This window comes from Mus musculus, chromosome X, assembly GCF_000001635.26.
Source record: "Mus musculus strain C57BL/6J chromosome X, GRCm38.p6 C57BL/6J".
NCBI lineage: Eukaryota > Metazoa > Chordata > Mammalia > Rodentia > Muridae > Mus > Mus musculus.
Window position 1 is genome coordinate 166,653,233 of NC_000086.7, and position 72,089 is coordinate 166,725,321.

At 42.1% G+C, this 72,089-nt stretch overlaps 1 long non-coding RNA gene across 1 annotated transcript; it reads left to right on the forward strand.

Annotated features, from left to right (window-relative positions):
* Positions 1-8,792: 8,792 nt before the first annotated feature.
* Positions 8,793-36,580, forward strand: Gm1720 (predicted gene 1720). Its single transcript, NR_046015.1, has 9 exons — positions 8,793-8,844; positions 9,555-9,634; positions 10,212-10,251; positions 10,633-10,750; positions 13,034-13,134; positions 17,290-17,348; positions 28,674-28,771; positions 29,953-30,165; positions 35,839-36,580. It is a non-coding gene; the product is annotated as a predicted gene 1720 (long non-coding RNA).
* Positions 36,581-72,089: the final 35,509 nt, after the last annotated feature.

Genomic DNA, 72,089 nt, shown 5'->3' on the forward strand with positions numbered 1-72,089 from the left:
AATAGAGGCCGGAGAATCCGAAGTGCAGGGTCCTCCTTATATGTATAGGGAGTTCCAGGCCAGCCTGGGGACACAACAGACTTTGTTTCAAAAAAGTGGACTACAAATTAAAGGGAGGTCTGAGCTACACCTCAAGGACCACTCAGGCACTTCTCATATTTCTTATGTTCTCATTGGTAACATCTTGGTGATTAGGCAGAATTTGATGGAAATTAGGTGAGACAGGCTACCCGAAGATCTTTTAGATATCATGTCCTAGAGGAGGGCCCTGTCTGGCCACATTCCTAGTCTCTTCTTGTCCATAATCTTCATTGGATCATCAGATTTCCATGGTCATTGAATGTGGAAAGAGAAAGCAGCAGTGTAGAAGAAGCTATCCTTGTCTTCATAGAGAGGGTGGCAGTGTTTCCTCCAACCTGGTGGTTACTCCGTGTCAGGCACAAGCTCTCAAGCTCAGTGTGAAACTCTAAGTATGTGTGCCAATTCAAGGACTTCTTCCATAGCACTGGAATGTGGGTGTGTGGTCATAGTCCTTTCAAAGTTTGACATCTCTTCCTTCATTTTGTATCTGACTCTTTATATTTAGGCTTACAACCCGGTTCCACTCTTCCTGGAAGCATGTTAATTTAAGGAATATACACTTAAATATTCTTCCCTATTCAAAGCTAAAGACACCAAAACAGCATCTTCTTCCAGACCCCTGGAGGGACACCTAAAGTTTTTAGTCATTTAATCCTATACCTTCCAGGGACAATGGGGCAGTGGAGGATTGTGGGCATATTGTCCCATAATGATATTCTCTTTCTTTAACCAAAAACAACAGTCACATGGGACCTCTTGTAGCATCATGGGTCTGACGTGTACCCTGTGAATCAAATGGAGATTGAAGGGACTCTGGCCAGCTGGTGGCAGGCATGGCTCTGGCAGCCCTTGGTCTTCTCTCTTATTCCCCCTGCCTTGCTAAAAACCATTAGATTATATTCCTAAAGCTAGTCACCAAGGCCTATTCCCTTATTTATCCACTTCTTCCTCCTGAGGCTAACTACCAAGGTCCAACTATCAAAGTATTGAAGCCCACCAATCAAAAGCCCCCTTTGGCTCATATAATTAACATGCCCAATCAAAATTAAATACCTCATCCTAATTTGGGGCTTACCATTTTACCTTTATAAATGATCATTTTCCGATGAGCCATGTTTCCTTTCTATCCAGAGGCAGTCCTTTGTTCTCTGGGACAAATATCCTTTCCCCGACTGCCTTGTTCCCTTCCCCTTCTCCCTTGTCCTTGTTTCTTATTTCCTGTCTTCTGTCCCCTTGAGGCAGACAATTCTTCTTTGTGCTGACAATTTGGTTTTGGGGTCGTGGGCCAAGGCAAATCTCTTACAGAGATTGTCCTGGGAACAGTGGCAATTTCTGTGGGCACCCGGGCAGGACAGCTTCGCTGATGCAGATAAGAAAGACCTTGTGTTACCAGAGCTGAGACAATGTTTCAGTTACTTTTGTCATCGCTGTGACCAAATGCCCAACCAGAGCAACTTAAGGGAGGACGGATTTATTTTAGGTTACAGTTTGAGGGTATAGCCCATCATGGTGGGAAAGGCATGGGGGTGAGTGGCTTTTGGCTGTGGTGGCTTAGGCATGAGACTGCTTGCTCATACCTAGATAGATCAGGAAGCAGGGAAAGGATAGCAGATAGGATCAGATGATACATCTCAAGGCCTGCAGTCCAAAGACCCACTTCCTTCAGGTAGGCTCTACCTCCCAAAGGTTCCTCACCCCCTCTCCTCGCTCAAACAGTACCATTAACTAGGGACCAAACATTTAAACACATGATCTTATGGGAGGGACATTTTGTATCTAAACCATAACAATAATCAACCAGACTACAGTTTGACCAAGACTCTATCTGACTGGGCATTATCTCTTGCCTCCCTTCTCCAAGGACATGGAGTTCCTGTCAGTATTACCAAAGGCATCTGAAATGCTTTATCTGCTTTGTCTTTCCAACCTGGTTGTAGTCATTCAATTCCTTTCCTAGCTGGGCGTGGTGGCGCACGCCTTTAATCCCAGCACTTGGGAGGCAGAGGCAGGTGGATTTCTGAGTTCGAGGCCAGCCTGGTCTACAGAGTGAGTTCCAGGACAGCCAGGGCTACACAGAGAATCCCTGTCTCGAACCTCCCCCCCCCAAAAAAAATTCCTTTCCTAATGTGATGACTAATCTTTACTGACAATTTGCTTGGGTTTAGAATTACCAGCACAACACACCTCCAGCTGAGTCTATGAGGTTGTTCCAGAAAAGCTTGCGACGTTCCTCCCTGGACTATGGGTGGTACTAGCCCATGGACTGGTGGCTCAGCTTGAACAAAACAGAGAAAGTCAACTGAGCACCAGGCTTTATCTCTCCTTCTTGAATGTAGAAATGATGTGGCCAACTGTCTCATGCTCCTGCCACCATGGTTTCTGTGCCACTGTGGACTGTATCCTCAAATGGCCCAACAAAATAAATTCCTGCCTTCTTGCTTCTTGGTCATAAGAACAAACAATAACTAATACATCCTCCTTTTACCATTATTTCCCTTCTCATTTTGGGGCTTAAGTGGTCTGGAGCTTATTTGTTCCTGACGTCAGCCTTTCTATGACCCATGACTCTGGTAACAGCTCAAAATCCTTTCCTGGATGTGGGCCCTGGGGTCAGTAGAAGCTGGAAGAAGGGCCCATTTGGAAATGAGCTACCTAGTGGAGAGGACAGAGGGGAGATCTGGTCTCTTGAGAGATACACACTTCTGATTGTCATCTTCAGCACCCCCCCTCCCATGTGTCCTTGACAGTTTCATCAACAAGTGTGCATGGTAAATGCCTGTACATTTGTGCAATGTTTATTTTGAAGAAAGATACGCTACTGCCTTTCTGTTGTCAATATTGAGGGTGCGTTTGTTTTCCTTTGCTTACAGTCAGGCATCCAGTGTGTTTTCCTGTAATATATCTTTTACTGTCAGCTTGTTCTCATGACATCTGGTGGCATCAAACATTTTGGGTGACAGAAATGACTTGCTGTGTTCTAATAGTTATGTGGCACTGTACTCAGTGGGTGTCTGGTGCCGCTCTGCTTCCACCCCTGGGACACGCAGATAAAGCTGTCTTTGTTGCATGTGTATGTGTGGGGCGTGTGGCTGTGTTCCTGTGTGTGTGTGTGTGTGTGTGTGTGTGTGTGTGTGTGAGTGTGTGTGTGCATGCCAGTGGAATTCAGAAACTGATGTTTTGTGTTTTCCTTTGTTGCTCTCCACCTTAAGTATTGAAGTAGAGCCTTGTTTTTGAACCCAGAGCTCACTTACGCAGTTGTTCTAATAGCTAGTTTGATCCAGTGTCTCTACCTCCAGTGTGCTGGATTCCGGATTCACCATGATGCCCTCCCAGCTATTGCAGGAGTTGTTGGGATTTGAACTCTGTTCCTCATGCTTGTGCAGTAACCACTTCAGTCACTGCCCAGCTCTCTGACGAGGCATTTTATAGATTTGCTTTTTGAGTTCCCACCCATCTGGTCCATCATAGCTTCCTTTTCTAAATCCGTTCCCATGCCCATGCACACCTCTGTCTTTAGCAACAATGATTAGCTTCCTGCTTCACTTTACACGTTTGGCCTGCTCTACTCATCCTGGATGGGAAGGAAGAAGAGCTGGAGACTCAGAACCGGCAGCAGGGGCCTTTAGAGTGATCAGAAATCTTCAGTCTGTGCAGGACTCTCAGAACAGTCATCTTTACTGACCTTCACTACCATGTTCATCAACTAAGAGAAAATGCTTATCTTTGTAAGGTGAACATACAGAGCTGAAATCAAACAAAATAACCAGCCATTCAGTGTTTGCTCTCTACTGGTTTTGGAGAGGCATATTTACTTATTGTTTGAGAGAGTAAACATGATTGATTCACCATGGGTCTCTCTAGTTTTGTTTTGTCAATTTAAAAACTGGAGGCATTCCTTAAAATGACTTAAAAAGTCATTTTATTTTATGTTTTGTGTTTTACTTGCATGTACACCTGTATACCATGTACATGCCTGGTGCCCTCAGAGGCCAGAAGAAGGTGCCAGATGCCCTGAGCCTGGAGATACAAGTGGTTGTAAACTGCTCTCTCTCTCTCTCTCTCTCTCTCTCTCTCTCTCTCTCTCTGTCTCTGTCTCTCTCTCTCTGTCTCTCTCTCTCTCTCTCTGTCTCTCTCTCTCTCTCTCTCTCTCTCTCTGTGTGTGTGTGTGTGTGTGTGCTAGGACTTTAACCCAGTTCCTTTGGCAGAATAGCCAGTGTTCTTAACTGCTATCTCTCCAGTCCCAGACTTAATTTTTAAAAATAGGAGATGTTTATATAGCATTGTTTGAAAGACAGAGACAGCATCCATCACCAGAACAATATCTCTTGCCCCGTATAATAAAGACATCATTTCCCGCTGAGCCCGAAAGCAGGCATGTCTGCTTATTGCTCGCTCAGTGTAAACGATCAAGGTTTCCCCCAAATGGAAAATTTCTCAGTCATGCTACAACTGTATCACTTGTGCAGCATCTATCTGGGCCGCTCTGGGTAGCATCTGTGGAACGTTAGAAGCAAACAGTATCTGATGTGAACCTGACACTTAAACTGCTATGACCCCAAGCATAATGAAACTGGCTGGGAAGATGGCTCAGGGGATGATGGTGCTTGCCACCAAGACTGGCAAACTAAGTTCTAGCCCTAGGACATGGTAGAAGAAGAGAACTGACTCCTGACTCCCACACTCATGCTCCAACAATGCACTCCCTCATCAATAAATGAACGTGAGAGAATTTCAAAAAGAAGAATGAAACCTTTGGTTTAACAATCTCACAAACCTATCCATGACACCATTTCAGAGAAAGCCTTGAGTTTGTGAGATGGATTGGCTCTCAGATACTTCACAGTTCTTGGCCCTGCCAAAATGCCACAATTTCACATATCTCCCTGGGTGCCAATGGAATAATATATGGGTTTAAAGGTGAGGTGTGAGCTCTAGTCAGGGTCCCAGCTTTCCCTTGTCATGGGCCCTGCTCCAGGAATGAGCCTCTTCTTTAAGCCTCACCTTGCTCACTGAAACTGCCCATCCCATCATATGACTTTTCAGAAACAGTCTGACTTTACAGTAAAAGTCTTTACCGCCCCACATACTCAGCCACCTTGTCCCTGTGCTTGGCAGGACAGAGTGTCTTTGGCAGGGCCGTTGGTGCTGAGTGTCATTTTGAATTGTGACTATGGTTTGTCTCGGTCCTTACTGCCTGTCCTGGCTCAACCTTGTCGGCCAACTGGCCTGCTCTCTGGTGTGAATCTGCTTTAGGGCTGGGTTTTGTGCCAAACGTCCTTCTCAGACCCTTGTTTCTGTGTTAGAGCTGTGTAACGTCTAGACATTCAAAACTAGCTTGGAAGCAGAAAGACAGTTCTGAAGTGCAGGATCCAAAGTGCACAGTTAAAAGAGAGCGTGAAAACACCAATGGGGACTCCTGTGGCTTTAGCACAAGTGATCTTGGGACAGGATTTCTCCATCTTGGCACTGTCACTATTTAGGACCACTGGTATATTGTAAGATGCGTAGTATCCTCCTTAGCCTGCAACTATTAAATGCCAGCAACAATTTGTTTCCTGGACTGGGACAAGGAAAACCATCTCCATTCATTGCTTGACAGGCAAAAATAATCTCCAATCGAGAATCCCTGATCTGCTTTATGAAAAGTTCTCCCAGAATGGTTCTTCCTTCTCGACTTTGTAGATATGGTTGGTTTGATCAAGGGTTCTCATTCACAGTACTTATTTGACAATTGGGTCTTGGCACAGACACAAAATAGTTTACACATAGTAGAATAGCCAAATTGAAACCTTCACTCCCAGGTAGGTGAAGGAGACTCCAGAGACTGGGGAACCTAAGGAAATTTACAAGGCTCAGGAAGCTCATAAAACTTACCAAGCATGAAAAGTTAGAAAATTCACACGGCCATTCTCCAAAGTTATAAAAGCAGGGGGCAGTTGCTGGGGTAGGGTTGGGTATAGCTGCCTGCATGGATCTCCAGGGATGTAGCTTTCTTGATTCATTGTCTATACTGGAATGTGATTTTTGATGACAGATTTGTCTTTGAGTCATCCCTGCACCTGTAATTAACCCTAGTCAACATATTAGTTTACCATGCTAGATTCTTGGATGGAATTGTTCCCTTGGTCTGTCACTGGTGCCCTGAGATGAATATATACTTGTCCCCATTTCCCTAGGAGAAGTTAAACATCACAGACAGGGTCCTCTGAGGAGCAAAATTGCCTCGTGTTCAGAACCACTACCCCAGAGCAGTGATCACATGCATGTGCATGCTAATTATGATGGCACATAAAGGGAAGAGAGGGAAACAGACAACCAGAAGGGGATTTCAGAGGAAACCCTTCTTGACTATTTCAAAATTGAAGGTTCAACACTGCAGTTTGTTTTATTAGCAGTAAGCGAATCTATATTAGGGTAAGGAATTTGGTTACAGTAGCATAAATGTGGCACTGAGACCGTGATTTTGCCTTCTGCTTGACCTCTCACCGTCCCACTGGATTGCCATATCACTTCTTCTGTAGGGTCTTTCAGAGTTACTTCTTCCTTGTCTTGCCCATGACTACCAGTATAGTTCAAGTGTCTACAACCTAGCCCTTTCTAGGAAGTCTTCTGGTGACATTCATTCCCTCCTCTTCTCTTCTCTTCTCTTCTCTTCTCTTCTCTTCTCTTCTCTTCTCTTCTCTTCTCTTCTCTTCTCTTCTCTTCTCTCCTCTCCTCTCCTCTCCTCTCCTCTCCTCTCCTCTCCTCTCCTCTCCTCTCCTCTCCTCTCCTCTCCTCTCCTCTCCTCTCCTCTCCCCTCCTCTTTGTGGTCCTTATCTGTGACCCCCAGCCCAGTAACTCAAACTCCACCTTTCTCTATTCTCCTCAGTAATTGGTTGTAGACATTTTTATTTAACCAAGTTTTAAATTGGGGAGCAAGGTTTGTATACCAAAAGCTGGTGTCTTTGACTTTGTCTTGGGGCAACCAGATCTTGGGGTAGAGAATTAAGCATCTGAATACATAGCAGCACCAGACCAACCCTCAACACCAAGGGATTAAAACCATGTCACTTATGGCCTTTTATTATGTGGCCATTTCCATCACCCAATCATTAATTATAACTATGATTTAAGTGTGAGTTGCAAATTGCATTTGGAATTAGCTCCTAAGGCAAGTGAATGTCTGGGTCAAACTCATACATGTCCCTAAGGTAGCATATTGAGTTACATAACGGATTTTTCATAACAGTGGGTCACATGTGCTTATCTTTAATTCTTATCTTCATAAAGCATTTCTAAGCTAAGCCATTTGGTTTTATGAGGAAATAAATGAGGAAAGCATATTTTCTTTCCCAAAGAAACAAATTGAGGTATGTACTCAGAGTGCCTTCCTGGGGAAAAGATAGGGAAATTTAATGGAGGTTCTGGCTAGGCCACAGTCCCACTGAAAGAAAACGCTGTTTCTCAACAATCGTTCAATCTCTAGTCTTGGACATGGACACCTTGCAGAACCTCTCCTATGGTTCTCTCAGCAGCCACATGAAATGGCCTTCAAGTGACTCCCCAGTCATCCCTCAGGCCTCTCTCACACGACACAGAACACAACCTGGTTAATACAGTCTACACCCAGGGTGTCTTTCTTATTTAGTGCAGACAATATGTCCTAAATCTGTTCTACATGAAGTGTGACGGCTGTCTTTGAAATCAAAACCAGAAAATCTCAAGCGACAGCAGAGGGCGCTCTTCCCTCTACCAGTGAATTACCAGGCTCGTCCCTCGGAGGAGAGATTTTGTTTTGTTTTTCTGGGATCCTGGAGCTGACAATGGACACACATTCCAGCACGAGACGACACACCCAAGACTTCCAGAGCCTCCTGGCTTCACTTTGCTTCTCGTTGTCAGCACTGGGCTACCTTAGATTTGGAGAAAACCAGCGTAAAAAAAAATAAAGGGTTGCGGGGAGCCACCTTGAGCTCTGCAGGGTACAGGATCCCTGGATTGTCTCTCTACAGCTTTAGGCATTTCGTCTAGGGTGAGCAGCCCGGCCTCTCTGCGGAGGCCTCGCCTGCACGGTGGAGATCAGCAGGGTTCTGCTTCAGTTCTGCCCTCCTAATGGGAAACTGTCTTGCTCAGACATGCTTACTCTTCTTTCTCACCGCACCACTACTTTTTTGTTGGGGGTGGGGTGGAACCGACAGGGTCCCTGCTGTCAGCGGTACACAATGAATGTCACACAGCACATGCTGGAGCAAGGCTTGTGAAGTACTAGCCCAGAGGATTATGGGTGAATAAAACCCACATAATATCCTTTGTAAAAACAGCTGGCTTAGCAGTAACTGCTAACTGCAGACAACCAGCAGTACCGCTAGAAGGCAAGTGGGAGACATCATTGCAGGAAAATGGAAGAGTCTAGGTATTTTCCTCAAGGACCTATAAAAAGCCATGGGCCTGGAAATATCTAATTCGGGAAATCAGACAGTTTTCTATATTTGTTCTCGATAAACTGTCCTCTTCCTTGATCGAGTTCCCTTTATTTTTGTCAGCTATTGTGGTTTCGATGTGGACTTTTCACTCTTCTCTGGTCCTCCTACGAAGAGGGCCACAGCATTCCCAAATAAGGCAATGGGTTCCTGCCTGTCACTGCATGTGGTCATGGCTGGGCTATGTGTGAAGGGAGCCAAGGAAACGGCAAAACCCCAGCCTTGTTTGGAAAGTCTCCTGCTTTCCGCCCAGAGAAACGTGAGGAAGGCTGTTGGTGACTCACCCCCTGGAAGTGAGCAGAGGGTGAATTTCAGCTTTTATGTCTTTCAGCCTACAGGGTTAGTGTGAGGGCTCTCAGCCAGGGCAGGGCATACATTTACCATCAATCATCTTAAACTCTTTCTTTGATTTGGAGAGACAACATATGGGAACTGTCATCTGTCACCATTTTCTTCTCTTGAACTGCCTACCAGTCTCTATTTTTTTTAAGTAGTGATATCATCTGTTAACGTGGATACAATATGCAGGAGTGGTGGCCAGGTCCTATGAGAAGACGGTCCTTTTGATCTCTATCCTTAAAAAGTTTACTTAAAAACAATACTATCCCTTCCCTCAAAGCTCTTGCTACAAACTTGTTCTGATCCTGGCTGGTAGCTGGTGACATGGAGGCTCTTAGGAGCAGTTGCGAGACAGAATGGTTGTTGTATTGCGGCTATATGTGTGTGCTACATAGATCTAAGCAGGTACCTGGACACTGAAGAAGCAAGTCAGGGAAAAGGCTGTGCCATAACAGGCTAAGTGGGATTTGAAAACCAAAGCTAAAATGAACATTGGGCTCTGAATGGATTGTTCACACGAATGAGGCTTAACTCAAACATCTTTTCTCCCATGTGTATGCAAGTGCGCATGTGCATATGTGTATGAAGCTGGAGGTCAGAAAATAATTTCAAAGGTACATTAGGCGTTAGGTGCCTTCTGCCTTTTGTTGAAGATCAGCTATCTCACTGTTCTAGAACTTCATCAAGCCGACTAGGTTAGCTGGCCAGTGTGCTCCAAGGATCTGCTTGTCATCTTGTCATTGTTGGGCTTACAGGTAAGGACCACCATGCCCAGTTTTTTACAAGGGCTCTTGGGGTCTGAATTCAGGTCGGCATGCTTGCGAGGCAAGTGCTTTAACAACTGAGTCATCTACCAGCTCTCTCTTCAACTCCTTCTAAAAAATTATTGATTATTTTCTTTTCTGCCTCTGAGTGTTTTGCCTGCAGCATGTTCATGCAGTGCCCACAGAGGCCAGAAGAAGGTATTACACTCCCCAGGACTGGAGTTACAGATGTGCATCAGCATGTGCACGCTTTGCAGGGAGTCGAACTTGGGTCCTCCTCAGGAGCAGCCAGTGTTCTCTTTATCTTAACTGCCGAGTTTACCCCCTCCACCCACCACCCCGAGAGCTGCATTTTAATCTTTGCTCCTTTCAACACTTCCCTCCTTGTTTGTATCACAATCGTCAATAAGAGCAGACTTACATTTCTTTGATTTCTACTTAGTGTCCAGAATTTACATATTATAGTTGCCCAACTAGCATGTGCTGAATGGATATCATTGAAATAACCACTGCTTCCCTTTTGTTGCAGACAAAGGAAGAAAAAAATTTTTTTCCCTTTCATTTACAGAAACTAGAATGTCTCGCCTGAAAGGCTCTTCTGGTTCAAGGTAAGAAAGGCATCTGATTCCAGTGCTGGGTTTGGCCTTTCATGCTTGGTTTGTAAGGAACGTGGTTCCTGCCACTCTCTATTACTGTCCGCAAAAGAATGAGACTAGAGAACTAGTTTATGATACCCTTTCCCCTGTGGGTGGGAGAACCAAGGCAGAGGCAGTTTTCCCCTGGTGAACTGAGAGTTCTCTGTTTCTGGGAATTTTTGTTTATCTTTAGGATGTGAGTGTATGTGTGTATGCGCATTCGCATTCGCATGCACTCATGCATGTAACTATATGCTGATTTATGTCTCCAAGCCTCTTTATTTCCATTAATGGGCTCCTAAAGGTTTTCAAGGTAACTTAGATTGTAATGTCTTACTTTTGAACGTTTTGTAGACCTGTTTGTACCTTGATCTCACTCAGCAATCACTGCTCCCAAGCTCATTGGCTTTCCCAGCTTCTCCTCTCCTTGATGAACCCTCTCCTCCTCTCAAGTCATCGTCCTGTGTGTCATGTAAGTGTACGTATAGATGTTTCTAAATGAGTGTGTATATTACATAAATATACTTAAATATAGATCCGGGAACGAGAATAAATGAGATATGTTGTCTTTTGAGAATGAGCTCTGTCTTAAGGGAAAGGACACGAATCTTGGCTAACAGTTCTAACATTTATGAAGGGTGTTCTATATGCCAAACCTTGGGCACAGCATTCTGTACTCATTTGTACTTGGCAATTACACTATGAAGAAAGTACCATTATTGTCCCTGATTGAAAATGGGGCAGTGAAGGCACAGAGGGTCAATTTGCTCAAGGTAGTACTCTAATTGTACTACTCTTCCAGTTTGGATTCAGTCACTCTTAGAGCCAGAGCAATTTCACATAACTAATAGGCTGACCATTTTTCCCATATCTGATGAAACTATGACTAAAATCGTTTCTTTAGTCTTAGTGCCTTACTCAGAGTATTAGAACACTTTTCTGTAGGCCCCCAGTTGAAGCTACTCTGAGTTGTCATTTTCAGTCCTTCAGTGAAAGCTAGCCGTGCACATACAACCCATGTCAGTGTGTGAAAGGGCAGATCTAGTGGGGGGAAGAGCCCAGCCTCCCATGATTCCCATGTAGGAAGGAACACAGCTTTCTCTGTGTCGCTGGTGACTCAGAGCAGCGAGGACAAGGTGAGGGTGGTGGGGCCCTGTACTAGGAGGAGTGACCCAAAAGAAGGATGTGCAAAAGTAATTATCACAGCCAACCAATCTCCAACACTGTGTGAAAACCATGGAAGGGAATGGCACTCCGCTGGGCTAAACAGGATATAAACAAATACATAGTATGGTTTATTGAGCCTGGGAAGCAGAGATAGGGAGTATGGAAAAGGTGACATTAAAGATCCCTAACAGGGCAAGAAGAATTATGCAGCTCCAATACCTTATTTTAACCAACTTGCAATTTCAGTACATTGTATAATTGCTGAGAAGCAGCAGTTGCAGGTTGTAATCAGCCCTACTACCCTCTTCAACACATCTAGTCAAGCCCATCTCTTAAAGGGCCCCTTGCTTCAGTTACAGTAACTCGCTCACTGTCCTGCAAAGTGCCAGAAACCAGGTACAACCAAGCCTTTGGGTCTATTTATGTGGCTCTTTGTGTATGTATGTATGTGTGTGTGTGTGTGTCTGCAGAAGGGTGGACATCTCAGAGAAGTTCTATCCAACCTTGAGGAGGAAGCAGGCTGAAGACGAAGTAAGCTCAAAGGATATGAATGAAAATTACATGAAAGCAAGGTCAAATAAACAGAAAGCAATTAATAATAAGAAGACACAGAGTCAAAGCAAAGTTATGCCGTCTCAGGCCCCCTTCCGATGGATCATATTCAGGGAGATTGAATGCCAATAGGAATACCCAAATCAGCCTGTGTGAGCTCTGTCTCTAGAATTCTAGATGGGCTGCCCCTGTCTGGGAAAGCTGCTCCTCTCTTTATTCTTGTTCATAGAAATGTAGTTCTTAGTCACTCTTGTGAGACGGTTTCAAAAATAGCAGCTCAGCAACACATTGGCAGGGGACTTGTTGACAAGCTAAACCTGTTAGACGCTGGCTTGCTCCAGTGACAGAGACAATCAACTATAGGATTCCTCACACATTTCTGCACTTCTTACCCTTGCTTCGCAGTTCTACTGTTTGTTGAATGGATTACATTTTTTAGGGCCTCCAAGAGCTTTCTGGTATGTTCCAGAATACTCTTTCACTGAGGTCACTGGCACACTTTCTTTGTCAAGGACCAGAAAATAGATTTGTTTTCCGTACGTTTCATAGGCATGCAATCTGTCCCAAGTATTGACCCTGGGGATAGCAGCACAAATGCAGGGGCAGGCAGTACAGAAAGAAATCAGGGACAGATGATACAGAAGCAAAGCAGGATGGCAGTCTACCATTTCAACTTGATTTACAACAATGGCCTGGATTCAGTGTCTTGACTAGAGGGTCACTTCCTAAACATCAGCAGATGAATTATTTCATCAGGCCATGATGGTTCACTGGAGAATGTGCCCAGTGTTATTAATGCTGTGCCTCTATCTTAACACATGAAATAAGGCTTTCTGTTTTTAATAAGCACCATGCCACCAAGTCTCTGGTGATTCCCTCTTAAGTTGTCATCTGCAATTGACAGGATCCTGATGCAAACAGTCTGTAACAGGACCAATGGCTTCTGCATTTATTTTTCCTTTATTGCTGTCTTTTTCTCCCCTTCTGCATTAGGATCCATATTCTGTTTCGAGTTAATTTTTTTTTTTGGACACAGGGTATTGTATATCTCAGCATTGCCTCAAATTCACTGCATGGTTTGATTATGACCTCGAGAATCTCATCCTCTACCTCTCTTCCAGAGTGCTGGAATTACAGGTGTGTACCACCACACCAGGGAGTTTCAAAAAGGTTGGGGCCATAACATGTGTCTGAAGCCAACCTAGGAATGATGTGCCTTTTATCCACCAGGGGCATGTATTGGCTTCTCTCTGATCACAGTGCACTGTGTCTGTTACAGATAAGCAATCCTGGAGGACCCAGTGCAGGCCAAGCAGCATTAGAATTCAGTAGAGTTAGGCATTTGTTAGCAGGAAGGGTTACTAGAGAGATATCTGAGCCCAAGCTCCAGGTCTCAGACTGCCCATCATTACTGTGTGGGTAGGCTTAAACACTTTTGGACCGTACTATCTTTTTTTTTTTTTAAACAATGTGGAGATTCATGACTGAGGAGAAATGTATTTGCAGCTGACCTTTCCCCTTTGTTGTCTGAAGCATCTGCATGAAGACCTGTGTGATGAGGGGGCAAGAGAGTTGACGGAAGTCATTGGGAGAATCACTTGGAATGGCACATGGTAGACTGACTAAGGGATCAAATGGAGACAGAGAACCTAGCTGTGCATTGACTTGAGGAACAGTTTGGAAAAGTAACTGCATCTTAAACAGCAGATGATTTCTGTTGTTTGTCCTAAGAGGATCTAGTAGCACCAGAGTGACAGAAACATGGATAGTGTGGTCCAGTTCTATCTCTAGCATGCCTTAGCTGCTGCAGGCTTTGAGCAAATCTCCTGAACTCTTTGTCCCTTAGTGTCTGCAGAGACAGATATCTTAAGCAGTGATAGTTAGATCAGAGCAACTGTGGTAAGTAGAAGAATGGATGGCAGTCACAGTGCAGTGTTAAAGCATCTACCTGGGAACCAGATGCAGTTCAAATCCAAACCTTGTCACTTATAAGCTGTGAGATCTCTGTGCCTCAGTTCCCATAGCTTTTGAGTGGCACTAGGGATGGAATTCTCTTTATATCATGGAGATGGTTAAATGACATCTTGTGTGTAAAGCCCTGCCCTGGTACTATTTAAGTGCTGCTTAAGTGCTATGCACTCCTATGGTACCTAGGGCCTGGGCCATAACTAAATTCAGTAATTAATCAGGTCATTTATTCTACATCAGGTATCCAAGGAGGTTACAGAGTCCTGGTACTTGTAGTGTTTTCTCCCAGTCCTTTTACAGCTTGTTAGTTACACTTAGCAAAATGGCCAAGGAAGAGACTTCTTTTGAGAAAACAAGAAGAGCAAGAAAAAATCTTTGGGGCTTGCTTCTTGCTTGTCATAGCTTAGGAGATCTCTCTCTTTTGTTTGCTACCAAAGCCAAAATTGCCTCTTTTTTCACCATTTTCCAACATGAAGCAGCATTTTTTACTCATAGATGGACCCAAGCAGCAGCTAGAGCCCTGTGTACAGAGCCCCACACTGAGACATGCTCACAATAGATTTTCTGGGCCAGCTCCATTTCACCCTCAGGATGTTTAACAAATGACACAGAAAAGATGTGCAGAATAACAGGTAAGATGCTGGGTGGTGATGAGCTAGGTCATATTAATGATGGGACAGCAGAAAAGTGCAACATACTGCGCTTACATTTCACAGAGCAGAAGCATGCACAAGTAGACCTGCTCTCCGGGGACCCAGTTTATCTAAACAGTCCCCACTCTCCAAAGTTCCACAACTCCCCAGAGAGCAGCACCAGCTGAGGACTGAGTGTTGAAATACACGAACCACAACAACAACCTTGAAGAAATGGAATTATTCCATCAGGTTGTGCATAATAGTCTAGGTTTGGTATCTGTCAAGCAGAATTTATACAACTATCTCCTGCCTTGTCTGTGCATTTATGAGTAGAAACATGTAGTGAAGATCCTTTGTCCATGGAAGAAAGAATAGTAGACCCCTTTCCATTAAAGTGGGGGTGGTGGTAGCCTTTGTGTCTTGAATCTCATCCCTGTCATTCATTGGCTGGACTCAGTAAACCTTAATGTATTTATTTTTAACTTATGAGAAAAAGATCTTTGACTCAGGTTTGTTAGGAACATTATACTGGACTTACCTTAAAATAAAGTAGTTGGCAAACCAGGGAATTTCATATGGTTATTTAAGGTCTAGGAGACCCTCTAAAGGAGAATGAAGTTTCCTATTTGAACAATTCATAGGGTTATTTAAGGTCTAGGAGACCCTCTAAAGAAGAATGAAGTTCCTATTTGAACAATTCATAGGGTTATTTAAGGTCTAGGAAACCCTCCAAAGGAGAATGAAGTTTCCTATTTGAACAATTAAATGAATCAGGCGTTTAGAAAATTGCTTTTGCTAAAATGCATTGATCCTACAGTTGGGTCTGCAGGACGAAAGCCTGACATCTCCACCTTCATTTTGAGTCTGTCTAGTTCCTTCATTTTAACAGAAGGTACAAAAATAAGTCATTGCCCAAACCTGGAGTCAACTTGGATTTCTGGAAGTATAAAGCCTCCCAGGACAGACATGTGCCCAGATGAGGATGATTATCCATGGCTCAGGAATAGAAGTGATCATCTTGAAGGAAGCAGATGGATCTCTTCAAGCAATGACAATGACAGCTCTGAGGTCTCTGAGGTCTTTGGACAATATTGCAGAACTAGGATCGAAACAATGATCAACCAGATCCCACCTTGGTCAGGACTGCATTATGTAGGTCTCCCTTAGCTCTAATTCCTTTTATATATAAGCCTAAAGCTCATGTCAATACCATGAAGATGAACAGGGGATGGCAGGACCCTTTTATTTGTTTCTCATCCCACTGTGGTCACATTGAATCTCTCTTTCTCTCTCTTTGCTTTCCACTGTTACCCATCTCATTAATTGGTATGATGGGGACAGGTGGCTGAGCCTAAGTTCTGGAGAGCTGCTGGAGCCCAGACTTTTGTCTTTAAAACTCTGGACTCTGGTTATATAAACAGCCCTGAGTTTTCCCAGTACAGATCTTATGAAGTCTTTATTAGTTTAAATGAATAGTTTTAAAATGATTCGTTTATGGGCTCAAGCTAATATGAGTCTTTTGGGATGAGTAGGTGGTATGATTCTAGTGTTGGTGAGGGAATAGGAGCATGGAGCTGTTAATTGCCTTCTTGAAGGGCTCTTGCCAGCAGAAGGCCTGAAGAAGAATTGTAAACACCGGGTGTGTTTCCTGATAATTTCAGGATGCTGCTGCTGATGCAAAACTGACATTTTACTCTTTTTTTTTTGTTCCACAGTATAAGCGTCAAGGTTGTTAGAGTAGACTTATCCCTATATATTTGATGTGCATGCATTGAATTTGGATCTCTCAAAGGCAGTCCATGTCTCTTTGAGATCTGATCATAATCATTGGGATCATCCCATTGGAAACCAAGTGAAGGTCACACATACAGCCATTTGGGGTTTGATCTTCCCTGTGTCTCCAGCCAAGGAGAAGCCAAGAAGCTTTGTCACACATACAGCCATTTGGAGTTTGATCTTCCCTGTGTCTCCAGCCAAGGAGAAGCCAAGAAGCTTTGTCTGGGTGATCTGAACAGTTCAGAAAAGCTGGATGGATATGAAATTCTCTGGGGTTCTTGACAACTGTGAATAAATCCACAGTGTTGACCCAGGCAGCATGCATTGCAGAACTAGAATTGAGACAATAATCGACCAGACCTCACCTTGATCAGGACTGCAGTATGCAAGTCTACCCAAACTCTAATTCCTTTTCTATATAAGCCTAAAGCTTATATAGCCCAGGCATCATTCTTGTCTTGCTAGGCATTTTCAACAATAAGCTTCAGCATCCCAGACTGCCTGGTATCCTTGGAGTGGTTTCTACTCAGGAGACTTTTTAGGGCCCTATTTAGACATCTACTTCCTACTTACAAGTACCTCACATTAGACGATGGAGTGTTTGTTGCAAAGTACAAATGCAACAAATTCAAGTCTTTCTTAAGACCTACACCTAAGTAGCATCAGTGGAGGATGAAAGAAGGGGAGATGAAGGAGGATGATGAAGATAGCAAGATGACCTACACAGTGTCATAATCCATGTTCATTGTAAAGAAGGTATATGTGCATTTGTGGTTTGGTGTCCAACTTGAAAAGCAACCAGTAATCACATTTTACTGTAGCCAAATTCTAAAGCCTAAATACTCTACATTGAGTGAAAGTCACAAATAGAGACTGTCTTTAAATTCTTTCTTGTTTACTTTCTTCTACACAGATTATTTTTAGTTGGAGCCATTTTCTTCCATTGCCATTCTGTCCTCTACATTTCAGAAGGTCAGTTGCTTACCATGATCAACTAACTACTCCATTGCTGCTCAACTGGATTTAGACCATGGAACCTTAAGGCTGTATCTGCAGTGTTTCCATCCCAAATAGTCAATAATTCAATGCTATGACAAGGGCACATTTCTCAACTGTTGAAGAGATGGAATATACCTTCAGATTGATAAATCAAAGAACATGGTAGGAGAGGGACCACTGTGATGTTTAAAGGAATTGAATAGAAGACATGGTAAATTGAGAGTGGAAGTACTGTTTTGCATTTCCCCAAATACGTTATCTTTCCATTAAACTATTATTTCATATATAATTTACTGTCAATTTAGGCCTCAAATTCTGTGATTTCTTAGTGACAGTTTCCCAACCCAATCACCTTGATGTTGACTTGTCCCACCTGACACAGAGGACTGTGAGTTGGAGGTTAGCTGGTGTCTGTATATTGTTGGTGCCTGGGTTCTGCCTATTGGGAGTTATTGTGGTCCTTGCCTTTTCTCAGCTGGTTCTCTAAATCAGCTCTTGTTACTGGATGTAGTTTGTAAAGCAATGTAAGAAGGCTCTCCTGGGTCAGACTAGGTCTCAATTGCTCCTACTGGGGAACCTCAATGGTAATATACATAAAACAATGTAACAGGGCGATCCTGGGTAGGACTAGATGTCATTGGAGAACCTCAATGAGAAAATACAAGACTGAGTGCTGGGGTTGGGGATGAAAATGTAGTTAAGTTGGCAGAGTACTTGCCTAGAATGCAGGATGCCCTTGGTTAACTCTCTAGCTCTGCATAAACCCAGTATAGTGGTATACAACTGTAATCCAAGCTCCGAGGAGGTAGATGAAGGAACATCGGACATTCAAGATCATTCTCAGCTATATATCAAGTTTGGGGTCATTCTGTGCTACTTGAGACCCATTATAAAAGAATCAATGGGGGTGGGGGGGGAGATAGTTCACTCAGTAAAGTGCTTGCCTAGCAAGCTCAAGGACCTGAGCTTGATTTCCAGAAACCATTTAAAAGGAGTTGGGTAGAATGGCATTGGTTTGATGTTCCAGCACTGGAGAGATAGAGACAGGTGGTTCCCTGGGATTCACTGGCCAGCCAGCCTACCTAGCCTATCTGGTCAGTTCCAAGCCTGTGAGAGACCTTGTCTCAAAAAATGTAGATGATCCTTGAGGATTTCCTCTGTCTCCTCATGCATGCCTACGTGCATTGCACATAAGAAAGTGCACACACACACACACACACACACACACACACACACACACACACACAATTACTTGCCTGCTCTCACCATGTTTTAGCTCTGTGACAAGTCACATAGTGCCTGTTATATTGAGGAAGGCTTTGGAAACTAGGCTTTCTGGGAAATCCCTGGATTTTCTCCATCTGACTATACGAGTCTGTATTTTAGCTGTATCATTTGGGTACTTCTTTCAGCTGCGCTAGTTGTCGGCAGACTTCACAGGTTTCTGGGGGACAAGCTGCTACTTTCTTCAGTTAGTTTAACTATAGGTTGTTTCTCATTTAGATGCATGTGTACTCTTATTTTAGAAGCTGTTCGTAGAAGATGCAAAGTGGAGACCCTGAGGATATTCTTTTTCAGTCCAAACCATCACCATTATATAACATTGCCTGCAGTAAATATTCAGTTAAAATACTTCTGATGACATCAGGCTCATGTTTCGGGAGATTAGTCTTGTGATATTTAATCACGAATAGAGTTTAACTTTAGAACAGAAAATAAGGATTGGGAAAGGAGAACTTGAAAGTGAATGATGGAAAATGTTCGGCCCTTGGCTGGGCCAATAGTTGCCTGTATTCCTCTGTTTATCATCTGTGCTCCAAAATTGGGTGGTCTGCTTTGCTCAGCAATGTAGCATCCCACCTGCTGGTCTTATGCCAATCATATGGCAAGTAGTAAATATAGACTTGTTGAATTACTGTTAGAATGAATAAATCCTGAAAATGTTGACCAGAATATGGTTAAATAAATAGCCCTGATTTCTGTCTCAGTTAGGGTTCCCACTGCTGTGAGAAAACATCATGACCAAAAAGCAACTTGGGGAGAAGAAGCTTGATTTCAGCCGATATTTCCACATCACAGTCCATCATCCAAGGAAGTCAGGCCAGGAACACAAGCAGAGCAGGGACCTGAAGCAGAAGCCATAGAGGAGTACTGTTTACTAGTTTGCTTCCTGTGGCTTGCTTAGCCTGCCTTCTTATCACCTGGGGCAGTCTGTTTAGGGGTAGCACCACTCTCTGTTAGCTGGCCCCACCCAGTCAGTCATTAGTCAAAAGATGCCCCACAGGTTGCCCACAAGCCAGTCTAGTTGGAACATTTTCTCAATTGAGGTTTCCTCTTCCCAAAGGACTCTGGCTTGTTTCAAGTTGACAAAACACTTGCTAGTACAATTTTGAAGCTTTCTTCTTCACTGTCATTACTCTTTAGATACAACGTTTTGTAGATAAGATTTGGTTTAGCTTGTCAACCAGTTTTTTAATGGGCTAGCATTTGCATTCTATTTCTAGTGCATCCTCCGTGGCTGCATGGAAATGACTCGGTTTTGCTTTTCAACAAGTCGTGATGGGAAAAGCTTTCCAAAAAAAGGACACAATGGTTCCTTGAAACAAAAAGGAGAGCAATTCCAATGTTTGGACAACCTTCTTTCCTTCGCAATCATAAGGACTTTGTGTCTAATGCTAATGTCCTGAAGCAAAAGTCTACCCAGGGTCAACAGCATCTCACCTGGGCCTGCTTCCTTCTGGAAGTGGTTGGTGCAGAGGGGCTTGGAGGGTGTTCTCTAGATAGTACACTATGCCTGCCTTCCACTTGGCTACTCCAGCTCTAGAGTTGTTCTTTGGAACAGGGTAAGCATATTCTTGCTAAATAGTGAAACTCATTCAAGCCCTGAGGTTGAATCCCATTTGAGACTTCTTTCTAACTCCCGACCTTGCCCTTGGTTCACTGTGGAGGGTGGGCCTACGTCTCTAGAGACTTCCCACATTCTGTTGTTAAACAGCTGTTTCCAGAGGCCTGTTATCCTCACACCCACACAAGTCTGAAAATAGCAGCCCCATTCCTCCCTGTACAGTCTGTGCTCTCAAAGGTACAGTTTGCTCAGTTCGCCTTTCATTTGCCTTCAGTTCAGTTTTTCTTGCTTACAAGCTATTTTCAAAGCTTACCATGGTAAACAATGGGAAAAATATAACTATATACATGTCCAATAGATGCAAATGAGGGAAACGACCAGCTTTATCAACAGTCTCTTTTTCCAAAAGTGTAGATTCTTCCAGCATGAAGGAAATGGTTTTGTTGATTTGGTGTCTGTAGCAGAGATGTTTCAGGCTCAAAATGGCTCCTGGTTGCTGTGGTAGAGTCTTCCTGTGACTTATGCTTTTCAAAGCTTCTTTCATTGATCCTTTTTACATTTTAGCTTTTTTTTTAAATGCAATGAAATGTATATAGTATAAAATTAACAATTTAAAAGTGACCCATTTAGTGGTATTATAGTGACTGCAATGTTATAAAACCACTACTTTACAACTCTAGTTGTAAAACATGTTCATTACCCCAATGCAACCCCCATGTTTATTTAAAACATCAGTCCATGTTTTGCCCTCCTTCCATCTCCTTCCCTGAGCACTCATGCTTATATTACCTAGTTATTTCCCATAAAAGAATCACATGTGATGCCTTTGGTCTGGTTTTATTCATTCTGCATAAAAAATGTCAAGGTTCAAGGTTCATCATGCTGTAGTATGCATTAGTATTTTGTTCTTTAAGATAGCTAAGTGCTATTCTGGTATTTGTATATAAACTACATGTTTGCCTATTCATCTATCAATGGGCATTTGCATTGTTTTAGTTTGTACATTGTAAAGACCTTTGATATAAACAATGGTATAAAATGAGGTGTGGTTTTTTGTTTTTGTTTTTTTTTTTTTTTTTTTTTTTGCTTTCTCTTGGGTACACACTGTATTCGTTTGTTTTCTGTGGCTGTGATAAAATCTCCTGGCAAAAGCAACTTAGGGAAGAAGTTGCTTTTAGTTCCAAAGGGGATCCAGTCCACTGTGATGGTGAAGGCATGGCAGCAGAATCACAGCAGGATTAAGTATTCAAATATGTGATTCAATGGGGGAACACTGTTTATATGCGTGACTGTGGTACACAGATGCCCGTGTGTATGCTCAGAAGCTAAAGGAGAGGTCAATGTTCCCCTGTGCACATGTAGTTCACATTTTTCTTTTGGCCAGGCTTGTATATAGTGAACTCCAAAGATCCCCCGATCTGTTTCTCTAAGTGGATGGGTTACAGAGATGTGTAGGATGCATGGCTTGATATGTAGGTGTTGGGATCTGAACGCTGGTCCTCATGCTTGAGAGCAAGGGCTCTTAACCTTGAGCCACCTATCCAGTCTCCATTTTACTTTCTTTAATTAAATGTTTTATTTTATTATTCTGTTGTAGGGGTGGTTGTTTTTTTTTTTTTTACCTGAATGCCTGCCTGTCTGTGTCTGCCTGGTGCCCACAGAGATGGGAAGAGGTTGTCAGATCCCCTGGAAGTGGAGCTGTAGGCAGTTGTGAGGCACCATGTGAGTGTTGGGAATTAAACTCCGGTCCCTTAGAAAAGCAGTGAGTGTTATTGCCCACTAAAGGGCCTCTCCAATACCATTTTTCATTCTTAGCAGTGATACCTAAAGTGTCCTCATCTTCATCAGCTCTTATTATTTTCATCCCTTGATTATAGGCATCCTTGTGTGTTTGAACTATGTCTTATTATGACTGTGATTAGCATTTCCCTTGTGGTGAATAGTTTTGAACATTCTTTTAAAGTGCTAGTTCCAGACTGAAGTCTATTCTACTCACTTTTCCAATTTGTTATTGAGTTGTAAAGGTTCTTAAAAATTCTGGGTACTAGACACTTGTCAAATATATGTTTTGTAAACATCTTATTCCACATTATAACTCTTGGAAACACATGTGTTTTCACTTTCTTAATAAACGTCTTTTTGATACAGTAGCACTGTATAAGTCAGCATGGCCTTGAACATAAAAGGCTCCTGCTTCAAGCTCTGCTCAGGCATGTGCCTCCATGCTCAGCTGATAAATGTTCTTTGGTATACCAAACCTTTTTATGTTGATGACATCCAGTTTCATAGCTCTTGTCTGATAGGTAGACATGGAGGTAGAGAGGGAGGAAGGCTAGTTATTTCTGGATAAAGCACACTAAAAGTCTAACTTCATTCTTCAAATATTATTAGGCTACTCTGGTCCAGGTGGTCAATTTGCACTTGAAGACCAATTTTATTTCAAACCAGTACACTTTTATATATTAGGCTTGCTTACAAATTGTTGTGATGTTAAGCATTTTGACTACTGAGGATGAAGTTACTGAACTGGCAGAGTGTTTGCCTAACATGTATGAAGCCCTGGTTTGCATTTTAGCTCCATGTCTTCCAGGCCTGGTGGCATTGGAGCTATGGAGGAAGAAGAATCAGAAGTTCAAGGTCATCTTGGACTACATAGTGAGTTTGAGGCCAGTCTGAGCTACATAAAACTTTGTGTCATAAAAGAAAGAAAGGAAAGAAAAGCATTTGTTTGCTTGCTTGGCTTTCTTTTTTAGAGTAAGAAAGAAGTAGGGGTGGAGTTGGGTGGGTGAGAAGGATCAGGGAGGAGTTGGGGAAAGGGAAATAGTGATCAAAATATATTGGATGAAATTTTTTTTCAACAAAAGAGAAACATACACTGTCATAAATCTACATCTTTTTGTCTTATAATGCCACTTAGCAATGAAGCTGAGAGTGTGTGGTGGTTTAGGAAGGAAGGTGTTTGTAGTTACTGCTATCCACTATTGCGTCTGCAGCTTACACCTGACTTCATGACTTTGGACTCATATGTCCAACTGCCTACATAACATCCCTTTGGGAGGGGGCGTGGAAAAAGGCACCCCAAATTTAGAACTCTAACCAAAACTTTGTTTTCTAATGGCTCTTTGTGTTGCTGTGTGCTTTAGGCAGCTTCATTCTTCCAGTAACTCAGCCCAAACCTACTGGATTTATCGTTGGTTCTTTTCTTTCCTTCTTCTTCACCCAGATCATCACCACAGTCTGCTCAGCCAACCAGCAAAATATGGATATCTTAAAATCGATGATTTTCTTAACTTCCAGGGGTGCCAGCCAGTTAAAAACACATCACATATCTTATTAGTCCACATTCTTACCTCCTTATTGGTCTCCTGTCTCCTACTCCTCCCCATTGATCAGATTTCTCTAGAGGACTAGAATGAATAAAGTGAATATCTATTACAAAGAGCCTTTATTACAGTGGTCTATATGACATAGGCTGGGTAGTTTAACAATGGCTACCTCCACCCTGGAGAGACTGAGAACTCAGTAGCTTCTCAGGCCACTAGGCTGGATGCCTCAGCAATTGCAACCTGGCGCTGAAGGCCTGGAGCATTCTCATAGAGCCATGGGTTTTTGGTACATCTTGGAAGTCCCAAGAAGCAGGGTTCTCTGATGTTAGGGAAGGAATGAAGAAGCAGCGGTAGCAGCAGCAGCAGCAGCACAGATAAACTCACTAATAGAGTAGAAGAACCTGCCAGCAATATGTGAAGGCAATGGGTCAAAAAGCAAAGCTTTCCCCATCAGCCTCCCTTTTATCTGGGTAGATAATTTAAGGTTAGGGATGGGTCATTCTATTTCAAATAGCCTGATCCACAAAATCCATTTCAGGTGTGCCCAGACACGTATCCTTTTGTTGATTCCAGGTCTAGTCAAGTTGACACCTCAAATTTATCATCATGTCCTATTTCCCTTAACTGTGTGTTTGTCACAAAAAGCAAGAAGAATTCCTTCAAAGGGGACCTTAGGCCATGACACTTCCGTGTTTAACCCTTTCAGAGACTCGCATCTTACTTGGAGCGAAGACCCAACATGTTTTGCCCTCCTTCCCTGTCATCTGTGCTGACATATCCTTGTCTTGTCCATGGTCATTCTGCTTTAGCCCCAAGTTATCTGCTGTTTCTCTTTTCTCTCTTCTCTCTTTCCTTTTTCATCCCTTCATCACCTTCTCTCCCTTCTTCCTTCTCTCCCTCTCTCCCTTCCTCCCTCCCTCCCTTCTTTTCTTCCTTTAATCCTTTCTTTCTGAGATAGGGGTTCTCTGTGTAGCCCTGGCCGTCCTGAAACTCTCTAGCCTTGAACGGAGAGATTCACCTGCCCATCTGCTGTTACTTGAGGACTCTACTGACTATATGTTTCTTCTGCTTGGAACATTGTCCCTCCTTTGCGTAGATTAAACACATCAGAGACTTCTTACATAAGGCACCAAAATGTGTTGACTTCATGATGTATTATTAAATAGGTCTGGCAAAAGTTCTAGTCTCTGAAAATGTAAGATATATATTCATAGATGTGTTACCATATTCCTTATAGTTGCAAATTCAAATCCTCACTGACCTCAGGACTCTGCTTAAGGCCCACCATGTCCAGAGTCTTACTTGGTATTTTCATCTATGCTCCCCAATGCTACCGCCCCCAAGTGTTCCTGACACTCCCTACTTTCCTACAAGATTGAGTTTCACCTGAGTGGCTGAATAAAGATAAATTATGCCTTTCACATACATTTTGTGACTTTCTGTCACCATCAAAGATGAAAGGGACCAGATGCACGGAGGTTTCTGCTTCCTGGGGGCTTGCAAGGTCTGCACTGGAGTGCTCTTTCTGAATTACCCAGCTTATTAAATTTTAAGCAGGAGTGCCTCCATTTATGTGATGTAGTCCATTGTGCTCTTAATCTAACTCATTAGGGATTGCTCAGTATGCTTTCACATAATGACCACACTACTTAGAAGAAATCCTTTCAAATTTCCATGTGGCATCCCAGAGAATTAAAATCAAACCTCGAAGCTCACAGGGAATGCCCCTGACTTTGCAATCTCTTAGGCCCTCAGAGTAAGTTTGATGATTAATGATTCCAATCCACAAGATTCCAGGAACTGAGATCGATTCTAGTGATAGAGTATTCCATGAGAGAGCAATGACTCTTTTTACTCCCCTTGTGTAACACTGTGGAAATTCAAGCGAATGCTTTCAGATATCACTGCTTTCCTCTTGCTGATTCTTGATGGAGAGAAAGAATCAGGCCCCAAGTACAACCTCAGTGCCAGGCATGGGTTACATCTTATGAATCACTGGTCAAGGTGGTCCCAAGAACCCTCCACAAGCACATTACAGGCTATTGCCAAGGCTATTTGGCTGCTCTCCACAACCTGATATTAAGGCCCTATTGCTGAAGACACCACTTATGGCATGAAACACGGAAAAGTTGAGCTTGTACCCAGCTAAAAGCTTTACTCCTAGTAAGCAGCGCTCACAGGGCTGGAGGGTCATCATCAATATCACCCAGCTCCAAATCTGCACCTTTCAACAGTGACCTGCTTGCAGGATGCACCGGCGAAAGAGTGGCACAAATGTTACAAGAGGAATAACCTCTTTTTGATTAGATTTAAGGTCCACTCCAGAGATGGAACTCATACACGATACTGCTAATGTGGCTAAGAATATGGGACTAGATAGGTCATGGGCCTATTGGAAAAGTCAGTACTATTTTTCTGCTAAAGGAACACAGCGATAAAATGATTCCTAATGGCACACTGCTATGCTCATAGATCTATGTCTCAACTCACATCAGAGAAACTTGTTTCTTCTTGCAGTAGATAATATTTAACACTGTGACCCACAAATGGACAATACGCAGAGAGTGAGAGACTTTGGAACATTCCTCTCTAAATGAGATTTCAGAGCTGTATGGAAGAGAATGTGAAAAGATTTTTAAAAAAACAGAGGCGATGTATAAATCCAAGGAAACAGCGTCTTCCTGATGCAACAGGTCTGACATACATTGATATCTTAAAGACTATAGCAACATGCACAAGACCTGCATAGGTTCAATACAGAAAGGGTCCCAGGACAGAGAAGGGGAAGTAGACACATGTCCCCAGCCTTTATCAAGAAGCTATCTGCAAATGATACTCTTTGGTAAAGAAAAAATTAGTTTTCTTCAGTGGAGTTACACTGGGTATATTAACCACACTTCAGGGTAGGTGTTATGTCCAGGAATAGTTGGTCCACACAAAACAAACTCCATGTTTTTGTTTGTTTGTTTGGTGTGTGCTTTCTGTTTTGTTTTATTTTTGCCATTTTCTCCAAGTTTTAAAAACCTTTGTATTGGATCTTTGTAAATTTCCCATCATGCACCCCAGTCCCACTCATCTTCTCCTCCCCTCATCCGCACCCTCCACCCTTACAACTTCCACTCCCAACACAGGAAAAAAAATCTCATTGTGGAAACTGTGGTGTGTCACAGTACACCCTTTGGTGCACAAATCTTTACTTGCAAATATTCATTGAAATGACTCGGTCAGGTATGAAGTGTCTGGCTTCTTCTACTCTACCAATACTGGATCCTCACTGGGACTCCTCTGGGATATCCTATTGGTGCCCTGTATCATGGAGATCCTGCAGTTTTGGATCTGTAGGTCCTGCAGCCCCTTCATGCACTCCAGCAGTTCATCTATGTGGTAGTTGTTTGGGTGGGCCAATTCAAAACCCTGGGTCAGCATGCCAACCCTCCTACTCTCGTGCCCCGGGGGCAACTCAGCAGCACCCTCACCCAGTGTTGCAGCAGGTGAGGGACATGGACATTTTTCTCACTCTCATGACCCTAGGGCCAGCTCTCTCACCTGCCATTGGTGGCAAGAGAGGGAACTTTGGGGGAGGGGAGGACATTTCTCCCTTGTCAGTGCCACTGCACAATAGACTACTGAGTTCACTCTCTCAGGCCGGCTTACCTGCAACCCCTATGTCCAGGGTCCATGTCCTATGTCTACTGTGCTGCCCAGGAGAGGTGACAGTTCTGCTTTTTCAAGTGCTGCAGCAGGTGAGAATCTGGACCAGCCCCTTCTCTTGTTCTCATGACCCCAGGGCCAGCTCTCCTACCTGCTATAGGTGGCACAGGGTGAGGGTGAGCATCTCTCCCTTGCCCATGTCACTCACTGCACAATAGACAAGGGGCAGGGATGGCTCTCTTGCACTCATACCCTTGAGATCAGCTTGCCTGTTCCCCTGCCACTAGGGTCAGCTCTGCTATGCTGCCTAGGAGAGGTACAGAACCACTCTCCTGAGTGCTGCAGTTGGTGAGGGGCAGGCCAGCTCCCCTGCTCTCCTGATCTCAGGGCCAGGTCTCTCACCTGCAACAAGTGGTCAGGGCTGAGGGGAGAAGGGCCGAGGAGGGTATCTTGTCTATGCCACAGCACAGGGGAAAAGTGAAGGGCCAGCTCTCCCATGCTCATACCTTTGGGACAGGCACACCCACAACTCCCCCCAGTTTGTGACCTGCTATCCTGAGTACTGCAGCTGGTTATGAGCAGGATCTTGCTCTCTTGCCCCTAGGGCCTAGTGTTCCTCAATGCCCAGGCAAGGGGTGAGGCCAGTTCTGCACAGCCCTAAGATATCAACATGTTCCTGAGTCCTGGACCTCTAGAAAGTGCCAGGGGTAGGCTCCCTCTTGTGGCATGGGTCTCAACCTAGACCAGTCATTGGTTGGCCACTCCCATAATTTCTGGACCACTTTTACCCTGGCACATCTTGCAGACAGGACAAGTTGTAAGTCAAAGGTTTTGTGGTTGAGTTAGTGTCTCAGTCCCTCCACTGGAAGTCTTGCCTTGTTATAGGAGATGGCTGGCCCAGGCTCTAAGCCCCCCATTACTAGGAGGCTCCCCTAGGGTCACTTTTGTAGATTCTTGAGAGCTTTTGTTACACTAGGTTTTTACCTTGCTCCTGAAATGTCCCTCAGTTCCAGTTGTCTCTCCTAGTACTACCTCCCTTTATTCCTCTGTCCCCACCTGACCCCTTCCATTCCCATCCTCACCTGCTTCCAGCCCACCAGCGATGTATACTCTATTTCCCCTTCCCAGGGAGAGTCATGCATTCCCTGCTTGAGCCCTCCTTAGTTAGCCTCTTTGGGTCTGTGGACTATTCTTTATTTTATGGCTAATACCCTCCTATAAGTGAGTTTATAACATGCTTAACTTTCTTGTCTTATTGGTTTTGTTTGTTTGCTTTGTTTGTGTGTGTGTGTGTGTGTGTGTGTGTGTGTGTGTGTATAAGAGAGAAAGACAGAGAGACAGAGACAGAAAAGAGAGACAGAGATGAGGGAGACACAAATTAGGATAGGTAGGGAGGGGGAGTTGGGGAAAAGAAAACATAATCAAAGTATAGTGTGTGAAAAAAATAATTAATTCAGGGTAATCACTATGTTACAGGTAAAACACTAAAGAAGGCCAGATGGAAGCACTCAAGAATTCCCTGAATACATCATATTCAGCAGATCAAGAAACTAGAGCCTCAGGATGGAGAGAAGGTTAAGAGTGCTTGGGATCTGAGCTTGAGGACCTGGGTTTGAATTCCCAGTACCCACATAAAGGGAGTTTACCCTGGCATTTGGGGGCAGAGGTAGTAGGCACATCCTGCGAGCTTGCTGGCCATTCAGCCTTGCCAAATTGGTGAACTTTAGATTCATTGAAAGATTCTGCTTCACAGGAATAAGGTGGTGAGTAAGAGATAAACACACACATTCGCACACGTGCCTGTATACACACACACACACACACACACACACACACACACACACACAGAGAGAGAGAGAGAGAGAGAGAGAGAGAGAGAGAGAGTTCAGTAGAGTCTGCTACCTAAGCCTTGCTTTGTGTTTTAGAGTTAAACATGTGTAGAACTACGTGTAGAAAATCTTAAGGCTTTAAGTGACATTTAAGGTCTCCTATCATATCTGACTAAACTGAAGCATGGCACTTTGAGGCTATTTGCCAGTGACCACAAAGCCATTCATGGGAGAATCTGGGATTCCTAATTCCACATTTAGCATTTTTCCATCCAGTCACTGAACTGCTGAGGGATTGTCTCTAGAATTAAATGTTATGGTCCTTCCATTTTCTTTACTGGCATTTACCTTTGGGAGTTGGAGTTGGCTAGCTCTATGATAAGATGATTTTTGTTTGTTTGTTTGTTTTGTTTTGTTTGTTTTTTGTTTTTTCGAGACAGGGTTTCTCTGTATAGCCCTGGCTATCCTGGAACTCACTCTGTAGACCAGGCTGGCCTGGAACTCAGAAATCCACCTGCTTCTGCCTCCCGAGTGCTGGGATTAAAGGCGTGCGCCACCATGCCCGGCCCTAGAAGATGATCTTTAGTGGAGCCACTGGCCTAATAACACCAGTATACCCACATTTTCGATAAGCCAAGCATGACTTTATTTAACCTTTGTGAGTATGTTGATGTGTGAATGTACACAGCCATGGCCTTGCTTTCCAAGGGCAATTGTTGCTTTTCAGAGCAGTGCTTCTCCAAGTGTGGTCCTGGGCCCACCATCATTAAAACACTTAGGAAACGTGAGTGTCTTGTCCCAGACTAAATGAATCAGAATTTTGGAGATGGGGTGTAACAATCTGTTTAATAAACATTCCTGAGGACTTTGATACTCATTCAACTTCAAGACATGCACATTTAGTTGCTGTTGATTTTGTCTTGCAGACTACACCCGAGATTCTTCATTCAATCTGCTTTCCATGTTGCTGCCAAGAGCCCATATGTGAAACCTGCTTCCTATAGGATGCTCCTGACCAACCATAGTTGTCTTAGTTGAGCTGTTTCAACTTCTTATGTCCCATGTATATATATGGTCTCTAGGGGCCAGGAACAGATAGGTGCAGCTTACCAAAGGGTCTTTGCCTGAAGATTGATCAGGTAAGGTTCTACTATACTGTTTCCATTTTAGAGTTCCCATGGTATTTGGGAAAGTAATGAGGGAAGATGAAGGGTGAGCCAGCCAGCCAGCCAGCCACTGGGATTCATCTACAACTCTATCTGTGCTTTCTCCCAGTCCTATTTTCATATCTCCTTTACATATTTCTTCTACAAACATTCCCCTGTCCAATACAAAGATTACTTGCCCAAGAACCACCAACTTCAGCTCTGCTTCTGGAGAGCCTCACCCAGGACAGTTAGCAAGTAGACTTCAAAGATATCCCTTTCATGGGTGTGCATAGCAAGAGTTCTTAGTGAGACATTCCCTGCATTTGGATAGCTCATTTCCTACCTTGTTGGATGCCTTACATCTATAGTTCCCACATTCCAACAATAATTTGGAAGATTTCTATGACTACATGACATTTACTTTCATGAACTTTGATTTTGGGCAAGAGCAATTCCAGGCAATAGAAATGGGAAGACATCTGGTCGCTGTTTTAGCCAGTCCAATTACTACAGTTTGATTTTGTTGAAGTTAGGAAAAAACCCTACCACCACTAACAGATGATTCAGCATGTTGCTCAGAGCCATCTTTTGCATTTGTTTGGGTCTTTCAGTCTCTGGAGGCACATATGCAATAGTTGGAGATCTGTCTTCAAGAGTTAACTCTTTTGTAGGAAAGGGCCACAAGATGTCTAAGTATAAACTCCAAGATACTGACTAAGCTCTTCCCAGACCTGCCTTAAAATTATGAGGAAGGGACTCTTTTGGAGTTCTTCATCTTGGAATGGAAACAAGAATCACAATGAGTCTGTTTCCAGAATCCTCTCCTATGTCCTTGAGCTCTGGAATTCTTGGTTCCCACAGAGCTTCATACAAATTATCATAAGTAGCAAGTAGGATGCTGCATGTATGGCACTTGAGACAACCCCTAAGTAAAATTTACCTCTGGGTTAGCCAGGAGCCATTTTTCTACCATGTTTCCTTTTCTCTCCTACCTATCCTAATATAGGCTCCACCCAATACAATGGAAATGAATTGTTAACATCCAGTTGGAAAAGAGTATTAAGTAGCTTTTTTCATCCCTTTAAGACCACAAAGCACAACTGTATTTTATGAGACCCATTCCTCACCGGGAACGTGATATATATGCTATATCTCACTGTCCCAACCTGAAAAGTCTCAAACCTGAAAGTCTCACATTGCAAATTAGGTGAATTTCCTTTTAGATTTATCTATCTGGTATTTCCAGCATGAAGCATTATAAAGAAAAGGCAATACCTTGGTGTATATATATATATATATATATATATATATATATACATCAAAAGATACAAACACATGCACGTGCTCATGCACTCTCAAGTGTGCATGTGTGCACATGCACATAAACACACACAAACACACATACACTCAAACACACACACGTTTGAGATAGTGTTCATGTATCCCATATTGACCTCAAACTTGTGTAGCAAAGGATGGCCATGAACTTCTGAACCTTCTGCCTCCAACCTCCCTATTTCTGGCATCAGAGGCATATACCACCACACTTAATTTTTATGGCTCTCTTTATTTGGAAATGGCAGGAATGTGGGGTAGTGGAGTTCCTTTGGACCAGACAGTTTCCAAACTGCTCCATACTCTTCTGAAACCAAGCTAAAAATGTTAAACAGATCATGCAGTAGACTCCATTCTCAAATGGGAGTCAACATTTACAGGGACAATTGAAATGTCAACCCTGTTAACAAACTGATGGAGTGTCTAGTGTCTAGGATCAGTGAGATGGGAAGCTAGTATTTACAAATATCCAAGAGAAAAAGAATCAGGAAGCATTTCTCTTGACTTAAGAAAACATTGCCAATGTCATATGGCAAGGAGGTCAAGATGGCAGATAGTGTTGTTGGGGCAAAGTTCATGAGGCTTTATAACATGGCTCTTCAGGCTGCTGCTCCCTGGTTTGGTTTAGGTTTGTTGTTGGTTTTAGATAGGGTTTCGCTGTATAGCCCTGGCTTCCTGGAACTAGTGATGTAAGTACCTAGATAGCATTGAATTTACAGAGATCCATCTTCTTCTGCCTCTCCAACGCTGGGATTAAAGGCAAAGGTCACCATTCCTGGTTTGCCTCTCCCTTTAACTAAACAAAGCCCTGGGAGATAGCCATATACAGCATCATGATATTCTATGGTGGATCCCACAGGATCATTCTTTGTTTTGCCATATCTTTGCAAGAAATGGTCTAATCATTTCCATCTGGGATGAATTATTTTCTTCTTCTTATCTTTACTTTAAATGATTATTGGAGGACCCAAACTCAGCAGGAGAAGTAAACTGGGACATGAATGACAGAGGAAGAATGTTGGGTGTACTGGTTAGTTTTGTGTCAACTTGACACAGCTGGAGTTATCACACAGAAAGGAGCTTCAGTTGAGGAAATGCCTCCATGAGATCCAGCTGTAAGGCATTTTCTTAATTAGTGATCAAGGGGGGAGGTCCCCTTGTGGGTGGTGTCATCTCTGGGCTGGTAGTCTTGGTGCTATAAGAGAGCAAGCTGAGCAAGCCAGGGGAAGCAAGCCAATAAGGAACATCCTTCCATGGCCTCTGCATCAGCTCCTGCTTCCTGACCTGCTTGAGGTTCAGTCCTGACTTCCTTGGTGATGAACAGCAGTATGGAAGTGTAAGCTGAATAAACCCTTTCCTCCCCAACTGCTTCTTGGTCATGATGTTTGTGCAGGAATAGAAACCCCGACTAAGACATTAGGGAAAGGTTCAGGCCTTACAATGACTGTTGATGGTTTTCTGTTGTCTGGTTGTTTCTAAGCATGGTACCCAGGACAGTTTTAAAGAACAACTCAGAAAAACACGAACAAACATAATATTTCATGAAAAGAAGACAAAGCATACAATAATTCCCACATGTAATACAATAATAATATGAAAACTGAATTTCTAGAAATTTAGATTTCCTTCAAATCCACACAGATAGTTTTAGAGCGGCAATGCTCAATCTTCCTTGTGCAGTGACCCTTTAATACAGTTCTTCATGTTGTAGTGAATGCCCCAACCATAAAATGATTTCTGTTGGTACTACTTTGTAGTATTAATTTTGCTACTGCTATGAACAGTAATGTAAATATCTGATATGTGCCCCTCAAAGTGGTCACAGCCCACTGGCTGATAGTTTTAGAGCATAGGTGAGCTTTGGAGTCTTTCTGCTAGAATTATAATGATGAGGCTGTAAATGCTTGTGAGGTTTCATTGAAGCAGGCCCTTGCTCCTTAGCTTTAATTTAGCATTTATTTTTCCCTGTAAATCATTGAAAATGCTGTTGAAGTTTAATTGAAAAACAAAACAAAACAAAACAAAAAACCCCCTCTAACTTGTTTGAGGTGGTTTGAATGAAAATCACCCCACCCCATAAGCTCAGGTATTTGAATACTTGGTCCTCCATTGGTATCAATGAGAATTTTAGGCAAATAGTCCATCTCTATTTAATTTTCTGATAAACATCCCTACAAGAAGTAGTTAAGGCCCCAGCAAATACTAAATAGTTTTAATGGTAGAAATACCAAATCTAGGGCAATTGAACTCTGGAGGGGGATCAGTCAACTCTGTCACAGTAGTTTGAATATATTGGAAGCTGACCACTATCTGAACACTGGTAAATAATACACTAGATCCCTCTTTTTATTGAAAACTTGGCTCACCTGGCAAGCTTATACTTTCCTCCTGACAAGACATAGAAAGCATACTATATGAAAAACATGTTGTAGCCTGACTTTTGCCTTGGAATCTAACTACATGCATTAATCCATTTTGTTATTAATATATCAAAATAGCAAAGCTGGGATATCTTTTAAAGAAAAGAGACATATTTACATTACTGTTTGGGAGGCTGAAAGTCCAAACTGCATGGGAAAATCTCTGGTGATGCCCCTTCCGTCTGGTTTCATCACTTCTTCTTGGAAGGTAACTATGGGAGAAACGTGGCAGTAGTGTCTCATAATCAATTCCACGGACATGACTATATTTGACTTAATAATCCACTACTTGATTCTACTAGTTAAAATTCTCTTTACTTTCCGATACCACCACTCAGGAGATCAGATCTCTTATACACAATCCTTTGAGCATCCTTAAACTGCGTCTGAACCTTAGACTACCAACATAATATGAAAAGAAAAACATGCTGACATGTGTACCAGTTATTACCACAGTATCACCATATAACGAATCAATCCCAAACTTAGTGGCATTAAAAACTTACTAATTATAACTTCTGAATATATGAGAAGATAGAGTCTAATTGTTGCTGTGCTATGCTCACATTTGTGGTTAGATTTGTATAAAATTCTTGTCACTGGTGATGGGTTGCCAGTCATCTGCTTATTGGCTAGTCTGGCCACATTCACATTCAAGGCTCCAGAAGAAGGACTAGAAGCTCCAAGTCCTCTTGAGGTCAATGTTGAGAAGTGACACATAATCATTTTTGATGCATCATTGTCAAACAACTTAAAGGTCATCCTAGATTCCAGGTACAAGAGATAGGCACAATTAAAAACAAGTTGCAGGGAGTGACAAAGAAAAGGCTTAGTTGTCACGAGCCATTGTTGCAGAGGATGCCAGTTCCATTCTCAGCACTCAAGCCAAGCAACTCATAACCATCTGTAACTCCAGCTCGTGGGGACCTGATACCCACTTCTCACCTCTGTGGGTACTGGAACTGTACTCATGTGCACATTCATAAACACACTCATACACATAATTAAAAACAAGTGAAGAATTTTTTCAAAAAAAAAAAAACATTGCAGACCAAAGAATGAAGGGGTAAAAAATTGAGGCCTTCTTGCAATAACCTACTATGTAAACTTTGTATACTTTATTAAATATTGACTATGTTATATCTCAGCTTATCATTAAAACGAAGACTCCAGTAAAGACTAAGTGGATGCAGAAGTTTGCCTATAATTCTCATTGACAGTTTTAGATTTTTTAAAGGTTTTGAAAATTATTATTTTTATTTATTTACTTATTTTGAGACAAGGTCTCACTTTGTAGCCTGGCTGGCCTGGAATTGAACTGTAGACCAGACTATGCTCAAACTCACGGAGACTGACCTGTCTTAGCCTCCTGAGTGCTGGGATTAAAGGCTTGTACAATATCCTCCCCCCCCCCCCGTTTGTGTGTGTGTGTGTGTGCGCGCGCGCACACACACATAGGAATGCATATGTCACACTAAATGTATAAAGGTCATAGATCAACTCTCAGAATCAGTTGTTTGGAATCCAGGGACTGAACTCACATTGTCTGATTTGCGAAGATTTACCTACTGAGCCATCTTCCTGGTCCTATTTTTGGGTTTTTCTACCAGGAGCAAAGGTAGACATGAATACTTCAGCTGAAATAAAACAGCTAGTCTGTGGATCTTCCCATGTGATGAATTACATGAGTAATGTCTCCATCTGTACCTAAAATGCATAATCATGTGGCATATGGTGATATGAGGAGTCAGATGGGGGTTTCAGACAGGAAACACATCCTGTGTGTAAACTGCAGCTGGTGAGAATAGACACTCCTCATTAGGAGGGAACAGAACCATTCATCACTTAAAGGAGGCAGGGGCTCAGTGGCAGCTCTGGTGCCTAACGCAATCCTGTGCAATTCCCCCAGACTGGGCTGGAGTCAATGCTGCAGCGAAACTGCTGAGAGAATACAGATGCCATTAAGGACATGCTGTTCCATAGCAGGAGACGAAAGGGGTTCCACACTCTCACCTGTTTAACAAACATGGGGCAGAAAGTCACCCCTCTTGTTGGGAGCAACAAACGTCTCTGGATAAATCCACAAGGATAATTTGGGGAAGGTTAGTAAATGGACACACTCCTTCTAGAAGCCCGGCTTTTGTGCTAAACTTACTTTCCTGAAGTTATATTTTCCAGGGTCTTCTAAGCATCTCCATGAGAAAACACCAAAAGGAAACTGTTGCCAAGATGGTAAGATGCTTACAGACCTATTGCCCACTCCGCATACACAGAATGAATTGGGCTGGCTCTTGAAGTCCCGAGGCATTAGGGCTCCAGGTGTTTCTAAGGTACAGTCACCTTGTGATGATTACTATTGAGTGTCCACTTGACAGGGTCGAGAATCATCTACAAGATAAACTTCCAGGCTTACATGTTAGGCTGTTTCTGGACTGGAGAAATGAAGGTGGGAAGACTCATTCTAAACATGGGTAGATCATCCCATAGGTTGAGGTTCTGGACTGAAGAAAAAGGAGAAAGACAACTTAGCAGCAGCATTCAGCTTCCCCACCTCCCTACTGTGGACACAATGTGACCAGCTGCCTAGTTCTTCTGGTTGCCACAACTTCTATGAATTGTACCCTCAACCTATAAATAAACCCTGCCTCCCTTAAGTGGCTCTTGCCATTTTTATTGGAACAATAGGAAAGATAACTAATGCATTCCTTATCTGTGAATGGGAGAGTATAGATTTTATGTACTATGTGTAACAAAGCAGTCTCCCAAACTCTGGCTTAGTACAACACACATTTATTTCTCAGTGGTTTCTGTGGGCTGGAAATTGAAGAACACTTTAGTTTAGTAGTTCTGGCTCTCTCCTAAAGTTGTAGTCAGCACACCAGCTGGGGTTATGGTCATCTGGGGGCTAGCCCGGCTCTGGAGAAACAGATTCTAAGACGGCTGCTCATATGCAGGGGTCCTTGGCTCCCCATCATATGTAATATCTGGAGAGCTGCATGAATGCATACGCATCCTTATGATAGTGCTTGAAGAGGGGGGATCTCTTACAACCTAATTCTTCTTGGAAGGGATGTATCAGTTTCTTTGGTGGTCTTTTCATCATGGGAACAGATGCTGATATAATAGTGAAGGGGACTATACTAGGACTGTACTAAGGTGTTAATTCCAGGAAATAGGGACCACTGGGACATCTTGGGTATTGTCATCACAGATAGATATAATGAACTTTCTAGTTCCTTCTTTCCTTCCTGAGTGGTTCTGTGGTGTGTTGGCTTGGTTTTTGAGCCAACTTGACCCAAGCTATAGTCATCAGAGAGGAAGAAGCCTCAATTGAGAACATGCCTCCATGAGATCCAGCTGTAAGGCTTTTTCTCAAGTAGTGATCAATTCGAGAGGGGCCAGGCCGTTGTGGGTGGTGCCTTTCCTGGGCTGGTGGTCCTGGGTTCTATAAGAAAGCAGGCTGAGCAAGCCATGAGGAGCAAGCCAATAAGCAGCATCAGCTCCTGCTTTCAGGTTACCGGCCTGCTTGAATTCCTGTCCCGACTTCCTCCAGTGATGGACTATGATCTGGAAATGTAAACCAAATAAACCCTTTCCTTCCCAACCTGCTTGTTTTGTCGTGTAATTTTCATCACAGTATTAGAAACCTGATCTACGACTCATGACCTTGTGTAGAAGCAACACACACAAACACACCGCACACCCCACTCTGGCCCCAGAAGGTTTAAATGCAAACTAGGCTTTAATAGAGGAAAAGAGTAGCTGGCTTACAGTCTATCCACTTTGAGCTATTCTGACCTCATAGAGGTTAGTGCAAAGATAAGCTATACCCATTGGAAGGGGAAGGGGGTCTCACAGGAGGGAATCCTAGTGTATAACAACCCCTTTCACTTATCTGTCTATCTACTATCTGTATCTATCTATCTATCTATCTATCTATCTATCTATCTACCTATATCTGTCTGACTGTCTATGAGGGGATTATTTTTCTAGCCTAACTCTGGTTAGAGAAGCATCCTTGTTTAAAAGGAAGAGCTTTTGTCTGCCAGTAGTTGAGATCATTCAGCAACCTATTTTTGCAAAGCACAGAAGTATGAAATATATGCTTTCATAATTCCTCATGCACAATTCCATGACCTAAATGTTTTTGAAAAGACCAAAGCCTCTCTCACTAGTGATTTGCTAGCAAAATTTGACTTCAGTTGTCCTGGATCTACTTATAGTCTCTGTTCTCATTTAGAGTAAATATCCATGTATTTCACTGCATAGAAGCTAATGCAGTTGATTATAGGATGCTACTCAAGAGCCTGCTGGGGAACTTAATAATAGACACTACAGACACTGCATTGCCTTTCATAAAATAGAAAATTATTTGGCTCTGTGTGGGTGGGCACTGCTTTTGTACAGTTAATGCCAACTAGGCAAGTTTTGCAAAAAGGCCACTTGTCTGACCCCATAGCAGAAAATGAACCCCTATTATTACATGGTCTAAAACCTTAAAACTTAAGATGGGAATCTTAATAAAACAGAGACCACCCAGTTCCTTACTTAAAATCATTTGGTTTTGAAGTTTATATTTACATATTTAGGAACAGGGCTGTGGGGATGGTTCAGTTAATAAATTGCTGAGTTGGATCCCTAGAACCCTTGTAAAAATAGCCATGTGTGGTGATGTGTGCTGGGGAGGCAGAAAGGCAGATCCCTGGTCTAGCCTACTTGACAGACTCCATGCCTGTGAGAGAACGGCAGACAGCATTTGAGGAATAACCTTTGAGGTTGTCATCTCCCTCCAAATGTACATGTGCACACATACAGAGTTCTGCTTTTCTCCCGTTGCTATGACAAAAGAGAAAACCCACTTAAGTAAAGGAGACTTTGTTTTGGCTCACAGTTTGGGGGTTCCATCTGCCCGTTCCATCGTTTCTTTTAAATGATTCTCTTTTGTTGCACTATTAAAAAATTTCACCGGGCGTGGTGGCACATGCCTTTGATCCCAGCACTTGGGAGGCAGAGGCAGGCGAATTTCTGAGTTCGAGGCCAGCTTGGTCTACAAAGTGAGTTCCAGGACAGCCAGGACTATACAGAGAAACCCTGTCTCGAAAAAAAACCAAAAAAAAAAAAGGAAACGGCTTTTCAAGTAAAGTATCTTTTTAGCCTGTTGGTGGCCTGTCTCCAGAATTTGTGTTAGTTATATATATGGAAAGCAATTGAAATTACTGCCTTTCTATCTTCTTCATTTCATTGTTTTCTATTTTTCCATCTATGCAGAGGGTTGATTAAATGCAGAGCTGAATGCAGTTTTATTGCATTAGAAAGTGGGAAGCGTGATAGGCTGATGTTTGGAGCAGCTGCCGAAGTAGGACAGGCTATGTATTGTTTAGTGTTTGCAATTAGTCTGCAAGCTTGTTGCCCCTGAGAACCCTCTATTTCCTAGGACCCTATAATTAGAAAGTGGAATGGCTAATCCCTGTGGTCAACTTGGTAGGATATAAACTCATGTAGGAGGCAAAGCTTTGGGCAAGCCCGTGAAGGAATTTCTAAATGGAGTTAACTGGGGAAGGAAGACATACCCCAAATGTGGCACTATTCCCTCAAACAGGGTCTCCTGCAGAATACAAAGCAGAAAGTGAGTTGGCTACTTCCTTTCATTTCTGTCTGCTTCCTGACTGTGGATACAATGTGACCTGGCCAGCTGTCCCCAAGTCTGCCATTCTGTCTGCTCTGCCGTGTAGACAATACCCCCAAACTGTGAGCCAAAACAAAGTCTCCTTTACTTAAGTGGGTTTTCTCTTTTGTCATAGCAACGGGAGAAAAGCGGGTTGCTAGCTTGTAAGTCGTGTGGTGCAGGCTACAATTACGTTTTGGGACGGTATAAGTTAAGCATGTCGGGTTTGGATTAGAGTGGCTGGTTTTATACTCACTTCCTGAGTTCTCATTAGTAACTTCCAGTAGCTGTGTAACCTTGGGTAGGCTTCTTAAACACTCTAGACCGCAGTTTATTTGCCTGTTTGCTTCTTTCTTTCTTTCTTTTAGGGTCTCACCATGTAGATTTGGCTGTCCTAGTCATTATGCAGTCCAAGCTGGCCTCAAACTCACAGAGATCCATCGGCCTCTGTCTATTGAATGCTAGGATTAAAGGCATGTCACCCTGCCTAGCTATGCTCCAGTTCCTTTATCTGATTATTGTGTTAATACAACATGTCAATGACTATTATACAAAATACATAGGAAGTAGGGAGCCTGGGTACCACTGTAGCTCAGCGGTAGGGCCTTTGCCTACAAAGTGCAATCCCTGACTAAAAACGGACATTTAACATATGTAGGCATCTCAGGATACACCATTATTGTATGCATCACAAAGAAAAATTCCTAATTATTAGATGTTCTTGATAGTAGCATATAGTCTTCTATCAGGGAAATTAAGTATCTCTGTAAAGATTAATATATTATATAGACATGTTTTTTTTTTTTTTTGAAAGGATGTTACCATTGTAGTCCTGGCTGGCCTGGAACTTACTTTGCAGACCAGGTTGGCCTCAAATTCACAGAGATCTTCCTGCTTCTGCCTCCCAAGTTCTGAGAATAAAATATATGAACCTTAAAAAAACTATATAAAATTATACATATAAATCAAGTCAATGTCAATTTCTTGGTTTTGATATTTTACCAAAATTCTGTAAGGCCTGGCATTGTGGAACAATGGAGAGATGTATCTCCATGAGCTCTCTGCACCATCTCAATAACTTCTTGTGGCTATGATTACTTTAAAATAAGAGGTAGCAATAAAATTGTGGTTTTTTAGAATTGATGAAATTAGATACTAGCAGTGGCATGGCAATTGTTTAGCAGGTACCACTTGTTTTCTTTGGGGACGTATTCAAGATAGCTGCAAGAAGTGGCATCTACTACTCCCCTTGAATTGAGTTTGGCTTATTGACCTGCTTTAACCTATAGATTGTGGCACAGTGATGCAGGGCAATTTCCCAGGCTGGGCCTGATCTGTGCGGTTGCTGCCAGGATGGTGTTTACTCTCTTGCTACTGTTGTAGCCCCTGGGTCCCTCGGCAGGTGGTTTTAATAAACTTAGTTCCTTTCTTTAAAAATGGTGCCACTTCATCCCTTAGAAATGATAAGATGCAATTCCATAAATGAAGTGACAGACCAGAAAGTGGAGGGAGGAAACAGATAGGACAAGTCTATTTTAACTGACAGCTTCAAGCCAAATCAGCAAAGAAAAAGAAAAGGAAAAGCCCACATCCCTCCCCTGCACAGTGAAGATTAGCTGTCAAGGCCAAAACTTGTTCTGCTTTTAGAAGTAGCAACAAGAACTTTCCTTTGTGGACAAATCTCCTATCCCCGGGTCATTTCTTGCTTTCCATTGCTCTAGAGCCAATGCACGATTTTGTGTAAGAACTTTACCAACAGAGCCATCTCCCCAGCCCCAGTGTTTTTACTTTTGGCTAGCATCTGTCCATACCAAATGACCCTTCATTTTACAGACCCTTCTGTCTGAAGGGGAGATTTAGCAGAAATCTCTTAGAGCCAGCATCATGCTTTCAGGAGGCCAATCCCATAATTTATTAGGCATGTACAACCTGCACCTGGGCTGCTTATATCCCAGGAGAGCTATGAATGAATCCATCACAGCACAAAAATCATAAATTTAATTAAAGCATGACATGAGGGTAGGGTACATTTTCTTTTATAGTAAAATAGTTTTATTAAGGCATAGTTGATATACCTTACCACTTGATAATTTTTCATCATTTCCTTATACTGTATGTTGAGCATATTCTTCTGTAAACTTTACCTTCCCTGTTCTATTTTAGTCTCCTTGATCCCACTACCTAGACATTTCTACCCCCCCCCCACCCCCACCTCATTTATTTCTCTCATGCACTTGAATAGGATTTGATACACCCATATAAAATCTAGGAACCACAAATGAGAGAACACATAGCTATGTGTCCTTCTGAGATGGATTTTATCTCCAGCTGCATCCGAGGTCCTGCGAGTGATACAACTTCACTCTTTAGAGTTGAAAACATTCCATTGTGTAGCCAGCACCTCATCCATTTGCATTGCTTTGTTGTTAGACACCTAATGCTACTCTCACCAGTTGAGACTAAAACAACTAGCACAGTCTTTGAGCCAAAGATGAAGTGAGCATTAATTAAATACTGGCTAGGTTGATGGACTCTGGTCAAGTCCATTCCAGGTTTCCCAGGAAGTGGCCACGAGTCTTGTTTAGTAGAGGCTTAAAAAGGCAAAACCAGAGGACCACTATATTTTCCCTCAGGGACAAGCATATATGCTGACAAATTTTCTGCTGATGTACTCCTCTCTCAGCCACAACCTTCACACCCAGTCATGGCAAATGCACATCCTGATGTATGTACTGCTTATGTATCTCCCGCCTACATGTGATTAAGCACATTGGTGCAGTTGAGTCAAATAAACTTGTTTAGGGGAGTGAGAACACATAGCTTGTTATTTATTCCTATAAATAGCCCCAAGCATTACAGGTGGTATCTGTCCTTGGGCAAGGGGTTTACATGTTAGAGGCATTTTTGTTTCTCGGATCTCTTAGACACAGTCATTAGGACTTCAAAATAATTTTGACTCTCACACTAAGATGCCCCCATGGCTTAGCTATTGTGAATACTGCTGCAATAGACATTGCTCTCCTTGGTTATGTGACTGTTTTTGAGGGTTTCATTTGTTGTTGTTATTTATTCCTGGTGCTGAGAATGGGACCTCCCCAGGGTGTCTGTTTGCAAAGCAAGGGCTATACCATAGAGTCAAATCCTTCATGCTGCAATTTCTTCTGTAAATTGATGGTGTGGTTCTTGAATACAGCTTTGCAGATGACAAGGTTGTGTCACCTTGTCAAAGGGTTGGGTATTCCTGGAAAAACTCAACTGTTCTAGCTGACAGCCTGCAGCAGTGCTAACTCTTAGCTCTGTAAGAGGCCACCCTGGGTGCTTTAGCCTATCCAAGTTTCCAGATTCTTCTACATTCCAATGAACAAAAATTTCGGGTGCAGTTATCCCAATACATTTTCAGACAGGTATATAAGACATCTTGTCAGTTCCAGCCCAATGGTCCCTCCAATTGACTTCAGCATCAAGGTGGTCCCAAGGACAGCAGAAGAATCGTCCAGTGCCATACAGTCAATTCCCACAATCATGAACAATGAGAAATGCTTACTACCATTTAGAGTCATCAAAAAACATTTCAGAGAGTCATCTGAACCATTTAGAGAGGTTTCTGAGCTAAAAGGTCTAGAGTGGGCTTTCTAACTCAAATCAGCGCTCTATTTACCAGGAGAGCTTGTTGAAAGCAATTGAGATTCACTCAGGAAGAGAAGGCTAGGGCCCAGGTGCTGCATTAAGTAGATGCTCACAGCCTGTGCTGTTTGTTATGGATTCTGCTTCCCAGTCACTTGGAGCAGCAGGGACAGAGAGGGCATGTCCCCTGGCCTCTGAGTCCCAGAGGCAGGCGTGTGAAGGATGATGCCTTCATTTTCTTAAAAGAAGGGTTTGTGTGTGTGTGTGTGTGTGTGTGTGTGTGTGTGTGTGCCAAACAAATGAATTATCTGATGAGGGAGGGGCACAGGATTTCTGCAGGGCTTCTGCCTTGGGGAAGACATTATTCAGAAAGGGTAGTTTCCCTTTCATGTGGTGATTTTCCTGACAGCTGAATGGATGGTCCCTCCTTGAAGCAACTGAGTGGCTGAATAATTGTTGAACAGGAGATGGTCAAGGGCTACCTTAGAAGAGCTATTAGCTGTGTGGAAGTGGTATTCGCAGTGTGTTCTAGGGCTGCACAGCTAAGTGCAGCCTGCAGAGGGAATACAGGGCACAGGGAGGAAGGGGTGTGTGGTGGGGTTGGGTTTACAGCCATATGGCTCAACCAGAAGGTGCTGGTAAGATGTAGATCTCTTTAGACTTCCAAGTAAAATCTTGATCTCATTCAGGGAGAAGCCAAAGCCCCATCAAGCCTTGACGCCAGTCCCCTTGCCTCACCCCCTCTATTTTCTCACTATTTCATACTACCCTCCCCACCTCAGCCACCATGGTCCTCTTGAAAGTCTCTGAACGTCCCAGAGGATTGCCTGGTACCCACTGTTCTGTCTGTATGGAGTTCTATTCCTCCAGATGTCTCCTAGCCTGCTTTCCTCTTTCCCCTCGATGCTTAGATGTCCCTGTCTCTGTGAGGTCCCACCCTAGGCACTCTTATCACTCCCTTCCACAGCACAACCTTCAGGCTTCCCTGCCACAGACATTTCCTGCCTTCCTTTGCCCATGACCTATATCCCTTGCCTAGGATATAAGTTCTGGACAGGCAGGGAAACTTGTCTGATTTAATTATACGCTAGATCCTTCCTAGAAGGGGTTCTAAGATAGGAGACACTCAAAGATTTGCTTTTCTTAAATAAATAGTAACATGATAATGTGGGCTACTGAGACATTGAAGGGGAAAGTCTGTGTCCATGTCTAATATCATAGCCTCATATTACCCCTGTGTGACCACTGAACACTTGAAATGTGTTCGAATCGAGATTAGCTGTAAAAAGAAAAAGAAAAAAGAAAAATGGAATTTTTGATATTAAAATGACATCAATTGCCTCATTAATCATTCTACTATTGATTAACTTATCCGAATGACAATACTTTGATTACACTAGGTTAAATGAAATCTATTATTAAAATGATGTAATTTCAGAGGTGGGTAAGAGTGACTTCTGTGAAAGCAGGAGGAACTGAGTTTGAATCACCATCACACACCGTAAAAAGTTGTGCATGGCTGTATTGAGTGTTGGAGACAGGTGGATTCTGAAAGCTCACTGATCCGTGATAACCAAAATGATGAGCTTCCAACTTGGTAAGATACCCTATGTCTTAGTTAGGGTTGCTGTTGCTGTGATGAAACACCATGACCAAAGGAGGAATATGGGGAGGAAAAGGTTTATTTGGCTAACATTTGTCCATCATAGTCTATTATCAAAGGAAGTCAGGGCAGGAACTCATGCAGGGCAGGAACCTGGAGACAGGAGCTAATAATAGAAGCCATGGAAGGATGCTGCTTACTGGCTTGCCACCGTGGCTTGCTCAGCCTGTTTTCTTATAGAATCCAGACCTACCAGCCAAGGGGTGGTCCCATCCACAATGAACTGAGCCTTCCTACATCAATCACTCATTAAGAAAATGCGTCTACAGGGTTGCGTACAACCTGATGATATAGAGGCATTTGACTCTAGCTTGTGTCAAGTGAACACATAAAAGTAACCAGGACATCCGGTCTCAAGGCAATAAGACAGAACGGTAGAGAAGGATACTTTATATCCTCATGAACTCACATAGGTACACATGTGTGCACACACAGATACACCATGTATTATAAAATCTCACCTCTTTCATTTTTTAAAAATTGATCTACTAGAACCCTTAAAATAGAACTTATATGGCTCTTCATGCTGGGCTCTGTTCTTATCTTTATTCCGCACACAGGTAGCCATATTTGAACTAGGAACCTATTTCTGAACTAAGACTTGGCCCTCCTTCTAGCAAGTCAACACAATATGGCTCATGCTTTAGAGAAGATGGACCAATGGATGGTGAAACTCGAGTCTGAAAATATGAAATTTATTGTGATGTCTCTGAAGCTTGCTTCACTTGTTGGAAACATCTGACCACATGTCTGTACATGCTGCATACATGTCATCAGTATTTTGTACTTTAGTGACTTATTAATTGCTTTTCTTGCTGCTCTGACTCAACAAAAGTAAGGTAAGGGAGAAGCATTTATTGCAGCACATGGTTTAAGGGTACCATTATACCAGGGAAAGGATGGTGGCAGGAGTGTGGAATTGATTGCATTGAGTCTGTACTTAGGAAATAGAGTTCACTTTCTCCTTTTTATTCTATCTGGTGCCCGATGCTCATATTCAAGATGGCTAGTACTATCTTGGTTATACATCTCTGGAAAAGGAACCAAGAGACATACTCAGAGGTATGATTCCAAATCCTATCAAGTTGACTATTAAGATTAACCATAACTTAAAGAACTTAATCGAGGAACCCTAATTATTTTTTTTACTAAAATGGAATATTAAGAAATATGGATAGACTTTTACCTACTTAGTATTCCTTGTGATTAGGTCTATCTTGTGGTTATTTCTATCGTTTAGAATTGAAATAAGCAGTTTTTGAAGAAAGGTAGCATTTCTTGCTATTCAGTATTGTACTGAGTATAGTTCTAGGCATTAAAATATAGAAATAAACAAATAACAAAAATCACATCAGCATCTCCTACCCCTCATCTCATAGACTTTCATTTGTCTGTGGGCAAAGAGTGAGCCAGTACACAATAAATGGAATGTTTTGGGTGGGCTATAAATGCTATGAAGAAAATGCTTTTAGAGAAAGAAAGGCAAATACCATGTGCTGTGGCAGTGGCGAGTGGTTGCTTGGGAAAGTTAGCTGATCTAGGCCTCTTTGATGAATAAGTAAACCTTGACTATCTAGGGAAGGAAGTTTACCAGGTGAGAATGGCCAGTGTAAAGGTCCTGAGAGGTGAATGGCAAATATCACTGGCTGTGGGTAAAATTTGGAGACACTGAAAACTTGAGCAGAGTTGTGAGATGGTCTTTCTTCCTTCCAAAGAGAATCATTCTGCTGCATACAGAAGACATGGGAGAGAAGCAGGCCAGAATCAGAGAGACTGATAAGACTATTCCTTGAATGAAACCAGAGAATACTGGCTGGGACTAGGGTAGCTCAGTGGGAAGGATTGTGATTGGTTGTTTTGTTTCTTTCATGTAGCCCTGGGTGGCCTAGAATTCTCTATATAACCTTGGACTCCATATAATCTTGTCTCTTCATCCTGGGGGTGACAAACTGGAGTTACTATGTCCCATTTCTGTGGCCTTTGTATATACTAGGCAAGTGGTCTACCAATTGAGCCAGCCACACACACCCTCCCACAACCCACCTAGGTTTTAGATGCATTTGTTTCACCTTGGATTTCCTTAGATGCTGAGTACAGAATGCAAAGAGCTGGGAGTAAGATGTCATAAAGGGTATGCTTTTGGGGTGAAATTTGAATGTCTTTGCTCTAAAAAATGCATCCTTGTCATATGTAGTTCAAGGTGGTAAGGTTTGGAATCTAAGCTTATTTACCTTCCTCTTAGCTCTGAATTTTGTCTCCTCAACCATATGCCTGCTTTCAGTGATGAAGACAATTTAAAACCAGGACAAAGAATATTTAGATTTCATGACTGGTGACAAATCATGGCATTTGAAAAAGGTCACAGGAACAATTTTCATTTCATATTCACTTGCTGGGAATAAATATGCATGACATGTTCCCAAATATTAGGCTCCCATTAAGTTCCTAATAAATATCAACTGGCAACAAAATGCTAATTGATGATCTAATATATTTTGAAACAGTAGGAGACAAGTTATCTATATAATGAGATTTTATAACACCCACAGATGGCCTGAGCTTTTTCTTCTTGTTCCCATAGTTTTGACAATATTCTCCACAATATACAAGAATACAGTACGTGGGGGACTTAATTTTGTCTTTCTGTACTTTTCTACAAGTAGTTTCCTAAGAAGTTTGACGTTTTCTAAGTTGGTCTTAGGGAGAGCAAGATAGAACAAATACAGAATAACATAAACAACAACAACCCCCCCAACCATATGCATATAATCTTCCTGTCAATTTCTTAGGTGCTGATGTGATATTTGTTATTTGCTTATTTCTTCTCTTGAGGCAGGGTCTCAAGCTGTAGCTCAAACTGACTTGGAACTCATTGTGTCACACATGCTGTCCTTGAACTGTTGCAATCCTCTCACCCCAGCCTCCCAAGCTCTGGGATTATAGGCTTGAGCACATCCAACATTTATATGATTCTTTGCAATTGAGCATCTCATATCAATCTCCACCAGTTAGGCTATGAGAATGCCCAGAGTAGAACATTGTATCCTACTATCAGTTGTAGATCACCTTGTTTTACCAATTACAAGGGATCCTGTGCAGCAGATGATCCAGCACGTATTTGCAGATATTTTAGGATGTTTTTTCTTCCAGGCATGATATGATCTTCCTGTCACTATCTAGGAGATGAGATAACCTTGTTCAGTATCCATGGACACTGAGTAGACTAATACAGTGACAGCTAGATCTATGGTGATGGCAATGGACTATTGATACTCCCTAGTAGAAGGTGGGGAATGGTCATAGGATTCCACCTAGGGCTATACATATCAATCTCTCCTGCTCTCCCAGCTGTGAGTAACCTTGGAAGATGCTAGAGTATCTTAGAAGCAGCAGGGTAACTGAAAATGGGATTCCATGATGCTACGTCCATGAGGCCAACATCCATGGTGGGTTGGGGCTTTGCATGATGCAGGTATGTTGGAGACTCCAACCTTTTTACTGGCAGCCCCTTGCCTACTTTCCTATAAGTAATCCCAACAGACATACAGGTTCATCAAATGGACTTGGGTGGAATCCATGCTTTGGTCTGTATTCAGTGCCTTATCTAGAGTGAATGAATCTTTTTTGATGTCTCCCCAACAAAGTTAAAACAATAGCAGGATTACATTTGGGGTAGTGCTTTCCTTATGGAGTCACGCAAAGCAGATGCTTACCTGGGCCTTGGGGCTCCCATGATATGAACTGTACGATACTAAAGTTCCCGTGTGTGGTTCTGGTCAAACCTTCCCTTTCCTTCAGTGATAATGTGTTGGGTGATAGATTTGCTTGATTGTCAGAAACTAGACTGTGAGTCCCTGCAGAGCAAACTGTCTGTCTTCATGAACAAGGGATGAAGCAGTCTTTCCTTGTAGGACAGGATTGGGGTTAGAGTTTCTTCAGTAGGATATGCAAGAGCATCCACTTTTGGAATCTAAAAGCTTCTTTTTCCTATGTTTTATTCAAATGTCAGATTAAAAATGAGCATGAGAGAGGAAAAGGTCAGCCAAACCAATTACCATGTCCCTTAGAGGGTAGGCTGAGGCTGCCGACTCTATTCTCCAAATCAGTCCATATGCTCATGGTGATCTGAGTGGTCATGTCTAGTCCTAACCTGGAGATCAGTTTCCCAGCTCTGTCCTTACCTCTGAGACCACTCATGGAAGCAGCCATAGGATCCTGATCCATTGTTCTCTTATCTTCCCTAGTTAGGCACAACATGGCTGGACCCCAAAGGGATCTATCTCTCTTGACTAAGGCAGTTAGGAGAACTATAAATAAATGTTCGCTGGAAATGGTATTTAAAGACTTTTTTCCATTTTTTATTAGGTATTTAGCTCATTTACATTTCCAATGCTATACCAAAAGTCCCCCATATCCCCCCACTCCCCCTTTTTGGCCCTGGTGTTCTCCTGTACTGGGGCATATAAACTTTGCAAGTCCAATGGGCCTCTCTTTCCAGTGATGGCCGACTAGGCCATCTTTTGATACATATGCAGCTAGAGACAAGAGCTCTGGGGTACTGGTTAGTTCATATTGTTGTTCCACCTATAGGGTTGCAGTTCCCTTTAGTTCCTTGGGTGCTTTCTCTAGCTCCTCCATTGGGAGCCCTGTGATCCATTCAATAGCTGACTGTGTTTGCTAGGCCCTGGCATAGTCTCACAAGAGACAGCTATATCTGGGTCCTTTCAGCAAAATCTTGCTACTGTATGCAATGGTGTCAGCGTTTGGAAGCTGATCATGGGATGGATCTCTGGATATGGCACTCACTAGATGGTCCATCCTTTCGTCACACTTCCAAATTTTGTCTATGTAACTCCTTCTATGGGTGTTTTGTTTCCTATTCTAAGAAGGGGCAAAGTGTCCACACTTTGGTCTTCGTTCTCTTGAGTTTAATGCGTTTAGCAAATTGTATCTTATATCTTGGGTATCCTAAGTTTCTGGGCTAATATCCACTTATCAGTGAGTACATATTGCAAGAGTTCCTTTGTGATTGGGTTACCTCACTCAGGATGATGCCCTCCAGGTCCATCCATTTGCCTAGGAATTTCATAAATTCATTCTTTTTAATAGCTGAGTAGTACTCCATTGTGTAAATGTACCACATTTTCTGTATCCATTCCTCTGTTGAGGGACACCTGGATTCTTTCCAGCATCTGGCTATTATAAATAAGGCTGCTATGAACATAGTGGAGCATGTGTCCTTCTTACCAGTTGGGGCATCTTCTGGATATATGCCCAGGAGTGGTATTGCTGGATCACTTTTAAAAACAGAAAGAATACAATTTTCCTTGAGCAGTTGTGATTAGAATCTGCAGATGAACATCTAAAAAGCAATGGTACTTGAGTTCTCAGAGGCCGTGTGCATGAGTGTGTGTGTGTGTGTGTGTGTGTGCATTTGTATGTGGGGAGGTATTTATATACATATGTATGCAGGTGCATGTGGAGCTCAGAGGGCAACCTCAGGTGTCATTTCTCAGGTGCCTTCCACCTTTTGTTCGAGATGGGCCTCTCATTGGCCTGGAATGTTGCCAAGGAGGCTCGAATAGCTGTCCAGCAAGTTTCCAGGATCAACCTGTCTTTACCTCCCATCTTCCTGTTGCAGGAATCCAGGCATGTTCCATTGCTTGTGACTTTTTCCATGGGTTCTCCAGATCCCAGATCTCTTACCTAGATAAGAGAACAGATTCTCACACTTGCAAGGTCTTACCTACTGAGCCACCTCCTCTCCCCTTAGACTTGATGTTTTCTCAAAAAATCATTGCTAGTTCAGGTGTTCTTATATGAGTAATGCTCATGCAATGACATGAGTATCATGGTAGATTCATTGTTGTCTGTATATGGTAGGATGGTTAACATGAGCCATTTCTTCAAGTGAACATGCTTTCCTTTCAACACCAAGTGTCTCCTGCCAGCAGTGTGGACAAAATTATCCCCAGTTGAGAACCACTGTAATAGCTAGTCATTTAGTTGTATACATACATCCCTAGCACATGGACAGAATTGCTCTGGAAATTCAAACAGAAAGTGAGTTCAGCCAGCACAAAGTTTGTGCTTGGTAATTTCAAAACCACTGCTATGAACATTTTAAAAAAACAACCCTGCCATACCTCTCTATTTTCAAAGCTATGAGAGACTCCCAATCAGTTCCAATTCTTTTCCCTACGCTAGGATTTCCAAGTGAAAATAACCTGTTTAAAGCCCCTAGAAAGTCAAAAAGAACCTCATCTGAGGCTTGGGATTGCTTATTGCTTAAAAATAATTAAACTTGCCTGCAGAATCATCTCCTTTGCCTTGGTAATTCTCCAGGCTGCTGAAATACCACATTTGCAAAAGCACACCCACGATAGAACCCATCCAGTTTTCTCTTCCATTTAGACTCTCCCACACAGGCATCTTGTGGAACCAGACAGTTCAAGGCAAAGGTACTCCTGGAGACAGGAGTTGTCACCAGAGAGGGGACCACATCTCTTCTGTATATAAAAATCAAGTAGTAAAATCCATTGCTGAATGATGACAAAGGGAACAGATTCAGTGGTAATCTTGATTGGCAATTGTGGCTCTTCTACCAGAACCTACTACACTGGGTTCATCCTTTCTTTCCTAATGGAAAGCAAAAGCTGTCACATATTTTTAGTGACTTCTTCGTGTCCTCATCATCATCCTGCTAGCACAACTGTTCATAATTCACAGAACTTACTTGGAAAGTTTCTTTCCCATGATTTGTTATATCCTTAGTTCTTTCCTTAAAATTAAAATTATAGGTATTGTGATGGTTTGTATATTCTTGGACCAGGGAGTGGCACCATTTGGAGGTGTGGCCTTGTTAAAATTGGTGTGACCTGGTTGGAGTAGGTGTGTCACTGTGGGTGTGGGTATAAGATCCTCACCCTAGTTGCCTGGAAGTCAGTCTTCCACTAGCAGCCTTTGGATGAGGACATAGAACTCTCAGCTCCTCCTGTGCCATGCCTGCCTGGATGCTGCCATGCTTCCACCTTGATGATAATGGACTGAACCTCTGAACCTGTAAGCCAGCCCCAATTAAATGTTGGGTTTTTTTTATAAGACTTGCCTTGGTCATGGTGTCTGTTCACAGCAGTAAAACCCTAACTAAGACAGGTATTTAATTCATGCCTAGGTGTGTGCATACATATGCTGCATTGCATGTGGAGGTCAGAGGACAGCTCGTCAGGTCTTTTGCTACCATATGGGACCCAGGGGTCAAACTTAGGCTGTCAGGGTTGGCAACCAGTGCCTTTATCTACTAAGACATTTTGTTGGCCTAGGCAGCCTTGGCTGTAATCCCAGTTATCTTTTACTTATATGTATAAAAAGTTGTTCAACTGTATCTTATGATGATTTTTATCAATATGAAACTCACACATTCATGCATATATGTACACACTAAATATCAAGAGACAAAGGTGCAACATTGAGGAGCCAAGATTTGAACATATCTTGCAATGCTTAGGATGACTTTGTTCTTTTGTCTTTTTTATTAATATATATTATTTATGCTGAATATGTCTTTGCCCTATTTTGAATGCTGGGACCTTCAAATGCCCTTCCTGATAGGGCAATTCTTTAGAGAGCAAATGGGCAAATTTTGGTCAAGATGGCACCATGAATTGACAGCTTGAGAACGCCTTGGCTCTAAACATTTCAAATTCACTTAGAAACAAACTGCTATGCTTATCGTGATTAATATTGACTGTGAACTTGACATCCTCTGTAATCACCTAGGAGATACACTTTCTGGCCGTGCCTCTTATGGATTTTCTAGATAGGGTTAACTGAGGTGAGAAGACTTACCCTAACTATGGGTGGTTCCATTCCATGGACTAGGGTGCTAGACTGAATGAAAAGCAGAAGTTGAAATGAAGAGCAGCATCCATCTCTCTACTTCTTGACTGTAGACTTGATAGGATCATCTGCCTCACATGCCTGCCACCACGCCTTCCTGGTACAATGGACTGTATACTTTCTTCCTCTAGGCTGCTTATTGTTGGGTATTTGATCATAGCTGTGAGAGAAGAAACTAATTAGTCAATGTTGCTGTGGAGGAGGAATGGGTCCAAAGTATACATTGAACCTGGACCAAGAAACCAGGAGTAAAGATGGGAGTCGTGAGGGAGGACTGTGGCCATAACTTGATTCAGGAGTCAGTCCCTTTGCTAATCAAGGGAGATTAAAATCTTCAACTAATAAGCTCCAGACAAGATGAATGAATGCATGGATTTTACTGTATATATCAAGCTTAATAACTTCCTAGAATTATGAAATTATCAACTACATAGTTTCCAGTCCTGCTTTATTTTGAGATGGGATCTTGAGTTGGTAGAAAACTTACTATGTAGCTAGTACTATCCTTGAGTTCTTATATTCACCTTACATGGCTCCAGGCAGTCTATGGCCTTCTTTCATATCACCTTAATCCTCTTCCCTCCATCACTTCCTCCCTCCTTTCCTTACTTGTGCTGAGGATCAATCCCAGGGTATTGTATGTACTGACTGACCTAGTTTAGTAATCTTTTCAGTGGCTTTTTTTTTTGCTTTTCAAGCTTCCTTATAAAACTAATATTCATCAATTCTTTTCATAATACTGTATTACTCCTTCATGTGGCTCCAAAACCCTGTCACTGGCCATCTGTCAGTAACAGAAATATTTCACCTCTTTCTCATCCTCTTGCCATTCAAAGCCCAAGGCATACTGGGCCCCATATCAGAGAGTTCTAAAAACTAAAATTTAACATGGGCCCTGCTGCTAGTGTCACCAGAATTGTTGGAGTCAGAGCCTGGGTCTTGGCAGTGCTAACTAGCCAGGCTCATGCATGCATCCTCAGTAGGCTAATTGGAGAGACAAAGCAACAGTTAAAAGGTCCACATAGGAGCTTTACTCAATGTGTACACATTGGGAAGAGGAACAAAGGAGTTCAGTGACCCCTACACAAGTCCATCTTTGGCATCCTGCATGAAGTTTAGGTTGACACAGAAGGTCAGAAGTATGCATAACTAGGTACTCTCAGTTAAGGTGTGGTCCCATTCATCATTAACCCGCCATGGACTTCAGCCTTTCCTGCAAGGTGGACTGATAAATGGTCTGTTAGAACTGTGTGAACTTTCTTCTTGCAGACAGGCTTCCTGTCTGTCTGGCACCAGGGCCCCTGGCCTTTTCCTTCTCACAGTGTGAGATTCCTGGGGAAATTCCAATTTCTTTGGGTCATTGTTTCAATAGTCTGACAACCAAAGGAAGGGACAGACACATCTCTTTAGACTAGCTTCCTTCTTGACAGGATGGCTACATTAGCTTTCAGAAAGACAGGTCATTCCTCAGCTGAAGTGAGGCTGAAGTGGACCTCTGTGGCTATGATGTTAATCTTCTGTTTCTCCTACTTGTGTTCTCAGGACCACTTCCCTCTTAAGGGGAGTCGATAAGGTTGGCATTCTCCTGAGCTCTCAGGGCACAGATACATACATGATTTTATGTATCTGTATATAATTTAGGAATGATGTTTCTATCTCTGAGTTTGGCCTAATTTGCTTAATATGGTCATCTCCAGCCATACCCACTCTCCTGCAAACAAGATAATTTCATTCTTCTTTATGGCTAAAATTTTTCATTGTGTAGGCATACCATCTTAGTCAGGGTTTCTATTGCTGCGATGAAGCACCATGGCCAAAAGGCAAGTTGGGGAGGTGAGGAGTTATTCTGTGGCTTACATTTCCAGATCATAGTTCCTCATTGGAGAAAGTCAGGACAGGAACTCAAGCAGGGCTGGAACCTGGAGGCAGGAGCTGATGCAGAGCCCATGGAAGGGTGCTGCTTACTGGCTTGCTCCTCATGGCTTGCTCAGCCTGCTTTCTTATAGAATCCAGGATTACCAGCCCAGGGATGGCATCACCCATAACAAGCTGGGCCCTCCTCCATTGATCACTAATTGAGAGAGGCTCCTTTCTCTATGATGACTCTAGCTTGGGTCTAATTGACACACAAAACTAGGCAGTACACACACCATATTCCCCTATCCATTTCTCTGCTGTTGGACACCCAAGTTGGTCCCATTAATTTGCCTCTAGGGTTTGTTCATGCAAATGTTTGCTTCTCCTTTCACAATGTCTTTGATTTCTTGTTGCCACAGAGTTGCAGACCTCATCCTTCTAACTTCTGTTTTGTAAATGGTTTTTATGTCCAGAGCAGTTACTCAAGCCCAGCTTGAGCTTTTGAACATCAAGTCATCATTAATTATCACTTCCTTGTGAAGAAAACAATTTGCTTCCTGCCTGTAACACTGACTTTCAATTTAGTCCTGTAAGAAGAAACCGAGGAGTTTGCAAATGGGGTTTCTTGCTGATTCAAATCCACAAGTAAGAGCTCAGCTTGCTTTCTGCTCTCACTTTGATAAGGATTTATGGGAAAAAAACCCAAATGAATCAAATAACAGCCTATTCAACAGAAGGATGTAACTGGTTGGTTTCCATTAGACCTACCACATACCCAACTGTCTTCCTTCTCTCAGATACTTGGAGCTCCTAGCAAGGTCCATGGTTGCGGTTCCTTTAGTTCTGTGAGGGGCTTCAGCAAATGAATAGATGGTTGTAAAAGCCTTCAGAAACCCTCACTTATAACCAGTTTGTTAAGCAGGACTTACCCTTAGTGGAATTTAGCATGTAGAAAGTGGTGTAGAATTGTAAGATGAGCCTTCAACCTGGAATTGTTATAGGATCACTCTGGGGCTTCTTCTTGGTTCCCTCATCCTTGTGGGACCACTGAATGAAGTCAGTGAAGACATTGAGAACAGTACAGAAGACAGGGAGAGCTGATTTCAGAATAGACACTCCCAAGGATGCCTGTCAATGGGATCATCATAGAGGAAACCCCTTTCATGAGATGAGAGGGAATGGAACGATGCTTACAGAGATCATCATGGTAATCTACATAGGCAGTTGCTATATTATTTCCTATAGTCTTTAGAATAGACAGCTTTCCTGCCAGTTGTTTTCCTGTTCAGGTGATTGACAGGTACATTTGGACTAACTCTTAAGGGAGACAGGGCATGGCTATGTCTTAGTGATTCACTCGAAAGCTCTGCCCTCCCCCCCGCCTTGAGATGATAATTTTACAATCATCTTTGTAGTTCAGAAAGTCATGTCTCTACCCAAGGCCAGAGATGAGGCCCAGATGGCATTCTTTTGAGCAAATATCATGTAACAGAGCAGATGAAAGTAAATCACAGAAAGAAAATCTATATCTATAAAATCCCCATGTCTTACTAGGAGGGCATAGTGTTTCTGTGGTAGGCATTAACAAAGGGCTGCTTCCTTCTTTTTTCTCTGTTTTGTTAAACTCCCGGCTAGGCTTTCAGATGGCATTTTATGTCTTAAGGAGGGTCAATTCTGAAACTTCTTGCTTCCTTAAAATTAGTGTGTTAGCCAGCTCATAGAGGGTGGATCCTGAAGCTCATTCTGCATGTGTGTTCAATGACCTCGAAGCCTGTTAATTTCTAATTATCTATCAGTATTAGATGGCACATCCAGGTAGAGATGCCAGAGTTGAAGCAGATGGCATTGACCCAGTGTCCACTGGAGACCCATTCATAGAATCACATGCTCTGTGGGGGACTTTTCCTCACACACTGGGGATAATAGAATTATAGAGTCAGTGTCTGAGAGTAAAGAATTAAAAAAAAAATCTTATTTTTTCCCTAGAACACTATATCTGAGAGCTTGCTAGGAATGCAAATTCTCAGGCCCTGCTGTAGACCTGAAATGGAATCTGATTCTTAATGGGATGTTTTCTGCAGGACAGTGTGAGAAGCACAACTTTGAACTGATCTTTGCAGAGACAGAGTAGCTGGGGAATTTTGTAGTGCAAAGACAAAAATATATCTGTGAACAGCGTTTGAGAGCAAGCAGAATGAGCAGTGGAGTGCTATATCAGGAGTTATATATAGCACCAAACCGAGGAACAATCATCAGATTTCATAGCTTCCTTTAGGCCCCGCGGGTTACAATGACTAAATGCTTTTAAACACTGGGACCATTATCATGACTCCAGTTTCAAATTCTAAGGGAGACAAGAAAATGAAGTACACATGAGATTGAACTGCATGGTCAGAATGCAGCAACGGTTACTTGTCACTATAAATGGGAGTGATTTGTTTTTAGTTATTGTTTTCAATTGTTGAGATTATAATATAATTACACCATTCCTCCCTTCCTTTTCTTCCCTCCAAACCCTTCCATATACCCCTCCCCACTCTTCTTCAAGTTCATGGCAACTTCCTTTTTAGTAACAAACAGAATGGTAATTGGAAGGAGTATGTGAAGGATACCGTAACAGGAAGGTACCAAAACAAGCCTGGCTACCAACATACGGACACCCATTATGTATTATGGATTTGCTGTAAAACACAGCAGACCTCTGCTAACTTCTCTGCTGACTGTACTTGGTTAACAGCATTAGGCAGAATAAACGACTTGATACATACACTTGTTTACTTTTAAACTGCAGTCTAGAGAGAGTGAGGGTTGAGTCACTAGGGAGGCACGCATGCACCAAGAGGCTATGCAGTAAGTCCCTGGAGAAAAAGTAGAGGGAAGGGAATGGTGAAGGAAGGCTGACCATGATGGATTTGAGACAGAGTGATTTCTTCATAGTGTAGAATGATATGGCACAGTTATGCTTGTTGTCATGATGGATATTTTGGGTCAGTCAGTACATTTCTTATCTTCGATAGAAGGTGAGTATGGTTGGGCACAAAGGTGGCCTTTATAATGTTTATCCTCTCTTTATTTTTTTAATTGAAAAAAAATTTTATACAATATATTCTTATTCCATTGCTCCACCCCCAACTCCTCCCAGGTCCTCCCCACTTCCCATCCCATACAATTCCACTCTCTTTCTTTCTCTCTCACTTTAGAAAACAAATAGGCAAACAACAACAACAAACCCCCAACCAACTACCATACCAACAATTATAATAATAATCAAAGAAAAATAAACACAGTGTAGACCAGACTGGCTTTGAACTCACAGAGATCCAATTGTTTTAGCTTCCCAAGTGCTGGGATTAAAGACCCTCAGCATCTGGCTTTTTTTTTTCAATAAAAGAAAATGTATGAGACACCCAAGTAGTGTTAAGGTTACCACTACAACACTGTCACATATGGAGATATATGACACCATTTTTGACCAAGTCTAGAATAACTTTGTTGGTGCAAGAGGTGGGTCTAAATGGAAATGTAACAGACATTCAATCCACACTTGTTGAAAAAATGTAGTCTAGTTCCCACGAGGCCACACTTAATATAGCTAGCTTCTGCCATAAACTCTTCCTGTATGTATTAATTCTTCAAAGCAGGACTTTGTACAAGAGTACCTTATAGAGAAGAAGCAGTGACAGAAAATAGAAATAACTTGCGAAAGTTGTACGTAAGAGGTGGAACAGGGAGCAGAAACAAACAGTAGGTAGTAAAGCTCATTTGAGAAATTATGACTCTATATCACTTCATGGATGAACCATTCCATTGGGTCTTGGAAGTCAGGAGCATCTGGGTGAATTGGGTGTAGAGTCAACACATTCTGAGATAAGGCAGGATGTATATCTTCTGAGAGGAGGAGATAGTCTGAATACCGGCCCACCCCTTCCCTCTTGTTTTCTCATTTTACAAATAAGTCTGGACTCTTTCTCCATCTTCTCTTTCCCTCATCCTGTAATGCCAAGGCTCTTCTTTTCTTCTTTTCTAGAGATTTTAGTTTTTAAATCAAAGAACACACACACACACACACACACACACACACACACACACACACACACACACAAAAGTATCTTAACTGTTAGGTGAAAATGTTGTTTCCTAATCAGAACAAAAGGCATAGTTATTCTCTTTTTGTATTGCACACACACAACCATCACTCATAAACTACTTGAAAAACATGCCCCATTCAGCTATTTGAATACGTGGTCTCCACTTCAGGAAGCTGCTTAGGGAGGTAGCACAATCTTGCTGGGTAAAGTGGGTAAAGTGTATTATTGAGGGCAGGCTTTGAGAATTCCTAGCCTCAATCCATTTCCAGTTCATTCTTTTCAGGTTTGCTGTTGAAGATGTTGATCTCCACTTCCTGCTCTGCCTCTATGCTGCCAGCCTGCACCCACCACTATGAACTCTCTTGACAGAACCATAGTCCAAATAAACTCTTCTTTTATAAGTTGCCTAGGTCATGGCTTTTTATCTCCACAATGGATAAGTAATATAGAGACAGACCTATTATGTCACATAAGATTTGAGTGGAGTGTAGGCAGCTGGCGCCTAAAAGATGGCGCTGGTCTCTGGTACACCCCTTAAACAACCCCACTGCGCAGGTGCTAGCCCGAATCTGGCGCCAACCCCTCCCGAGTGGGTGCATACAAATCAAAGTGCTGTCAGACTGACCAATCCCAGGAGGACACATAGCTCTCCCCTGTGCTGGGGTGTATATAAGCAGTCCTCCCTGGGTTCCCGGGTCCCCGTAGCATCGAGGCGTTCCTGCAATAAAGCTGTTGAGAAGAATCCAACCTTGTTGTGTTTTTCCTTGCCTGACGAGGTGAGCGCAACAGTGGAGAAGGCCAGCAACAGCTTAGCAGGTAAAAGCACTTGCTATCTAGGCCTGGCAACTTCACTCTATAGTCCTCTCCATGTGATAGCACACAGCACAAAAGCTTGTTCTTTGAGAGTTGGCAAGGGTCAGAAAGTCTTGCAGCAGGACACATTTAAATATTATTTTTAAATTATTTGTGTGTGTGTGTGTGTGCGTGTGTGTGTGTGAGCATACACATGACATGGTACATGTATGAAAGGTCAGAGGACAGCTTTAGGGAGCTGGTTCGCTCCTTCCATCTTTATATGGGTTCTGGTGGGGGTGGGCTGGGGTGGGTGGTTGAACTGAGGTTGTCAGGTGAGATTGCAGTACAGCCTCAGTTGATAGTATTTGCAGTCTTTGAGAGTATTTAGCTAACCTGGGGCTGTGCTTCTTACCCACAGACACTATAAGAGGACAAATTTATGAGATTTCAAGTTGATGCACTGATGATAATTTGTTATGCAGCAAAAGAAAAATCAATGCAGATCACAAGCAAGTCTTTTTTTATTGGATTGTTTCTTTACATTTCAAATGTTATTCCCTTTCTCAGTCCCCCCAAACCCCTTATCTCATCCCCCCACCCCACTTCTATGAGGGTGTTCCCCCACCTACTCCTGCTTTCCTGCTCTAGCATTCCCCTATACTGGGGCATTGAGCTGTCACAGGACCAAGGCCTCTCCTCCCATTTATGCCTGACAAGGCCATTCTTTGCTACATGTGCAGCTGGAGTCATGGGTCCCTCCATGTGTACTCCTTGGTTGGTGGTTTAGTTCCTAGGACCTCTGGGGAGTCTTGTTGGCTGATGTTGTTCTTCCTATGGGGTTGCAAACCCCTTTAGCTCCCTCAGTCCTTTCTCTAACTCCTCCATTGGGGGCCCTATTGGCTGAGAGCATCTGTCTCTGTATTTGTCAGGCTCTGGTAGAGCCTCTCAAGAGACAGCTATATCAGGCTCCTGTCAGCATGTACTTCTTGGCATCCACAATAGTGTCTGGGTTTGGTGACTGTATATGGGATGGATCTCTATGTGGGGCAGTCTCTGAATGGCCTTTTCTTCAGTCTCTATTCCAAGCAAGTCTTATTAGCTGAGAAGAGCAAGGTATATGAGTATGTCAGGGAAGATTGGGACTAGTCTAAGTGTGTTTTCATTGGAGGCAGAAAAATTGCTTATATTTGAAAGTTTATGTATAATTCATATTTTACCAATAATGTCTTATTAACTAAGAAATTATAGCTTACTAGTTAGATGCTATTTTGATTAAAACTTCAAATAAAATGACTCTAGCAATATAGTTTTTTGTTTATCCTTAGGGATTCTAATATCTTGTTTTTTGGAGAATGAAAAAAAACCCCAATGACAGTAATCATATGAAAAACATATACCACAGATCAAAAGTATTTCACAGGTAGAGCTGAATGAAATGTTAAGGAAAAAATTATCAGAGGTCTAGAAGGAAAAGAAATACAAAGGGCTGAGGGATGGAACTGTGTGAACTGATAAAGCCGAAGAGCTGATCTTCCATTATGTATGTTGTCATTAGAGTTGTTTAGACCCAGACTTTACTCCAAGAAAGATTATTCAGGGTCTGGTTCAACGTGTGGTGTAGAGCAAGAAAAATATCTCCACTGTAATAAGGGAAGGGAAGTGTTGTAATTTGTTCAGGAGACTTGCTAATGATAGGTAGAAGACAGAAGTCTTCTGTTTAGAAGACATGTCTTTTAGAAGACAGAAGACATGGAGCCTAGTAAACATTTGTACATCGCATAGCCTAATCAGTGTAAGCTGGCATCGTACCAAAGTCCCTAATGTTTTGATCCTATCAGAAAGGTCACTTCAAAATCATCAAGCCATATGCCATTCCTTTCTTCTTGCCCAAACTACTTTACAAAAGCCACAGTGTTTTGTTGCTATTGTTGTTTTTGTCATACCCAGAGGAGAACCCATGTCTTTCTATTTTAGAAGTAAGTTGTAGCTTGATTCATGAGCATCTAAGAAAAGTCAATGAGATCATTAAAAACAACTTGTGGAATTTATTTTTTGTTGAAAATGGTCAGCAGTGGTCCCTCTTGGAATGCAGTGAGACCCTTAATGTCAAGATCTGCTTGGCAGGTTGTTTCTCAATGGTATCCCAGTCCCCAGCCCAAGATATCAGTCCTGGAGATTTCTCTTTCCTTCTATTCTCAGAAGGTTTTTTTATTTATTATTTATTGTATGAATACCAACCATCTTTATTCTAAGGTGATCCCTTCCCCAATCTATAGACTTGGTTTAATTGTACAATGTATGGTCATTTCATACATGGGTAAGTTGTAGACAAAATACACTAAACCATAACTGTTTCCCAAAGTCCAACTTTGTTGGATTAAATAACATCACAGAAGATGAAAAGACCTTCCTGGAACAGCCCAGGCTGTGTAGACTTTGGCACACATCTGATCTTAGGCTAAGCTAATATAAATATGTCTCCATAGCCTTCCTTCTAGTCGCCTGAACAAAACCTTCTCCTTACCCAGTATGTAAACTTGTTATTAATCTTGGCACTTGGGAGGCAGAGGTGGGAAGAGCAGGAGTTCAAGAACAATCTCAACTATATGGTAAGTTCAAAGCTAGCCTGATTTATATGAGGCCCTATATCAAAACAAACAAACAAAAAGCAAAACCCACAAAACAGAAACAATACTGTAAAAGGGCTTTTCCAAAATGAGTGGTTTTTAAGATACACTTCATATACATTTTAGGAAGAAAAGAATTTTTTAAAGTTACTACAATTCAGCTGGATTTTCTTGTCCTTGGTAGTGGAAGAGTGTTATGAAACCATCTGTTTGACACGTGTGGTCTTCAAATGTACAATTTGCATTGCTCTGACCCCAAATAGACTCAAAAGCAAATGTTGACTATTAGCAGTACTTTAGAAATTAAAAGTTTCTTCAGGACAATCAAATATTTCAGCCAGATTTTTCTTCTCTGACATGTCTTTGTTAGTGAAGAGGTGACAAACATTATAAAAACTGATAATTCCCAGTCTAGAGAAAATTGACAGTGAATGTGAGTTTGTTCTTTTTCTGGCCATTAAAAAAAAATTAAACCAGACCAAAGTCATGGGAAATGCATTAAAATTCACATCTCATTTCATTCTAACCAAAGCTTTGGAGATTGGTGTTACACACATAACATGTTCAAATCTCACTTGGTTATAATCAACTTATAATTTGAAAAAGAATTCTCAGGCTTGAAGGTTGGTGTTCTCCTAAAATTCACATGAAGGAAGCTGGTACTCAATGTGATAGTGTTGGAAGATGGGGCTTTTGGGAGACAGGTCGTGATATCATTATGATGGGATTAGCATCTTTATGCAACATGATTGAGGTAGTCTATCTACTTCTGTTTTGTTAAGGCACAACTATAAAGATTCTATGTATGAAGAACAGGCTATCTCTATATACTGATGGTGCTTGCAAGTTGATCATGGGTTTCCCACATTTGGAACTGTAAGTGGTAAATTTCTATTGCTTATAAATGACTCAGGCTAAGGGTATTTTGCTATAGCAGCCTAAGCAGTCTGAGATACAAACTGTCTTAACAAAGATGTTAACAATTTATTTATTTTGTTTTCCCTTCCTCGACCAGTGCACAATTAGTATGCAGTCTCTGTTTTGCTAGAGCCACCACTATTATAATCTGTTCATGCCAACTTGACTCTTAAATAGGTGGTGAGTGGGTTGTAAACCTTTCTGCTGAGCATCTCAAACACTATCACTAAACAGAGTATTTTTTTTACAGCAAGTTAGACAACAGCTTTCTAGAATCTTCTACCACACAAAAAGAAAAGCACAGCCATCATGATTACATGAGAAAATGCAAAGCACACATTTCTACTCTCTAGTGACTTTTCTTTCTGAAGTGTAGAGTGCTACTTGGTAATTACGGGAGTTGTGGCGCACTGGTGTTCCTTTGTTTACATGAATTCCTCTGCATGATGAGACAACCTGATGGCATCTGACCTGTTCCTTGTTGCTCTGATCTCCTGGCTCACAAGCTTCTTAGTCTTGCTGTTCTCCTGCATATCACAGGACCGCCAGTACACAGGCTTCCTAATGTCTAGAATCCCTTGCAGCAAGTTACCTTGCTCTGTTGTATGCTGTCATTGAAAAAGTTTAATTTCTTGCTATAGCAGTTACTTTTATCATTGCTGTGACTGAATACCTGCTAAGGAACAAAAGATTTATTTTGGCTTATGGTTTGATGGTCCTTTATAGTGTAGAAGACATAACAGTGGCCAGATGCACTTGCAGCTGTGTGCAACAGGAACATGAAGCTGCGTGCTTATATCTTGTCAGACCAGGAAGCAGAGAGCTGGCTCTCCCATTTTATTTAGTCTGAGACCCCATACCATTCAGTAGTGCTACCCACCTTCAGGGTGAGTCTTGTTCCCACAGTTAATCGTCTCTGGAGATGCCTTCATAGATAGACTCTACAGTATACCTTACTAATTACTCAGGCCTCACTTAATCCAAACAAGTTGCCAATGAAAATTAATCATCATATATTCTTGTTAGGTTTATAACCATTCACTGCTTTGAGCATTTGGTTGATTAATGCTTGAGTCCTTCATGAGATTGTAAATTCTCTGAGAGCAAGGATCAGGTTATACTACATAGAAGTACTGAAGAAATAATTGCTGTGTGGGTGGCTAAATGAACAAATGTGATTTTCCCCCCACTGGACAGGGAATTACGCACATAGAACCTAAATAAGAGATGGGGAGATGCGATGTGGACAAAGAACAGAAAAGTGTTAAAGAAACTTACTGGGGAGGAGAAGGGATACGGAAGAGATAGGCTGAATGCATGAGAAGAACCAAGGGAACCACTTTAGATGATGGTCCCTGAAACTCAAGAACCTACAGAAACTTACCAGTTGAGACCACATCTCCATCCTGGGCCTGGGAGAAGCCAGCAAGGTTTTAGTTATGTGGCATTGCCTATGACTAGCTAGAAAGGACTAACTAGTCCTTTGGTGACTAGAGTTTCTGGTCTTACTGATGAGGGAGAGTGAAGTGAAGGAGAATTGAGTCAAAGGTGGCTTTCTAAGTCAATAGATAGACATTTCTTGAGGCTCCAGGCCCTGTGGGATATTTTGACGTGATGAAGACAAATAAATGAAGAAATAGTTTCTACCTCAATGAGCTTCTATCCTCATTAAGGAAAGAAAAGATATGAAATGTGTGTACGTTCACACAAGCACCCATTTAAAAACATGTATTATACCTACACATATGTAACACATGTATTTATAACATGGACACATTAATGTTAGATTTAAATATGTTTAAAGTGCTTTCAAAGTACTAAGGATGGAAAGACTTTTTTTCCCTTACAGGAGGGCAGAAATATTAAAGGCTTCATTTGCATAGAGACATATGATTGTGAAAGGGTGCTATTTGCATGAAAAATTGTCATCACTGGGAAGTCCCTAAACTTTCTGTTTACTTGGTAGTAGGATGAAGTGAAAGTTCTCACTTTAACTTTGACAGTCATGTACCCCCTGTTTTAAGCCACCATGGTTCTGCTAAATCCTTAACCTTTATTTGCTCTTCACCCTTATGCATGATTTCATGATTACTAAGTTCCAGATTGAGTGGCCTTATTTGATCCTTCAACCATGTGTTCCCAGATCAAGGCCTTTGCTCTAATAGACTTTACTGAATGCCATGGACAGTGTGTGTGTGTGTGTGTGTGTGTGTGTGTGTGTGTGTGCTGGTATAGCAAACAACTTACAATGAAATATTCATACACTTCATGCTTAAAACTCCGCAGCTCCTCTTTTCTACTTGGCGCCAGAGCATCTCCACCAGCTCTTATTTTATCTTGCTGTGTTTCTGGGCTCTCTCTCAAGACTTAGCGAGCTTTCTTTTTTCTCTCTAGTTTGTAGGCTTTCCCCACATCCAACATCAAAGCATCCTGAGTAATTTTTCTTATTATCCCATCCTAAGATGTGCAGGCAGCTCTGAGACCTTTGATTAATATAGTCTATTATATTTATCTAAGAATAAGTTTAAATACTATTATGCTGTTTCTGGGTTGAAATCTTAGGGTTAACAATGTTTTTATTGCTCATCAGGTACTATGTTATATCAAGCACACACATTTGATTTAAAAAGATGGTATCATGTATATATTTAGTAGGCATTGCCTAAGAAAGAGTTAATAAGGTAACTAGTAGGCTCAAGAGTGCAGAGATAAGGAATAGCAATCATGTGCATGAATATACATGTTCATTTAAAATAAAAGCCTAGGATAATATTGAAAAATAATTAAAAAATCTGACTCATGTCCTACAGGGAAATTATAACCTGACAATTTTCTGAAAACTAATATCCAATTTAGCAAAATGTTTGAGCCAGTTAAATTTTGAAAGAAATAGTAGTTACTGTTCTCGTTCTGATAAAATGCAACTTGAGGTAGGGGTTGTTTTGGATTGTAGCATCTGTTTCCCAAGTGCACCGGCTGTAGAAGGGACCAGCAGTTCTGCCCATATTGTGGTTGGGTCTTCTTTCTTAAACTGTTCTAGAAACCCCCTCCTAGATTTACCCTGGGCTGTGTTTCCATGGTGATTCTAATCCCATTTCATTATGCATTAGGTGTTACATAAAACCATAAATCCCAAACAATTATATAATAATTACATTAATTAAAAAGGACATAAGCATGATGTCACAAATTAAAAAAAACAATCATGAAGGAAAAGAATGCAAGCATACAGGGAGTATAGATAGACAACAAAGAATATTGAGGCAAATTTATTAACAGGTACACAGCAGGTCAATATTCATAGAGCAAGATCAACAGTATTGCCTGAACACATTTGTTTGTATTTGTATGAACAAGCATAACTTGGATTGTTATTGTTCTTGCATAATGCACTGAGTTGTAAAACAGCTCATATAAGCGAAAGGGATAAAGAGCCTAGGAGAAAATTCTAGATAATACATCCAGAAATCTTTCTTTGCCCCACTTAGTCTTTTGCTATTTTTTTCCAGAAAGACTCTAATCAATAGTAAGTAGTATGATAATGGGCAATACCCTTCTCATCACCCACCTTATCCCCCAATGAGCATCAGCTGCCTCTTACAATGAGTTGAATATATGATGTTCTGTGATAACTTTAAAAAGGAATGCAAGAATCATTTTTGCTTTCTGCCCATGCTTTCAGTACTTCCTCTTATGAACAGTTTGTATCATAAATAGAATTCCTTTAGTACAGGTCACTTTGACTTGCAAGACTGGCAGAAGGCATTTGCAGTGTAAGTGGAAGGCTCCCAATAAGAACTTTCAGTGTCACTGTCAGCAAAGGATATCTATTTCTCAAGTGCACTAGCTGTAGAAAGAACCAGATTGCCTTCCCTTTGGGGCCAACTCATTGCACTGTTACACATTTCACAGGACCATAGACAATTGTCTTCTCTGACATGGGACTATGACTACGTACTTCAAAAATTTTCTCATGTTTTCCCCAGTGTCTAAAGTCCCTAAGAGGAGGATGAGAGAACAAGGACTCTCTATTCACCTTTTCTGCCTCATTTGGTGGCCATTTTGTATATAGCAGAAAACTCAAAGGTGGTTATGGGTGACAAAGATAGAGGTGATATTTATAAAGATCTCCTTTAGTGCTTGTAGAAACTGAGTGAAGCTGCTGGTCCCACAAGATGCTTTCTGCCTCAGAGGAGGCTTCAAGGGGATAAAACTTTCTGAGGCAGTGTGTTAGGTTGACAAGTAAGTCCTTGCTCAGCTTAGTAACAGCTGACTCCCCAAGGAGGCTCTGCTGATGGCAGCTAACATAGGAAGCACTGTTGCCTTCCAGAGATGATCTCTCTCCCTATTTCTCATCTTCCTTTCTCTTAACCACAAAGCATTTCTAAGAGAACATTGGGGCAGAATAAAGGCAGCTTTGGGTCACTTTTGTGAGGGTGTGGGCTGGTGCTGGATTTGGGATAGGTTGCATTTTGGTCATAGATTTCCTCAGGGCAAACCTCTTCAAGCACAGCAATAGAAAAGGGGCTCAAATTGGAGATCACACCCAGTGTACCACAGAGGACAGCTACCCTTCTTAAAGTCTTTCTTGGCAAATCCAGAGAATTTATTTTCCCCAATGGAAATTCAGTCCTGGCACCATACTCTGGGGTGCTGTGTCCTCTCTGTGCACCTCTGTTTGCAGCCCTGATAAGCTGCCAGATTGTCTTTTCATATCCCAGCCTCTCCTCCTAAACATCTACCTCAGAGTCTGGAGGCACATGGGCTGGGCCACGCCCTATACCTATTTTGTTCCAACCATCATATACTACATTCTTGCCACTTTCAACCTTATCTATCAACTCTCCCCTTTATAAAGTTAGTAAAGGCTACAATAACTTCTTAATGTTGTTGTAGCAGATACCGATTTAGTATTTTTTAAGTGGTGACACTATTCCAAGTGCTTTATACATATGAGTTAAAAGGCTCCCGTGGAAAATCTTCATGGTCAAGCTGCTCAGATTGAGAGACGTGGAGGACCTCTTCACTGTATAATAGCAAACATTGACAAGAGTCAGGACAAAGCGGCCTCATGCACAGTGAGCCAGGCTCACAGACCCAAGGAAAACAAACTGTCTATATGTTCTGGCTGAACCAGTAGTCAGCTCTGAGAACTCAGAAGCTTTTCAATGACCTTTCCACAGCAGTGAGTCCAGGAGCTAGAATCCAAAAGCCCCGATTCATGATGCCAGCTAACCACCAGCTTTTGTTCTCTTACTTCTTCATTTTCCTCCCCTACTCTGGAACTTTTTGGTTGGACTTTTTTCTACTTGCGGGTTTTTCCGAGCTTATGCTCACTCTGTAATCTCTTGACCAACCAGAATCCTCCACATACATTCAAATCAACCCACCATGCTCATCCCAACAGCATGCCTAAATTACATAAGGGCAGATGCAAAAATCAGCCCATGTCTGGGTTACTAAAGAACCTCCTTGATCCAGAATGTTAGTCGAGTAACTCACAGTCCCCTTCCAGATTTTGGTAGCTATATGTTTATTTCTCAAGAACCTTTGTCTGCTGGCCCATCTTTTACTGTCTGTGGTCATCACTCTTACTCTGACATCGGAGACAGGTAATATCACTATCAGTAGAGCAGGGTAGTGCCATATAGTCAAACACATCCATGCTCCTGTAGCTATAGACACAGATGTTCATGCTAAGTGGAAAAGATAAAGCCAATATACATTCTTCTGTTTGTTACATTAAGCTTTGCCACCAAGGACCTATGAAAAAGATTTTGATTCCACAAGAGCAGCTAGATGCACCAGTTACTTTTGTCATCGTTGCCATCAAATACCCTGCCACTTAAGGTAGGAGGGCTTTGCTTTGGCTCACAATTTGAGGGTACAGCCCATTGTAGTTGAGACTGGCCTTGAACTCTTGATCCTCCAGCCTCCACCTCCCAAGTGGAGGCATGTGTCATCAAATCCAGCCTACTCTAAAAACTTGAGATGCCATCTGGAAAACATTTTTCTTATTTCATTTAAGTGTTTGGACTTGGGAGAGGATGAGTTAAGAGAGAATGGTTGTCCTAATGTACCAATTTAGAGCAGTTTATCACAGAGCCGTTCTCACTGTCAATGGCAAACTTCCACGAGGAGGCACAATCTGAAATTCATCCCTCATTATCTAATCTGATTCTCTTGTTGGGAAATAATGAAGTAATTGCAAAAAAACCCAGGCTTGATTTGCTGAGAGACAACTGCAGATGATTGAAGTGATATCATACTAGGTATATATAGATTTCTGCACCCATAACCTCTTTCCTTTCCAGCTCATATTTTTCTCCTAGTGGCAGATTATTTTGCTATCAAAGAAAAGAAAGCATACTATCACAAATTTTTTGGATAAATTCTTTGCATGGGTTATTTGGTTTCTTGAACTTCTAGCTCTTTGTCTTAAAATCCATGTAACAAATATATCTATGTGTTTGTATGTGTATAATAACTCACATAAAAAAGGAGAGGGGCACAAGTTATAGAAGGGAAGGGGAGGGAGAGAGGTGACAGAAATCTAGGAGCACCAACTGTATTAGAACGGTGGGGATGGCTCCCTCCCTTCCTGGACATGACAGCTCACTCAGTTTTGAATGATTTTTGTCTTTGCCTTGTGAAGAGAAAGGTGTAGCATAGGTACTTTCTTGTGACGCAGACCTTGAAGCTAGCACAGATCCTTTAATTTTAAAGGAACTTTTAAGAGAATCAATTCTTGTGTGCAGGGAATGCATGTTCTGTTAATGTTTTCTAGAACATGTATTTTTAATCTTTTTCCCCTCATATTTTTGAGCTGTAACTAGTGATACACTGTTAAATATTTAATAAACAGCTTTCCAGAAGTGGAACTAAACAAGTAACAACAAAATAGACCAACCTGATTGGTAGCCTTTGCCAATTTCCAAGGTATGAGTATACCACAGCTGGTTTCAAGGCATTGATAGGCTATGGTGTGAAGCTAAGCTGTGAAGAGACCTGGACAGGGGCCAGCGGCTTGGGACTGGGCAAACAGCATGAGGACCTGAGTTTGGATCCCCAGTACCCACCTAGGAAGGTGGGCCCAGCAGCATATGCCTGTATATATGATTAGAGCACTGAGGAGGCAGAGACTGGAGGATTTGGGAGCTTGCTGGCCAGCCAGTCTAGCCAAATTAGTGAGCTCTATGTTCAGGGAGAGAAGTTGTTTCAAAAAATAAGGCGGAAGTCAAAGACACCCACCTTCAACCACACACACACACACACACACACACAGACACACACACACATAGACACACACACACACAGACACACACAAACACACACACACACATACACACACAGAGACACACAGACACACACACACACAGACACACACACACACAGACACACACACAGACACACACACACACACAAACACACACACACAGACACACACACAGACACACACACACAGACACACACACACACAGACACACACACACAGACACACACAGACACACACACACACACACACACACACACACACACACAGATATACATGCATGCTTGCCAGCAACTACACATGTCCCCACTCAAAGCAATTGTTCAGATAACCTCATAGTCTAATTACTCTCAAATGGAAATAGCTGAAGAAAAACTGTATAGAAACTTTGCAAATGTGATTTTTGCCTATAGAAGCTATTATCATCATTACATTCTTTGGAAAGTGAAGACTTGGTCCAAACTCAAAAGCTTGTTGTTGTTTTTTTTTTTTAAAGTCTTTAGAGTACATTAGTTATTGCTTGAAAAAGTGTGTTTTGTATCTTAGGGTCATAAAAGATTCAAACTGTATGAAAGGAGCCAGCAGCCTGTATGTTCAGAACAGTGAAGTCATTGGAGTTATTTTTATGCACACTGTCTCTTGGTCTGGAGCCACTGGTCCTAAGAAAGCCTGACTCTGTTTTGGTCACTATTTTGCCTTAGCAGCATCAAGGCAACGCCTCCAAAACACCTCTCTCTTGCACACCTCCCATTAGCTCAACTAATTACTGTTTAACTTGCTTTTGTAAACACTTGCTCTTAATAAAGACAGTGTCCTTAGAATTATCTTTTTAGAAGAACTATCCCTAACTGAAATATGAGAGATATGCATGCCATCTTCATGCCTAAAAGGCCACATTAAAATGAAATAAAGAGGTGCAATTAAATGCATGAGTATCTTTCACTTAGCCCAATATATCCAGAATATTGTCTTTCAAAGATGCAATCAGCACAATAAATGTTAAAGCTTTTATATTTGGGTAGTGATGGATTCAAAAATTGAGTGACTATTTCACACCCGACTCCCCACCCCCATCCCAGCACACCTCAGTTTGGATGTGTAAATTCCAAGTGCTTAGTAGACACCTGTAGCTAGTGGCTACTGGTTTTAGACAGCGCAATACCTCAGCATTAACTAGCAGTTTTTCCCAACTCCAACAAGAAACCCAACATATAGGAACTCTGATCGGTACGTCAAAGGTTGTTGCTATGGGAATTTCTTATTTAAGGGAATCTCTTTTGTAGGATAAGCAAGCATCCTACGTTTCCCAGAACTGAGAGATGGCTCAGTATGTGGCAGTTCAGCCTGTAAATCAGGGACTGCTCCAGGTAGACAGAGATGAGCTGCTCATACCAAGTCTGGGGAAGAAAGTTTCAGTACTTCCATGAGAGCGTCTGTATTGCTTCCACTCAACACAGCTGAGTTCGCTCAGCATTTCTGGGAACCATTTTGAATTTTCATGCTCTCTCAGGATGGGGTTCTGACAAGTGTCCTTGGAGAGCAGGGAATAGGTTTCAGCAGACTCTTAAATATTTTGTGTCTCTGACCTTTTGGGTATTCATCTGGCTCCCTATATCACACGAACACATCTACCTATAAACAATGAATGATCTTCCAGGTGTTTTCTACCCAGGGAGCTTAGTCCTGTCTTAGTGGCTGATCTCATTGTCTGCCTGACCTGTGGTAAGACTCATTATTTTTTTAAAAAGTCA